The sequence below is a fragment of the Bactrocera tryoni genome, chromosome 2, assembly GCF_016617805.1.
Source record: "Bactrocera tryoni isolate S06 chromosome 2, CSIRO_BtryS06_freeze2, whole genome shotgun sequence".
Classification (NCBI taxonomy): Eukaryota; Metazoa; Arthropoda; class Insecta; order Diptera; family Tephritidae; genus Bactrocera; species Bactrocera tryoni.
The window spans coordinates 62,857,807-62,928,155 of NC_052500.1; the positions used below are offsets into that span (position 1 = coordinate 62,857,807).

A 70,349-nucleotide genomic window follows, 5' to 3' on the forward strand; every position below is an offset into this window, starting at 1 on the left:
AAATGAAGTGCATAGATGCAAAGTCAACAAAGTAAAATTTTTAATAAAGTGTAATGACAATTGGAGAATCAAGCTCTAATTTGCTGATGGGCTTACTATATGAAAAATATTACCGTTATTTGATTATAGATATTAGTGCAAAAGAAAGAAAAACCGTTGAATTCAGCCGCATAATACCCTGCACAGGTGGATTTATTATTGCTTATAGCAACTACATTTTTCGATTTTCAAATTCTGCTTGGCCACTTTGTTTGATATAAACCAACTTCAAGTCGAATGATGGCTTATTAATAAGAAAAAACAAGAAAAAACGTTAACTTCGGCTGCACCGAAGCTAATATACCCTTCACAGGTGCATTTCTTTTAGTAACTATGTGTTCAGTTTATATGGTAGCTATACGCTATCGTTAACCGATCTGAACAATTTCTTCGGAGTTTACATTGTAACCTTAGAAAATAGTCCATACCAAATTTCGTGAATATATCTTGTCAAATGCAAAAGTTTTCCATACAAGAACTTTTTTCCGATCGTTCAGTTTGTATGGTAGCTATACGCTATGGTTAACCGATCTGAACAATTTCTTCGGAGTTTACATTGTTGCCTTAGAAAATAATCTGTACCAAATTTGGTGAAGATACATTGTCAAATGTGAAAGTTTTCCATACAAAAACTTGATTTCGATCGTTCAGTTTGTATGGTAGCTATATGCTATAGTTAACCGATCTGAACAATTTCTTCAGAGATTACATTGTTGCCTTAGAAAATAATCTGTACCAAATTTGGTGAAGATACATTGTCAAATGTGAAAGTTTTCCATACAAGAACTTGATTTCGATCGTTCAGTTTGTATGGCAGCTATATGTTATAGTGGTCCGATATCGGCAGTTCCGACAAATAAGCAGCTTCTTGAAGAGATAATGACGTTGGCAAAATTTCAAAACGATTTCTTAAAAACTGAGGGACTAGTTCGTATATATACAGACAGACAGACAGACGGATATGGTTAAATCGACTCAGCTCAACATACTGATCATTTATATATTTAGTTTATAGGGTCTCAGACGCTTCCTTCTGGGTGTTACAAACTTCGTGACAAACTTAATATGCCCTGTTCAGGGTATAAATATGGTTTAAGCAATCTTGACTTTCTGATCAGTTTGTGTGCCATAGAAGTCCACTCCGAACAATATGTTAGGAGATTATACCATGATCTGGAACTATAATCTATGCTAAATTTCGTGTAGATATTTTGTAAATATAGTCTTCCATGCAAGGACTTCATTTCGTTAGCATGTCGACTTATTTGAGAAAAATTATGTGTGCAAAATTTCCCATAAATATCTCAAAAATTAAGGTACAAGACTCGAATAGTAGCGAATTGAACAGCATATACAAGTTGTTCCAGCAAATTGGCTGCAGAATATCTCTTGCCAACATGTGCTACTTCGGACTGAGTAGGTAATTGAGAAGTAATGTCCTCTCTCGACGAAAAAAACCAAACTCTTTAGATAACTTGTTATTCCCGGGCAGCTATATGGTGCAGAGGCATGGACGATGAGGACATCTGATGAGTCGACGTTACGAGTTTTCGATAGAATGGTTTTGCGAAAGATTTATGGTCTTTTGCGCATTGGCCACGTCGAATATCGCATTCGTTGGAACGATGAGCTGTATGAGATATGCGACGACATTGACTTAGTTCAGCGAATTAAAAGACAGCGGCTACTCTGGCCAGGTCATGTTGTCCGAATGGACGAAAACTCTCCAGCTCTGAAAATATTCGGCGCAGTACCCGCCGGGGGAAGCAGAGGAAGAGGAAGACCTCCACTCCGTACTCCGTTGAAAAGACCAGGTGGAAAAGGACCTGGCTTCGCTTGGAATCTTGGCGCCACATTGCGTAAAGATGACACTACTGGCGCGCTATTGTTTTGTTCGACGAGAGAGGACTTTGCTTCTCAATTGCCTTCTCAGTACGAAGTAGCACCTGTTGATAAGAGTTATCCTACGTTGGATTTCCAGGCTGACATTGTTGGTGGTGTTTATGCTGGTTCCCAAATATACGAAACTATCTACAACTTCAAAGTTATGACTGTCAACAGTGACGTGAGAGCCGCAGCAGCTGTACACTCTTATAAAAGATTGTACCTGCTCGATTAAGTTCTGCAGCTCGAATTATTTTCTCCAGCAGCAGATTGAAGAAGTCACACGATAGGGAGTCGCCTTGTCTGAAACCTCGTTTGGTATCGAACGGCTCGGAGAGGTCCTTCTCGATCCTGACGGAGCTTTTGGTGTTGCTTAACGTCAGTTTACACAGCCGTATTAGTTTTGTGGGGATACCAAATTCAGACATCGCGGCATAAAGCCAGCTTCTTTTCGTGCTGTCGAAAGCAGCTTTGAAATCGAACACAAGGTGTGCGGCTTAATTATATTTTATCAAACAACAACACCAATAAATATAATAAAATAATCGACCTCCACAAAAACTAAGTCCGTACATACAAATACAAATGTATGTAAGTACATGTATGTACATACATACATACATATATGTATGCTTAGGGACAAATACACTTTTTTATCTCTGAATGAGTTTTTGTTATGATCAAGAGTAGGCTCTGTAGTACATATCCTGCTATCAAATATACGCGTAAATATTTTTATGTATATTTATATAAGTACTATATCCGCATATGTATGTACATATGTATGAGAATAGAATTGTAATTTGACCTAGTAAACAATGAAATTATTAATCGCACATTTTTGATAAAAACTATTGCGACTCTTTCTCTCTTTCCTTTCAGATCTTTTACAATTATAAAATGCGTAATTTAGTAAATACATATATAAATGACAAAGCAGAAATAAATCTACTGTGTATGCACATATTTACAAACATGCATATACATATATACACTAATACATTATAATTAAGAATGCAGTGGCTGCGAGTTTCGCAATACAAACTGTGACAAAAAATAAAACAAAAATAGTGTGTGTGTGTAAGTAATAATAGAAAATATATGTATACAAATTTAAAAATAAATAAATTAAAAAACTTGTTTTGTCAACAACACACTGAGCCGCCAACAATAATTAAGTAGTGAGCGCAACAAGTGTAATAGCCAGATCAACAACACACCCACTTTACTGCAGAGAGAATGGTGGGTGTGTGTGAGAGCGTGTAGTGGGAGAAGTGGCCATTAGACTTGTAGTTATGCGCCACAGCTGAGCAATTGCTTGCTGTTCATATTACAATAACAATAAATATGAAACCGAAATATGTAATTCACAGTTGCGTGCAGAAAAATAGCAGTGAATGCGAAATTATTTATGTAAACTTTATGCAAATTGGGAAAAATGGTAGGTACTTACTGTACATAAACATAAAATATAAGGAAAAAAAACATATTTTTGAAATAACAAAACAACAGGAAGAATTGTAAGAAAGCTTTCGTAATATATTTGGCTTGAAATGTACCAAATTGGAATTAAAAAAATGTTGTTTTTTATTAAATATTTAAATTCTTATGAAGAGAAAGAAGATCAATAATGGAAATGAATTATTTTCAAATTAAATAAGACAAAGCATTACATAATTAAACAGATTAATATATTTTTATGCCCTACATACATACATATTTTATATATACATTGTTTACATACATACATATGTACATACATATGTAATTAAACTTTTTTAAACACAAACATTTTGTAAATTTTTTACGTTTTTGCTACCATAGGTATGGAGAATTTATTTTTCTTCATAGTTTTTATTAATAGGTAGCGTCGTAAATCGAGTGTCTCAAAATCAATTTAATTGTTTTACTATTATCAAATATGTATAAATATACCCTTAAAATTTACAAAGGATTAATGAAAACGTTTTTTTGTTCCCACAAGACACCCATTTTTAGGCTGTAACAATAGGTGTGGCCTTAAAAAGCCATATTTTTTGAACAACTGCTATTTTTCTGCCCGCAACTTCGAAATTATATATTTTCATTTGATTTGAATACTAATTAAACTAACAGCAGTGTACACTACAGTGAAAGAAAGTGTAAAATTCACAAAAGTACAATAAAAAATATATTTCTTAGCAACGATAAAAAACCAAATAAGAGCCAAAGCGAAAATGAAAAATTCTCTGTCAAGAAATTTCAATAAAAAATCAATAACTCAAAAAGTAACGGTTACATGCAACAAACCAGCTGAAAGAACAACAATAATTACCTAAAAAACAACAACAATAACGTACAAAGCAGCAACAACTACCAGCAACCGTGAAGACTTAAAAAACCCACTTCAAAAATCGCTCCAAAAAGTGTTTACAAAAACTCTTACAACGAAAAAAAAAGAAATACAAAAAGCAATCAAACGCAGAAATAAACAAAACACACACAAAATAATCTAACGCCAAAGCCAAAAAATAACCAATTAAATTATCGCAGCAAACGCGACAGAAGTAATACAATACTGGCAACGAGTCAACAACAACAACAACAGCAGCCAATGTGTGTGAGAGCCCGCTGTCGACGCAAAGCACTACGCCGAAGCCAAAACAACAGCACTAGCTATTAGCGCACAACAGTCGAACAAGTCCGGCCGTGGCAAATAGTCAGACAGCACGGGCAAACGCCAGAGTGTTATATTTAGTAAATTTCGTGTCAATATTTTTAGTGTTATTACAAATTCAATTGAGACGCGCTAAACTTAGTACACAGAGCAACAGAGTAAGTAGGTCAGTTGCTTAGACAACGACACGGCACAACCAGCTAAGGAAGAGGTTTCATTGCAAGTTTCGGAGTTCGTGAAGTCAACGAGTTGTGGAAAGGAGAAATCAGCAAAGCGAAGCGTGAAGGACGGCCAGTTTTGCCGACCAAAGGCGCAGGTGACTTACAGTGTGACCGCACATAATTGGTGGAGCTGAAGTTTGGTCGATTGTGCGTTCGTGTTACAAAATATTAGGAGGAGTAATAAGCAGCAAACACCAGACTGATCCAGAAGATTGAAAGCGAGTCGCAAGTTTTTAAAGCGAAGTTGTTACTACGAATGTAATTTAATATAAGGGAGTTTTTGAGCGAGTTTAGTGCTAGTAACTTCAAGGAACCCATAATAATCTACCTAAATCTGAAGTTTAAAAAAACGGGGAGCCGGTCTGAACAAGTAAAACTGAGTAAAACAAATTCAAATTTCTTAAAACACTAAACCTCTCCAAAGCACCAAATAATAGGCTGACTAAAACGCTGTTACAATTCTAACTTAATATACAATAACTTTAGATATCAACGATTTTAAGATAATTTTAATTTATTAATAAAATATATGCCAAAACCGACGTTCAAATGAAAAAACCAAAAAATAAACGCTGAGTAGTAAAAAAACAATATATCATTCGATCGTATGATTTATTTAATTGTCTCATAACTGCCCGCAAAGTAACGTGCCGTTAACAGCTGATCGCTAAAAGAGCGTAGAGCAAAAGAGACAACAAAAAACACGCCATATTACAAGAAATACCGCTATTTACAAGCGCAGAGTCGCAGAAAAGTGAACGTGAAGACAAAATACGAAATAATTAATTTTTAAATTGAAAAAAAAGAAACATTTTGCGTAAACGTCAATTATTTGTGAGCTTACCAAATAAATTATCGCAAGATAAGTGGTAAATGCGCGTGGCAACAAACTAACAATAGTGTTTTAGACACACATACAAACATACAAAACTAGTGAAGTAACGTGAAAAATTTGCACAATTTTTTAAACAAAATAACGAAGCATACAAATTGCCGAACATTTTAGTAACCTAATTGTCAATTAACTATTTTTACCTACGAGCAACTGCTACGAATAATTTTTTTTTAATTTTCAAAAAAGAAAAAAATACGAAAAATAATAAAAAGTGCACAATGTCACCAACGCACACTAGACTGCAGCGCCTGCTTGCTAAATACAGCAACAACAGTGTGCTGACATTTCTCACAGTTCTCTTGGTGCTCTTCGATATGCAGTTTAAGCGAGCGGAAGCGCTCAAAGTGACGGTAAGTTGCAAGCGATTGTTATTTTATTTATGTTTTGTTGTTATTGCACGTAATTTATGCATTCCTTAAATACCGCTGATTACGTACATACAAACATTACACGAAAGTAAAAGAAGTAAGGCAAAAAAATAAAAATTCAAATAAAATGCAACGAAAAGTGAAACAGATCAAAAGGCAGTAAGATAGGCTTAAGTGCGGTTGGTAACCGAATATTTTATACCCACGTACCTTGCAGGTACATAAAAATAGTTTGGAATGCTTTTTAAGAAGTTGCATCAGTTTAGAGCTCTTAAAAAACACGCAATTTTGATATTTTACTCTGAGAGTAAGGAAAATAGAATAGATTTTCTATCTTCAGGCTTTACTAAACAGTTATTTGGGTGCCTAAAATCATTACTTGTCGACATTTTGATATAAAATGAGTAAATCATCTGAATTCTTCAAAGAGAGAAGGAATTTTTCGAATGAAAGTTGTTTTAAAAAAGATACCTAAGTGTGGTCAGTGATTTTAAGAACTCATGTTTGCACTATTCTAACAAGTAAATAATGTTTTTAGGACCCCAAACGGTAAATTAATCGACAAAAAAATTATATATTTCTTCTATAAGTCTAGCCTTAATTTTTGCAGATTTTAGAGATTGTTTAACCTAAGAAATAATTGGTATAAATGAATGCTATATACCGGCATAATAAAAAGGAAATAGCATGGCAAGTGTTCATACGATTTTAGCGCGATATCGACATATTTATTGGTTCTGAAGACACCTGCAAACTGTGCTGTTTTTTAGTAGTTAATTACTAGATAAGAAAAAAGAACTCGAAAATAGTGCGCTGAGAAAAACCGTATTTAATCACGTGTGTTGGCGTTTAATAACCTGTCAAATCAAAGTTTGCTAATTTCATGTGCATATAAATAATAGTCGTAATCAAAAAGATGGCGTATTAATGAGATTTATACATACATATGTATGTATACCATACGTATGTGTCATTTTTTGAGAAAATATACACTCAATATTGTTCATATTTAAATACTAAAGTATACATACCTATACTAAGCTATCCGCTAAAATTTTTACATCCAAGAGCTGTTCTCAACCACTTAATTTTATGAAGGCCTCTTACAATATCATATATTTTTTCCGTCGAAAGGTAACCGGAATATTGACTTCGGTTTCTGGACCAAACCGATTTTATCCACTTCATTTCATTAAAAAAAATCTCATAAGTTTATCTGTATTTACGCTATAAAGTCAGCTATAGGCACTAAGACCGGCATATTCAGTATCTGAAAGCTTGAAAAGTTAAAGCGCGATTTTTTAACTGTATTTCGTAGGTAAACAAAATTTAGAAAACTCATTATTGTAGGAATTCTGAATTTTGTATTAAATTTTTCAACTATTCAACATAAATGGAAAAAATTATTTTAATGGATTTTTAAAAGAGTTAACATAAATACGAGTACAAACAATAATTTTCCCGCATATGTATGTATTTTCATTTTTCATATAAAAGTAAATACTTTTCTCTTATCAAAACTTTTGTAACGCCCAATACGTTTTTGTAAAGGGGCATAATCGCTGTCCTTGATTGCTAAATTCACTTGATACACACACCCATAACCATTGCAAGCAAACAAATATATATGTAAACAATTTTATAACACCCTATGCAGCAACTAGCACTTGGCTAGAAAACAAAAACAATTTCAAGTACTTCCATTTCCTGTTGACTGCTACGGCTGCTGCAGCGCAATTGGTTGATATTTGGGGGCCTGTTCGTTTACATGCGCACACACGTACACACATGCATAGATATGCTATTATGCTCGATATCGCGTGTTGTGCGAGAGCGACTCTTGCCTACAAGAAAAGGTCGCCACTTGACGTGTAGCGAATGATCTAGAAAATATGTATGTGGTCGTGTGACTCGTAAACGAGTTGAATGAATCGGTCTTACAGCTCATGGTTAATATGCATGTACTATGTATAGATGTACATATGTATGTGTTGGTATTCTTATTTTGGTGGAAATATTTTGAATGTGTATACATACTAGTTCTTACTCGAAAACTCACGCGATAGTTAAATTGGAGATACTTATTTATGTGTGGTGATATTGCCACATATGTATGTACCTACTTACATAAATACGATGTGTATAAATACGAAAATATATAAGTATGTATGTAGGTAATAAAGAAAATGTGCCGTTTATGTTGACGAAATCGTTTGAAATACTTACATATATGCATATTTATTATTTATTTTTTTAATACTTTTTCTTATACAAAAATGTCATAGTATGCAGTATTTTGTTATGTACTATATCTACCTAGGTATAAAAATTAAAAAAAAAAACTTTCTTTAATTAAAAACTATAGTTAAACAAAAATTCGAACGACCAATTAACACATTTTACACTCATACATATGTATGTACTTATATACTTATGTTCATATACAGAGTATAATCTATCTACATATTCATAAGTATGAGCAAGTATTGATTTTTGAAATGCGTGCTAAAATTATTATTAGTTAACTGTAAATTGTTTGTTTATAACTTGTTTTGTATGAAAATTGAAAGTTTCGAACTTTCTTTCTAATACAAACGTTTATACATACACATGTTTGTACTACATAACATATTAATATAAAAAATTAAAGTCGCTTGTCAGCCAAAAAAGCGACTGTTTGACATTAAAAAACAAAACAATTATTATATTATGCATAATAATAATTGTTTTGAGTTACATACATACATACATATAGTATGTATATGAGATCTCCGATGGCGCTGTAAAAGAAGGTCCTGCTTCACTGAATCCGACCTTTTTCATGCATTAAATCTTAAAAAAAAAATATCTACTAGAAGAATTTGTACATCCGCCTAAAAAAACGATGTAAAAAGTTCAGTTTTACCCAAAATTTTGGTGGTTTTGGCCTTCCAAAAATCGATTTATGATCGGTCGACCATACTAAGGGGAACTCTATATAAAACATGCAGATGCCGATCATTTATTTTCATGTAATCAGTTTGAAAAATTTAGTATTTGGAAAATATAGTTTTTTACAGAAACTGATGAAGCTAATTGAACTGAGTGGTTAAAATTTAGAAGACTGTAACTCAGAAGCTACTTGAGATATTCATTTATAATTTACCGAAAAGTTAAAATGAAAAATCGATTTTTTTTAATTTTACCCTAATCAAGAGTGCAAATTTTATAATTCAAAAATTTTGCATTAAAAAATAAATTTTAATTAATTTAATTTATTTTAATTTTAAAAATTGATTATTAATTAAATTAACTAATTTTAATTTTTTAATTACATTAATTTTAATTTTTTAAAATTGATTATTAATTAAATTAACTAATTTTAATTTTTTAATTACATTAATTTTAGATTTTTAATCCCGATGTAGGTATTTAAAATTAAATTTTAGTTTTTCTCCTCATGTTGGATTTAAAATCTAATTTTTTATTTGTAATCCAAGATGTTTGGAATTAAAAATTTAAAATTTAATTTTTTAATATGAATGAAGTACGCAAACGCGAAGAATTTTAATTTTAAAAATTTATTTATTCTTAATTATATGCGGGGTAAATTAAATTAAAATTAATTTTTTTAATGATGTAATTCAAAAATTTTGCATTAAAAAATAAATTTTAATTAATTTAATTTAAAAATTGATTGTTAATTAAATTAACTAATTTTAATTTTTTAATTACATTAATTTTAATTTTTTAATTATATTAATTTTAATTTTTTAAACCCGATGTTGGTGTTTAAAATTAGATTTTAGTTTTTCTTCTCATGTTGGAGTTAAAATCTAATTTTGTAATCCAAGATGTTTGGGATTAAAAATTTAAAATTTTATTTTTTAATATGAATGAAGTACGCAAACGCGAAGAATTTTAATTATAAAAAATTTATTTATTCTTAATTATATGCGGGGTAAATTAAACTAAAATTAATTTTTTTAATGATGTATTTTTTAGTTAAATCATAAATCGATGAAACTCAAGAGATTTCGAAATTATTTATGAACAAATTTTAGCTTTTTGAAATATTTTAATTTTTTTTTACTAATTTCTTTACTATCTCATCATTTTATTTATTTTTAGAAATCATCAAGCAAGCTGCAAACTAATAATTAAAAAAAAAAACAATTATTTTACTTCGAAAATATATTGTATATTTAGAAATGTATTTTAAAAACTAATTTCATGAAAACTTTACAAACAAAAATTTCAACTAAATTAGTTTGTTAAATCACAAATTCAAAGACATCAACTAAATTAGTTTTTTAGAAGCAATTATAAAAATATTTATAAAACTACCTTTGATGAACCGAATTTCAAAGAAAAAATATTTTCTTTTGCTTTAGAATACTTAATTATTGCCAATTTCCACACTTTGCATAATTGAAAAGCGTGCTCTTTCCAAAAACTGCTACAACCAAATATAGCAGTTTGTTTCTATTTCAGGAAAATTCTGACATATGTTTTTACCTACAAAAATATTTATAATTATTCGCTAAAGTATAGGTATTGAAAATTAATTTCCTGCGCGCCGATTGCTGACGACAATTCACTAATATTATTTTATATTTAGTAGCACTTTGCGGCAACAACTCATTTTGAGATTTGCGTTTTTATTCTCGCATGAGAGAAAAATATTTATAAGCGTGAATTTTGCACACATGAAGTGTAAACAATTATTATATGCGATTCGCAGTGAAAATTCCAAGTAAATAAAAATAATAATAAAAAATTTTGTAAACAAATATGGAAAATAGGGAAATCATATGTTGCTTTATATGTAAGTTATGAAGAAAAATAAATAAAAGTCAGAATAAAGTAGCAACAAGAATAATAAACAAGCATTTCCTTATAAAACGTAAGTGATAAGTGATAGCAACTGAAAGACAAGCTAAGAATATCAATTTATACGAGGCTTTGTGTGTATGCTGTTACATACACAGATATGTACATATGTACATATGTGCAAGTAGGTGTATGTATCAAGAGTAGTCTTGTTAATTTATGTTTATTTCTCTAGAATGTTAGAAAATATTAATACCTTGCTACTTTTTAAAAGTTTTCTGACAAGTCATAAGGCATACATACATATATTACAATGTATAGAAAAATAAAAAATACGCACACATAAAAAAAAATAAATAATTTTGATAAAAACACTTCAAGGTCATGTAATACGAAAGAAAATATGAGAGGGTGCGATAATATGGACGATTTCTCCTATATAATATATGTTTGTATATATGTATGTATGTAAGTATGCCTCTACATACTCTTCAATATTACTATAATATATATATATATATGCATATAAAAATTGTATAGAACAAATGTACATACATACATATGTATGTACATATGTATATACAAACTTGCATAAAATAAGAGTAATAAATCCTAACAAAATTGCATAATTACATAAATACATATTAGCATATGAATATTATATCTATGTACATATATGATATAAACACTTCTATATATTCATACATACAAATATTCTAATAATCTAATCCACAGCAGAATATTCACTGCTAATCTCTCCCATCACCTTTCTATGAATGCTTCACCAATTACGTTTTTATTAAGTTTTTTTTTTACACTTTTATATGTACATACATATGTATGTATGTCTCTTAAACTTTGCTCCTTTGCGAAAAAGTCGCACGCCACTTTATCTAAATATGAAATTATCGAAAAAAGTTGGAAGTGCGTCAAAAGGAAATTATAAATACGTACATATGTATGTATGCCTTTACCAGGTTTTATGACTTGTACATATGTATGTATATGTATGTGTATAAATAATAAGTTTGTGGATATGTATGTTATCCGTCTTAATTTGCCAATGTCACGATGATCATTCTCATCGCTATGTGCTTACATAATTACGTGCACATGTATGTATATACTATATAGTAAATGTAAATATATATACATACATATATGTATATGTAAATATGTACATACATATGAGTGTATAATAGTTATGTATGTATGTATGTATGTCTCTGAGCGCATTGACAAACTAATTTTTTAAGCTTAAATACTAATTTAGATACATACATACATATGTCTGCATATATGTATTTACTTTCGCGCACATGCTCCAAAGTGCATATTTATAAGAAAAGTTACAGTCTTGCGAAAAGTTTTTGAATAGATCGCCGATATCTGTTGTCGAAATACCATATGACATTTTTGTAAAAAAAAATCGGATTCAATATTAAAATATCAATCAGTCTTATACAAAAAATGGACAAACTTAAAAAATTCACCAAAATTAAAAATTTTTGTAGTAAAATTTTTCTTTCCTTTAAAATTTTGAACTAATTATTTTATTTGCGTATTTTAAATCAGGTGGCAGCACCATGAAGCTATATTTTTACAATAATATTTAGTTGTGTGCTATACATCGATAATATCATGCGACATGAGAATGAAATAGTAATATACTTACATATATTTTAAAAGTTGGCAACTCTGTTACAAGCTGCACAAAAAAATATTTTCGAATTGTGATTATTTAAATGTTCGTAATTAACATACATACATATGTATGTACATATATACCTTTAGTTTCACTTTTATTTAAAGTCAGTTGGCAACTCCAAAAACTATACTGAAAATTTAGTGTGTTATTTTTCACAAAAATTGTGCCCTTTTGGCACTAATATTTAGTTTTTTAATATTTAACTTTTTTATTTATTATTTCAGTTTTCTCAATTTAGTTTTATTAACGCGTGGCAACATTATGAATTTTATAATTAATAAAGTACATTTATTTATATTTATTGTTTGACCTCAAAAAAGCAACTAATACATAAATATTCCTAATTATTTTCGCTGCTATTTTCTTACGCAACACTGTAGACGTAAACAAATTGATTTCTAGCGTTTAAGTCATTGCAAATACAAATAGTCTGCAGGTGTTTAAACAAAATTAGCCAAGAAATTGTTTGATTAGCGAAAAAGTGTGGCAATAAAATGAATTTTATTGCTTTAAAAAGAAAATTAATTGAATGAACATACACAGAGTTACATATGTATGTACATATGTACCGATGGTACATACTATATACTTTGACACACTTGTGCGCAAATTATATGTATTAAATATATAAGGTGTGAAAAGCATTTTGTTTTAAGGATCCCCCTTATACTTATATGTACTTGCATACGCATACATACATACTTATATATATAGTACATACATATTTTCATAGATTTATATGTATGTATACTGTAAAATATTTTTTAAAATAGTATAAATTATAAATTTTCAATCGATTATATGCATATTATAAACACAAGTTTAAGAAATTACTGAGACTCTTGATTTAATCAATTATATACATATGTATGTATATATGTACATACATTTATACATAAGTATGTATATGTACATATTTGTTGCTGCAATTAGGTTAGTAGTACGTATGCCTTGTAGTAAACTTTATTCCACAAATACAAGGATTTTTATAGCAAAAAACCACATCAAGAAATTTTTTAATACTTTATTAAAATGCATTCAACTTAATCTTTTTATGAAAAAGTATTTTGTTTGATATACTTATGTATATACGTATGTATATTATTATTTAAATCATTGATAAAATATAATATGTATGTACATATGTATGTAGATTATTATAACGTTCAATAATTTATTATTAAATCATTTGAGATAAATTAATCACAGCTGTGCACTGCCGTGCTCTTGAAATTCGTTAAGAAAACCAATAAAAATTAAATAACACCGCGATAAATAAAACAAAAACACCAACGAATAGTAGGAAATGACATAATAACTAAAAAATAAAATAAATTAAAATTATACTCAAGAGTGCACAGCGCGTGAATATTTACAAAAATAAAAAATACGCGAATAACGTTATTTGTGTGCATGTATGAACACGCTACGTCACATAGAAGGTGAGAGCAAAGCTCAACTGAGCCCGAGTGGCCAGTGTGACAAAGGTGTATTTGCATATGCATACTTACATATGTACATACTTACATGTAAACAAATTTAGATGTAGCCACATAAATAGACGTCTGTATAAGAATCTATGTATATACATATGTATACAGATATTTACTTACATATATGTATACTATACATCATTTGTGTACTTCCTCTCGTTTTTTTCTTTCTACTCTACCCCTTTACTATAAATTGTCACAAACATTTTGGCACCTTTGCCATAATTTTAAATTGCTCGACTCGCGGCGTGCTGCTTGGACTTTTGGCCGAGCCCCCTGCGCACCCAATGCCTCGCACACGCCACTCTGCATATGTGATGCGCCATGTGTGGTTTTTTATGTATGTATTTATTTGATTTATTTTTTGGTTTCGCTTGCTTAGCTTTCGCACTTGGTTCGGCGCTTGATTAGTAATCGTCAGTTGGAAATTGTTATTGTAGGAATATTTTATAGTGTGCGCGACTTTTTGGCGAATATGAGCGTGCATTTACATGAGTATATGTACATATGTATGTATGTTTGTATGTTGTGTATTTCATATTTACATAGTATTTATATATTCATATCTATGCATGGGCACATATGTATTTTAATATGGCGCTGTTGTATAATTTTTTTTTTGAACTTGGGTACTTTAATTGCGGCTTCTCTTGCGTATTTTTTTAAACACTACTAAATTTAAGTAATATACATTTTTTTATACATGTATGTACTTATGTACGTCATTCATATTTTATTGTGTTGTAATGACTGTCTGCTGCTGACTTCGGCATTTAGTTAAATGAAAATTTAATGGCGCTCGTACATACTTATGTATTCAATTAAAATGTAACGCGTCAATGATTTTATTAAATTTTTTGAAATATTTAATGGGGTTATTAGCCTTCGTACCTTTTAACGAGCAACTTTAACCTGGTATATCAAACACTTCTCAATAATTAATATGAAAAAAATTTTTAAAATTGATACAAAATAAATACTATGTAATGAAAATACATTATTTATAAGCAAAATGTTTATATTATAAAAAAAAAAAAATTTTTTTAAATGTACATACTTTATTATGAATCTTTATACAAAAAATACGATTTCTTCTAATATTTTACTTAAATGTGCAGGCATTAATTTTTTATACCATTTCAACTAATTGTCAATAACCTTACCAACAGCACTTAACCTTTGGTTAGTGACGCCTTAGAGTAATCCCATTAACCTCTATATTTTACACTTCTTTACTTGAATTAGAGGAATTAAAAAATATATTTACGCAACTACTAAAAATCATATTTAATAACAGGAACAAAAATATAATTAAATAGACTGCAGAATATAATATTCTCATAATTTAAAATAAGTCAGGATAGCAACAAAACAACTCAAATTTGCTATTTTGATAAAAATAAAATAGAATCAGTGCAGTTCTCACCAAAAGAATAATCATTGAATATGCCATAAGCTCATGGAATCTCTTTTTTTCGCTTTCAACAATTTTAGCATTAGACTAGATGAAATATCACTTTCATTCAACTTTCATATCGAACCAAATTTAGACTTATGTACATTCATATGAATATGTGTATGAATCTAGTAGTTAGTAAATCTAACTGTACTTAACTGCAATTTTTAATTCACTCTTATTTCTCTCTTCCCTCTCTTCCAGGCCAAAATGATATCCAACCACAATTATCCAGTCGAAGAGCACACAGTACACACACCCGATGATTACATACTTACCGTATATCGAATACCCGATTCACCAAAATTGCGCGGCGCCGCCAACACAACGGCCATTGCACGCACCTCCAAACCGGTAGTCTTTCTACAGCACGGCATACTCTGCGCCTCCGACGATTGGATACTCAACGGTCCAGACACTTCGCTGGCGTACATGTTCGCCGATTCCGGTTATGATGTATGGCTGGGCAATGCGCGTGGCAATACATACTCGCGCCAACACAAACACAAACATCCCGATTCATCCGATTTCTGGAATTTCAGTTGGCACGAGATTGGCGTCTACGATTTAGCCTCAATGCTGGATTACGTGTTGGTCGAGACAAACGATACAGCGTTGCATTTTGTTGCGCATTCACAAGGCACCACCACATTCTTCGTGCTCATGTCCACGCTGCCGTGGTACAATGAGAAAGTGAAGACGGTGCATCTATTGGCGCCCATTGCCTTTATGCGCAATCATTCGTTTATGCTCTCGAAATTGGGTGGACTCTTTTTGGGTTATCCGTCGTTTTTGAGTTGGGTACTCGGCGGTATGGAGTTGCTGCCGATTACCAGCATGCAGAAACTGTTATGCGAATATGTGTGCTCGGCGGAGTCTAGATTTCGGTTTCTATGTTCGGGAATTTTAGACTTTCTCGGCGGTTGGGGTACGCGGCATTTGAATCATGTAAGTAGAGGAAATTTATGTAAGAAGAAAGACATGAAAAAATTAAAGAAATGAATTGAAGAGAGATCTGAGCCCTATTTATAGATTTAATTACCAAAAATTAAAAAAACCGTCAGTTTAGCTTCATGAATTTATTTGATTTGAATTTTTTTTTTCAACACACTGAAAAAAAATTAAAAATTTTCTTTCCACATATTTCAGAAGAAAATTATTTTAAATTGTTTTTTTTTTTTCTTTTCTCACATTATCCCAAAAAAAAAAATGCAGAAACTTCTCTGCCATATTGTAGAAAGCCTGAATTATATTTTTATAATAAAATGCACTGAAAAAATAATAATTGTCTTTTAGATATTTTAGAATAACTTATTTCAAAATTTTTCATATCTTATTACACTGAAAGAAAAGACAAACTTAATTTACTTTTTATTCTTTTTCATATCTTATTTTACCTTACACTGAAGAAAAATAAATGCTTTTCAGTCACTTACTTTAGAAAAAGTACTTTTTATTTTTTAATGGCTTGAAAACTTACTTACACTGAAAAAAATGTAACAATTTTCTGTTACTTTATTTAAATAAATTTTTAATAATTTAGTATTTTATTTTACATTACACTGAAATTGAAAGAATTTTCTCAGACATATCTGTATACATATGTATGTATGTATGTCTTTCAGAAAATTTTATTTAAATATTAATTTTTTCATTTCTTATTTTTCATTGCACTGAAAAAAATGGACGAATTTTCTAATTTTCTTTTATAAGATCAATATTCGAAATTTTTTTCTTCCTTTTTCATATTTTATTTTACATTACACGGAAAAAGTAAAAAGGTTTTCCTTAGAAATATTAAAAAAATATTAATCTCTTATTTAACAGTAGAGTGAAAGAAATTTAAATTTCTACTAGTCTAATAATTTATTTTACATTACACGGAAAAATTAAAAGGAATTTCCTTATAAATTTTAAAAAAATGTATTTCTTATTTTACATTACACTGAAGAAAAGTTTTATTTTTCAAATAAATTTATAAATGCCTCACTTTTTTATCTTTATTTGCAGACGCTGCTGCCACACGTTTGTGAAACTCATCCCGCCGGTGCCTCCACAACACAAATTATTCACTACTTGCAGCTGTACACATCCGGTGATTTCCGTCAATACGATCACGGCATCGAATTGAATAAGAAGTACTATCAACAAGAGACACCGCCATCATACAATGTCCACGAGATATCCAGCTGTGTAAATATGTATTACAGCAACAATGATTACATGTCCGCCGTTGAGGATGTGGAATATCTGGCAACGCTGCTGCCTTGTGTGGAACTCTATCGTATACCCTATGACGATTGGAACCACTATGACTTCTTGTGGTCAATCAATGTGAAAGAAGTGATAAACGATAGAATAATTGACAAAATCGCCAGACATGAGCTGCAAAATTTGTGAAATTGATTTTCCTCTAAGGAAAATGCTGAATAGTCACAAATAAAGTGTGTTCGTTGTATAGGTTTTACCATAAGTGATGTTTGTAAATATTTTATTTTTTGTATGATTCTAGTATTATTGCAATATTTAAGGTATATAGGTAGAATAATCAAGCTAAACAAATTAAAAACAAAACAAAAAACGAAGAAAAAATATTTAAATATTTAATTAATATATGACATTTATATGTACCTTTCATAAGCTGTGAGACCAAAAAGATAAAAACGAAAACTAAGTGAAGGAATTAAAAGAATGGCGTTTTATATACGCAAATACTCAAAGGTTTGTGAACTTTTCGCTTAAGAAGTTAGACAATATTATTTAGTGTTTATTGAATATGTATTCCATAATACGTATGGATGTGCGAATTGTATGTACTTGATGTAGGTATAACGAATAAATTATTTTTAAGTATGTACGCAGACTAAATGAAACGCTTTTTACGAGTAACTAATAAAAAATATATAAAAATATATTTTTTAATAAATTCCGGTTTTTTATTTATGAAAATAAATTAAAAAAGGATTGTACATTTGGTAGAGTAAAATAAAATACTGGTTCTTCAACAATATGAAACCTAGGAAAGTTGTGAGAGTGAAATTGATTCCAGGTTTCCGAAAAATAAATAATTTCTACAAAAATTCAAAGCTTTAGTAAGGTTTTCGAGCGAAATTGATTGCCACATTTATGAAAAAAAATCTAAGTTATTAATAATATTTGTGGAGCAAAAATTTGTCAAAAAATAACATAAAAAATAGTTTGTTTTCCATAATAAAAAAATAATAAAAATATAATAAAAAAATAATAAAAATATAGTAAAAAAATAACAATAAATTTTGTAAATTTTCACCATGTACCTACCTCATTAATAAAAACAGAAACGTTCGTTGCGTAACTTGCTGCTGGCAATGCCGCATTCGCTCAGTGCTCTCCCAATTGGAAAATCAAATGAAATGAATACACACAACGAAATTGACGTTTGCTTTATGTAGTCTGCCATCTTTGATTTTGCACAGCTAGTGGACGGACGGGTAGATTTTTTAAGTGTAGAAAATTTGATAAGCATAGATTTTTCACCAATACAAAATTTTAAAAGTGTAGTGCATTTGGTGAAACATGAACTTATGAAAAATTCATATATAATTTTTTGCAGTGCGATAGTTGTTTACATTTTTTTCTATCATATGTGCACGTTTGTAACTAAAAAGAACGCGTAGACATGGAAAATACAACAAAATAAGTAAATACAAATTATATTGTGGAATTTGCGTATTTTGCTTATAACGCAAATCAGGCTTTAATTAAGCAAAGTTCTTATTAAAAAGTGGAATTCGGTGAGCAGCAGGTGTGTATTGTTTAAAGAACTTTGGTTTAGTTAACGTTATTAATATGAATAAATGCAGTAAATGCGGCTAAACAATGTTATATATGGATTATAGTTAAATTTATGTGTGTCCTTCTATACTTGTACCTCGCAACCTTTAAACTGTTGAGCGCGAAGCTGTATATTGTTTGCCATTGTGATTTCAGCAACGGCATCGCAAATCAGCGACACCACAGCAACCAATATGGCAGCTGCCAGTACGACTGCAGCAACACCAGCTCCACCATCAACAAAATCAATGTTAGTGCAATTGACCACCGACGGTGTACCCAAGCTGCATTGTCCTGTATGTGATAAGGCATTAGTGTCGCTAAGCGGTTATGTGAAGCATGTAAAGAAACATGAGCCACCCGGTGGCTTCCTCTGTCGTTATTGTGACGAACGCTTCTGTTCGGAGGAAGAATTGAGGAAACATCGGGACAAGGTGCATACAACAATAGTTTGCCGGCTCTGTACAGAAGTCACGTTTACAAACGAAGATGACTATCGTGAGCATATACGGGTCGTACATAATGGCATCGATAGAGAAATGCTAAAATGTGACAAATGTGGCGCAGAATATAAGACAATTTATCCATACAAACGACATATAGAAACGGAGTGTGGCAAAATTAAACCTCACAAATGTGAGCAATGTTCAATGACTTTCGTAACAAAATATAATCTTAAACAACACATGGTGCTGCATACTGGCGAGCGGAAATATTGTTGTAGCTATTGTGGCAAGAATTTTCTGCAAAAAGGACGTTTGGTGGAGCATGAGCGCTCACACACGGGCGAGAAACCGCACAAGTGTGATGTTAGTAAAAAATAATTTTTACATATTTAGATTTTGAATATAATTTTGCTCTAATTTAGGTTTGTGGTAAGTGTTTTGCTCACCGAGAAAGTATTGTTACGCATTCCTCGATACACACCGGTGTGCGTTTGGTGGAGTGTAAATGCTGCCTTACACGTTTCTCATGTCATTCGAATTTGATAAAACATCGACGTACGCGACCAGACACATGTGGTCTACCACAATTTGATCCACCCAAACAGCGCACGCGGACGCATCGGCACAGAAGTAAGTTTCAACATGCAGTTTGTACGATATTATTTTATTAATAAAACTACAAAAATACTTTTCAGTACCACCAACACTTAATCCTACCTCTGAAATAAAAGTAAACAATTCCAATCGCATTATCAAGCCAGATCATAAAGAACAAGTGCGTAAGCCATACGCAAAGTTAGATGTAGACAGTACTACATCCACAAATTTGAACGCCAAAAATCGTGCTAATGGCAGACCAGGCAAAAGAAAGCGGAAAATATCTGCTACAGATACGGAAGAAGACGATGAATATGAGCAGGAGAAATGGCTTAATGAATGTGTTGAAAAAGTGGAAATTAACGGGCTTGAGACTGCCACAATAATAGAAACGCAGGAAGCAACTAACCCTGCTCCACCGCCCAGCTTACAAAATGGTACGGAAGAAAAAGCTGTTACCGAGGTCGGTAAATTCGAAACAGACTCGGAAGACGATTATGCCGATTTTGATCCAGCCGAAGATAGTGCTAGTGAAGATGAGCATAAAGAGAATGTACAATTAACGCTTGCAAAATTGAAAGATATCAAAAAAGAAGAAAACACCGCAAGAGTTGAAAATTATATGGATAATGCATATGATGATGACGAACTAGAATTTATCGACTCGCGTGAATTTGTTGGTACCGAGTTCGAAGTCAAATCAGAAGATGCCAGTATTTTCAAAAATAAAGATAAACTGCTCGATTCGCTGTTAAAAGATAAGACGACGCAAAGCGTTATGAAGAGAGAGCAAGCGGGCTTACATGAGACTGAATTGATATTGATCAAAGCGGAGGATAGCGCCGACTATGTGGAGGAGACCGACATTTTGGACGTTGATAGTGATGTGAGCTTGCAATAAATAAATATAACATTGCAATTTTTACAATTATTTGTATATATTTTCTATAGCATTTAACCGCACCACTAGCTCCTTGTAAAATAATGCTACGAGATGTACGCCAACGGTACCCCGCATTGAAGGATGAGTCGAGTGTGAAAGTTTCACGCAATGCTGTGCCATTCCCCCGCCCAAGACGTCATCAACAAACTGCAGATACGGACAACGAGCTTGCAAATGACGCTGATAGGCCGGATAGCGCATTGGAAGCACCGAAAAAATCACGTAAAAGCATCAAAAAAGTTGCACAGCCGCAAATTGAAGATAATGCAAAGGTCACGAAACGTGGACGCAAGCCACGTCAACTGACGGATGACGTAAATGTGCCTAATAATGCCGATGAAAATGTAGAAAGTGCAGTCGCTGATGATGAGGAGACGGAAGATAAACAAAAAACTGGTAAAGCCTGTAAGCAGGGACGTATGGCTAAGCTTTCACAAAAGGAACTGAAAGCGCGTTTGAAACTATCAAGGCGCGGTGAGAAGCCTTGGCAGTGCCCATATTGCATAAAAGTATACCACATACGCAAACCTTTTGAGAAGCATTTGCGTGACGATCATCAACGGCCAGAGGAGGAAATCAAGGAGACTTTTAAAACCGAAGAAACGTCCATTAATGATGGTGAGGTCTTCAAGTGCCATATTTGCGCCAAAATATATCTGATGGAGAAACGTTTGACCAATCACATCAAAATGCATGGTGAGCAAAACATAAATAGTCTTTGAATGCAGGGTTGCAATTAATGCATTAAAAAATTATTTTATTAACATTTGAATTAATTTTTTTATAAACCGTAAAATCTTTACTAATAATAATTTTTAAGCCCAACTATCGGAATGAAGAATTAAAAAAAAAAATGTTTAATGCCAAATACCGGCATGAAAATTAAAACAAAATTAAATTCAAAAAATCCGATTAAAAATTTCTAATTAAATTTTATAATTTATTTATAATTTAAATTTTATAATTTTTAAATTATTTTGTAATCCCGAAAAGTTGATTAAAATTATTTTTTTTTTAAGTTTTAATCCAAATACTGGAACCATAAATTAAAAAAGCTAATCCAAAAATTTGTACTAAAACTGTTTTTTAAACCTAAATAACGGAATGAATTTACTATATACATACATATATATTTATTTTATTATTTTTTTTTTTTTGCACAGGTCCCGACGGCAGTTTGACCTTCAAGTGTCCCTGCTATTGCTCCGTGTATTTCGCAACCAAGGACGAGGCGACTGCGCATGCGCGCAAGGAGCATCGTGATCTCATATTTTGTAATATTTGTGAAAAATTCATGACCGGTCATGATTCGTTGAAAAATCACATGAGAAAACATGAACAGGAGCGAGACAGCAAATCTGTGGCGAATAGAAATTTTGTTTGTGACAAATGTGGTAAGAAATTCTCTGGACGCACCTCGTTGACCGATCACGTACGCTCCGATTGTGGCCGTAAGCCGCTTTATCAGTGCAATGTGTGTGGCAAGCATCTAACCACAGCAGGTATATTGAAAACACATCTGCTTTTGCACAAGGATGATACGCCCTATCAGTGCGACAAATGCGGCAAGACCTTCAAAGTGAAAGCCCAGTACAAGACGCATATAAAAACGCGGCATACGGACTTCAAACCTTTCCAGTGTCATGTAAGAGACCGAAATTCGTTTACATGTGCTTTTTTTATATAAATAATAAAACTTAATTTCCATCCCGCAGCTGTGCCCTAAAGCTTATCCCTACCGCGAATCACTGCTCACACACATGACCGTGCATACGGGCATCAAGCGTTTCCTTTGCAATGGATGTGGCAAACGTTTCACTTGTGTTTCCAACCTGCAGGCGCATCGTAAAGTGCACTCGGATACTTGTGGCCAATTGCCACTCAATGCAAAAGCGACACAGTATATGGGCGTGCAAAAAGGCAATCTACTTTTAGGCGCTAAGCCAGAGGCTGGCGTGGATTATAAGGAAACCAATACGCTAATAGCAAAAGAAGTAATTGATCGTGATCGTCCGATGGCGCAAGAGATTAATTATCCCTCGGAACCATCTGCGCCTTTGGCAACTGTGCCACTAAACTATACACAAACCGCGACACCACAATTATTGCTGCCAAAAGTCATCACGCAATTTATAGATGATACGCATACATTGGCGTCTACGTCGACCGCATTTCCTTGAGTGCGGAAGTGAGGGCATTATTTAGATTTAATTTGTATGTTTAGTTGTAGATTTAAGTTGCTTTTAAAGTGTCATAGAGTTTGTTAGTGATACGCTTAACTTAAGCAAATTTGCATTTTAAAATGTATTTTTTTAGTTTTAGTCAATAAAGGTATGCGTTAAAATATAAAGAAAATTGTATATTTGTAAACATGTACTGCTTAAATATGTATAGAGTTAAAAAATATATGAATATTGAAATAAATTTTCTAATATGCAATAAAAAATAACATTTTAGTAAAGTACTATATTATTATGCAAAAAAACACTAGTAAACTTTGTTTACAAATACTTAACTTCAGCTAATTCACGTTGCATGAGTAGTAATTCGTTGCCAGTGTATACAGTACGAACGCCTGTCAAAACAAATAAAATGGTATGTTTACTTTACAAATGCATATACGTCAACATTTTACTGACTTTGCTTTAATACATTTTGCTTCGCTTATATTTATAATTTACATTTAAACATACAATACATCTTCATGCCTAGACTTATTACTAAGTTTTTAAAAACTGCTAAATTAACTTTAATGTTTATCGTACTTGTGTGGAAGACAGCCTTTAATTTAAACGAAAGTATGGTTTTTGAAATTTCCCTATAGGCATACGGCCACGTTGTCGTAAGCGGCGCACCGCTTCACGTAAATATTTGGGCTGCAAAGCGCCGATTTCACCTCCCGACTCCATAACATCTAAAGCTGAACATGTAAAAGTGTACGTGAAAATAAATGTTTCAAATAAAGTCAATTTTTGGCCGGCTTACCCTCCTCCACAATTTCACCAACAAATACCTTCGCTATACCCGACATAGCGATTACGACATTTTGCGATACGGAGCAGCCAGTTATGGTTTGCATGAGGCGCTTCACTGCCGCTTTGGGAAATGCCGAACGGCGATACATTTCATAGCGATCGAGCTGCTCTTCGGTGAAATTGGAAACGAGCACTCTACATTGCAAGTATAAAAAAATTAATATATTTTTATTGTATTTCCAGGTGTTTACTTACTGCATTTTTTCGCGCTCCTCTTCTTCCAACTCCTTTTTGGTTTTCTGCTTTTTGGATGGCGTATCATCGTTTAATTCTGCACCTTCCAATTTTGGCTCCTTCATATCCATTCCAAGCTCATCTTGAAAACGTACCTTGTTAGCACCTTCATCACCGGAGTGATCGCTATTAACATTGCCATCACCATCGACATCGCGCGTGCGATTTTCCATATCGCTGCTAATCTTTGCTTTGTCAAATAACTTTAAATCGACTTCATCGTGTTCGGTTTGCTTTTGCGAACTTGAATTTGTTGTTGTCGTAGTTGAGACAGTTGTTGTTGGAAGCAGTATTTCATCCATTAGAGTTAATTTATTTTCAATAAATAAAACAAGTTGCTTACATATAAACAGTATACAAAAGTATACTTCTTTTCTGCAGCCGCTAAAACAGCTGTTTGACAAATGTCAATATTTAGTTTTATCTACAAAAGCAGGGTTGCATGATTTTTTTTCTTAAGTTTTACAATAAATTTCAAAGAAAATAATGGCAATAGAAGTGTTGATAAAATTCCAAATATGATTTTAAAAGTTACAGGTTAACTGAAAGATTTTCGTTTGAAATAAAAACTCATTTAGTATGGTTATGAGCACATCTCGAGTTAAAAATAATAATTTAAAATTTAGTTCAGCTGCCACAGCACTGTCGGCTGTCAAATGCATTGTTATTTTTTTGCTATTTTCGCACCGTGCCTTTTTGTCGTTTTGACAACTACCTCGTGTTTTTGTCTTCCCTTTTTCTGCAACACTCGTCCAGCACGGAAAATTTTACAGCATTACTTTGCGCAAAGTTCATTTAATAACCAAATTGGATATTCATTGTGGTTGTACAACAAAATGTCAGTAGAAGTAACAAAAGTGGAAGCCACAGTCAATGCGGAGGAAGACGTAGAAAATGCGGCAACCGATGCGACAACTCCTGCCGCAACTGGAGAGGAGGTGAAAAAACAAAAGAAGCCTAAACCAAATAATAAGAAACTGCGACAAGGTAAGTTGCGCTACAGAATGGACAATGACTTTTCTAAATTAGATCACCTAACCCTAATGCAATTATCACACTCTTTCTCTGCGCTAGCGGAGGCAGCGGCGAAAAAGGCAACGGATGGTGAAAATAGTGAAACAGTAAATGCGGTGGCTAACGGTGAGTCCAAAGAGGAAGTTGAAAATGCCACAAATGAAGGCGATAAAAAATCTGCATCTAAGAAGAAGAATAAAAACAAAAACAAAGGCGGTAATAAGAAAGTGCAAACGGATCCACCGAGCATACCAATTGCGGAACTCTTCCCTGATGGACAATTTCCAGAGGGTGAGATTTTACAACATCCCACACCTAAAGATCTGCCCGACGATCGTACTGCCAAGGATCGTTTTACATCGGAGGAAAAACGTGCTTTGGATCGCATGCATAACGATATCTACCAGGAATTGCGTCAGGCTGCCGAGGCACACAGACAGACCAGGCAGTACATGCAACGTTACATTAAGCCGGGCATGACTATGATTCAGATTTGCGAAGAATTGGAGAATACAGCACGTCGTTTGATTGGTGAAAATGGACTGGAAGCCGGTTTGGCATTTCCCACCGGTTGCTCGTTGAATCATTGCGCTGCCCATTACACGCCTAACGCTGGCGATACGACTGTCTTGCAGTATGATGATGTTTGCAAAATTGATTTCGGCACACACATCAAGGGACGCATTATCGATTGCGCCTTCACGCTGACATTTAACAATAAGTACGACAAACTTTTACAAGCTGTGAAGGAGGCCACCAATACAGGTATCAAAGAAGCCGGTATTGATGTACGTCTATGCGATGTAGGCGCTGCCATACAGGAAGTTATGGAATCCTATGAATTGGAGTTGGATGGCAAAACATATCCAGTCAAGTCTATCAGAAATCTAAACGGCCATTCCATCAGCCCATATCGTAAGTCGCAATCAGTGCTTTACATATTTGTGCGGGCATATAATTGCTTTCATTTTTATGTTGTACACAGGTATTCACTCGGGCAAGACTGTGCCAATTGTCAAGGGTGGCGAATCCACACGCATGGAAGAGAATGAGTTCTACGCTATCGAGACTTTCGGTTCAACCGGTCGCGGTCTAGTGCATGACGATATGGATTGTTCGCATTACATGAAGAATTTCGATGCCCCGTTCGTGCCATTGCGTTTGCAATCATCCAAACAGTTACTGGGCACAATCAATAAACATTTCGGTACATTGGCGTTCTGTAAACGTTGGTTGGATCGCGCCGGTGCCACTAAATATCAAATGGCGCTGAAGGATCTTTGCGATAAGGGTGTTGTGGAGGCCTACCCACCACTGTGCGACATTAGAGGTTGCTACACAGCTCAGTACGAGCATACAATTATGTTACGCCCATCATGTAAAGAAATTGTATCGCGTGGTGATGATTATTAGTACATACACATATACATACAATAACACTTGAAGAAGAATGCAAATTCTAAATTGTTTTCATAATTATAATTTTATCTAGTGCTCAATGGAATTAACACTTGAAATTTACCCCAATTGAAAATTATTTTCCTTAAATGTGTATAACACTCAAAATACTAAGATTTGGCCAAAGCAAACAAAATAAGCTCTAATCATCTAAAAATTGCATACATTGTTAAATTATTATTCGAATGACAACTTCTTTGCCCCCAATGTACCAATTCGTTCTAAAAAAAATGTTTATATCTGCTTCTAGTAATCGATTTTGTAATACATACGTACATACATAAAGCATTGAATTTAAAACGTAAAAGTAAAATAAAGCATGTTTATCAAAAACCCAAAATAAAAAGTTACATTCAAAAGATGACAAGAGTCTGAATTTTTTTTTTCATTTTTCTAAACCTACAATACAAATAGGTTCCACAGCACTTAACTGATGATAAAGTCCACTTTACGGTAAAGAGAATCCACAAGAAAAAAATAATATTTTGATATTTTTAACAAAATTCATATTTACAACAACAAAAAAACAATAACTAGAGTCAAATAAAAATCAATTAAATTTACTGCGAGAGTATACATTTCTCGTTTTAGATTAAGGACACCGATTTACAAAATGTCAACAAATAAGAAGAGACATTAAAAATATCTTCACATTTCTGTCGAACTAATCACTGAAGTTGAATGACAACAAGTCATCATCTTTTTCAGCGTTCTCTTGATCAGCGAAAAAATCCTCATAGTTGCTGTTCGATAAGCCGTTATTGTCAGCAAAATTCAAATCGAACTGCAGTAGGTCGCTGTCCTCCTCAGTGGGTGACAACTGCAAAGCAGCGCTGTCATCATTGCAGCCCTTGAGGGTCTCGCGGAAGAAACTCTCAAAATCCATTGACGACTTTTTACCCCTGCGTTTAGATTTTTCACTTGTACCCGTGGACTCAACAAAGCTTAACATAGCATTTGGGTCTTTAACGGCATTTGTACCCACCTCGGAATCTGTTTGAGATGTTTCTACGCTAGATTCCTTCAAAAAGTCGTCGAAGAAGTTGTTACGGTCTGGTATTTTCTGTTGCTTTCGTACTTTTGGTATTGGGGGTGTTTTGAACACTTTATTCTTGGTCGACTGTAAAGGTTCTATGGCAATGGTTGAGCTTGTGGTTGGGGCCTGTGGTTCTGGTGTGAGAACTATGGGTAATTTCTGAAAAAAAGCAATATAAATTATTAAAAAACAAGTAAGTAAGAGCGAAGTTCGGGTATAACCGAACATGTCATACTCTTGCAACTTGCAAGAATTAAAGCGAAAGCAGTACCTTCAGATACATAAGGCCTGTTAGTTATATAGGGTCTAAGCAACGTCTGATTCCATCTGCCTGATTTGTATTCTATAAAGGGAAATGGGTCTGGTAGTAAAGGAGGGCAAGACGAAATACATTCCGTCATCAAACAGTCGTCACACTCGCGTCTTGGCTCCCACGTCACTGTTAACAGTCATAACTTCGTAGTCATAGATACTTTCGTCTGCCTTGGAACCAGTATAAAGACCAACAATAATGTCAGCCTGGAAATCCAACGCAGAATAAGTCTTGCTAACAGGTGCCACATACTTCGGACGGAGTAGGCAATTGAGAAGTAAAGTCCTCTCTCGACGAACAATGACCGAACTCAACAAGTCACTCATCATCGTCGTTGTTGTTGTTGTTGTAGCGGCAGAGTTCTGCCGAATTGACATTCCTTGGCCGGATAAAAATCCGGGTCCGTTCCGGTAACGTGAACCCGACTGTGGTGGGAACGGCTCGTCCCGAAATTCGTTTTGGAGTGATCTATGACCTCAATTGGATTTACCATACCATCGATAAACACTGGTTCTTGATGGAGCTTCAAAGAAGTTTTCAACACAATCGTTACATAGAAGTAGGGGGTGGTCATTTTCCGATTTTACTCATAATCACTTTGTATGAAGAAATACTAATAAGCTTCTTATCATCAAGTTTGGAGCACTGAGCAACACTATCACCTATCTGGAGTCCAGCATTCATTATTGGATAATATTCTACCGAATAGACAACGTCCAGCACACAGTGAAAAAAATATAGCAGCCGCAGCTGAGAGTGTACACAAAGACTGTAGAAAGAATTATTCGCAACAACCCAATCTGACGTATGGAACGACTTGGCGCATTTTACGTTGAGATATTACATTAAAAGCGTACAAAATACAGCTTGTACGAGAACTGAAGCTGCTCAACCTTCCCAAGCGACATTGCTACACTCTATGGAGAGTTTCTAAAAGATCCGATGTTTTCGGCCCAATTTTGTTCAGCGATGAAGTCTATTTTCAAGCAAGGCTGCCGCATTTGGGACAAAGAGCAACCTGAAGAGATTCAAAAGCTGCGCCATTTCATCCAGAAAAAACAACGATTTGATGTGGTTTGTGAGCCGGTGGTATCATCGGTCCATATTCTTTCAAAAATGATATCGGTGAGAAGGTAACCGTCCATAGAAATCGTTATCACCCCATGATAACCGACTATTTGATGCCTGAAATTGAAGCACTGCATCTCGGCAACATTTGGTTTCAACAAGACGGCGCCACTTCCCACACATCTCACCAACTAATGGATTTATTGAGAGAACATTTTGGTGAGCATATAATTACACGTTTTGGGTCGGTCGATTGGTCACCATGATCGTGTGATACCAAACCGTTAGACTTTTTCTTGTGAGGATATGTAAAGCCAAAAGTCTCGGCGGACAATCGCGCTTTGATTCAGACCTTGGATCAAAACATCACACGTACCATTCGCCAGTTGCCAGTCGAAGTGGTCGATTAGTTTTAGGTGACAAAAACAACCGTTAGGTGAACAAAACAATATTACTCTGTGTCTACATGTTGCAAGAGTATAAAAATATTGAGATAATATTAAACAGCAATTAAAATTAATTTCCTCAAAATTTGATTTTCTCATAAAATACAAATATTAAATGAATTAACAAAATGATAAATTTAAAAAACCTCACCGTCGGCAATTTAGTGCCCGCTGGCTTAACTATGCGACATTCGCGAATTTCGATTTTTGACTTTTTTTCGACAGCACTGCAAATCGTGTGAACTTTGCATTGCCTTTGCGAGCCCTGTAATCTTGCTTTCCTGAGCAATTTCTTCGCCGTAACGAATTCCGGCCTGGTCTGTTTCTGTCCGGATAATTCTTCACTGTGCGCGCTCTTATTTTCATTTCTTAAGACTTCATCCGTACTGAAAATTTCAATGGTCTCAGTATCACCATTAAATGTTGGCACGTTATCCTCAACCAAAAATGTATCATTTTCAATTTCTTCACCGGGTTCGGCAACAATATCACATTCAAGCGGATTGAAGCTCGCATGGCGTGTTGAAATGAAATCCAAATTATTCTCTACATTTTCGTGAGTGGCAAAACGTACACGTTTTTTGGGTATAAAAGCAGCACCCTCATCCTCGGCCATATTTGGACGTCGCAGTATGGATTTTGGCCCACTTTCGGGTATTGTATTCGTGTGGTCCGTTTCAGAGTCATAGCTTACAGTCAAATTTGGAACGATGGAAGTGAAATCAGAATATGCAGTAGTGGTTACAAGCTCTTGGATCTGTTTTTGTTTCTGTAACTCCCACTCTTTGAAAAGATCTAAGAAACTGATTTCTTTCGGCTTTACATCTGTGTTCGCATTAATGGTATTTCCAAAAATAGGAAATGCATCAAGCTTCGTAGCGATGGATGGCGTGAAATCGTCGTTTGTGGCGGTTTTCTCTAAACTCGGCTCCAACTCATTTGCATTGACGTAAACGGGGAGCTGAAGTTTAACGAAGACTTGATTATGTATACGGAGTCTCATGGTGACTTTACTTACCTTCGTATTGAATGTCTGCATTTTTGAAATCAATTCCTGCTTTTGTGCCATCAAATCCTTTCTTTGGGCATTATAAGCGTTTTCCAAAGCTGCAAGCTGGAATATGAAAAGTGATGTCGTGGTAGAGTTTAAATTATGACTTTACAAATCGGATCCACCTTTGTCAGACAGATTTTCCGCGATCTAACTGTTTTTAGATTGGTAAGCAGTAAGTTGTAAAGAATATCCAAAAAATCCGAAACCCATGAGTTCGCTGTTTACTGAACTGAGTTTTTAACTGGCGAAAACTGTCCGAGGGTACTACTCACTCTTTTTTACGACTTTCATAAAAGTTAGGCAACGGCTCGGTAAAGTAATACGTGAATTGCACCCAGCGGGTCCGGGGATTTTGGCTTGGAATACGAAGAAGCCGTCCAGGACGGCCAAGCAAGTTTGAAGATGGGGAACTGGAAGGGCTGGCCGTATTTATGAAAGTCACTTGAGCCGCAATTTCAAAACATTTAAAAGCGGTCGGATATATTTAAAGGAAGGAAGCTGAGAACATTATGACAACCCTGAATGCAAAAACTCATATTTGAAACCTGGCCAAACGTCAAAATCAACAGCAAAGCCGAATATTCATGACGCAAGCAAAAAAATAATTTTCCATCATGACAAAGTTCAGCTTCATGTTGCAAGACCGGTTAAAAGCTATTTAGAAAACAGCCTCACCCACCTATAGTTCAGATTTTGCCCTTTTTGACTTGTTCCAGACGATGGCTTCCTTCATTGCTGTCCGCCAAATCAAGGCGGTCATTTTGGAATGGAAGCCAAAAATTGCCAAAAAGATGGAAAAAAGCTACAGCTTAAGATAGGTAATACTTTGATTAATACTAGTGGTCATACATATTTCTTAAATAAATGTTTAAATTTTGAAAAAATCTCACGAATATATTTATGGATCCATTAATTTATCCTTTTCTTTGATAATAAATTGATACTTTTTGTATTTACCTCTGCTTCTTTTTCTGCTATTTCTTTGCTTCCTTTTACTAACAAAACGATTATAGCATTTTGTTCGTTTTGAACCTTGTCTAATTGCTCCAATAATTTGCTCTGGTAAGCAGTAGCACGTTGTTTAGCATTGTCTATTTTTGCTTGAATGTTGGCAACCTCATTTTCAGCAGCACGCACTTTTTGAACTGAAAGTAAAATTTTTGTTAATTATAACATTATAATGTGATATTAAAATATAATGAATAAATAAAAAAAAATTAAAATAAATAAAAGTTTAAGATAAGGAACTTTTTTTTTGATCGGTTAGTTTGTAAGGCATGCTATAGGTATCCGATCTTAATAATGGATCGGTCAGTTTGTATGACAACTATATCATATATAGGCCTGATGTCGCCAATTCCGACAAATTAGCAGCGTTTTGATGAGAAAAGGGCAGACGGACAGACAGGCAGATTTGGGTGAATCAACTCAACTTGTCACTCTGATCATTTCTATTGATTTAATTCACAAAAGTCCTTTTTTTAGGCTGTCGGAGTAGGCATGTCTCTTATTAAAAACTATAAACTTAAATAAATACTTATTAAGATAACCAAATAATATCCGAAAAACAATCAATAAATCTAAATTAATTTCTAACATTCAGTCTCAGTGTATTATTATCGCTTAATCATCTCTAGTTAACAGTATAAATAAAACCATACCCACCTATTGGCCGCTGTTCCAACGCTTTTCTACGTTCCTTTTCCTCCTCATATTCTTCGCTCAGTTCGCGTATCTCATTCTGACACTTCAATTGCAGTAGTTCCAGCTTACAATGTAATTGCGAATTCCAATCAATATTTTGTACTTGCACACAAAATTCGACAGAATGCTTGTAAACGGTTAACATTTCTTCTTGTACCGCGCATTGTTGTTGGTATTGTAATTTTAACTGTTTCAGAATGCTTTCCAATTCATAGACGTCCATTGTGTTGATTAGCGTCTCTTGTAATAATTCTAAGCAATGATTGTTGTTGTTATTAGTTGCAAACAAATTTCAGTTGTGGAAATATGTAAATAATTTATTATGTCTTTACTTTATCTATTAATTTTCCTTAGTGCTTACCATTCTCCAGTTTACGTTTCTCTTCTTTGCGCACCAAACACTGTGCCGTCTGAGCCAACAGTTCTTGTAATTTGCTGTTGCCTACCGCTTGCTGCTCCAAATAGTTGATTAATATTAACGAGTTCATTTTTCTGTGTGATTTATTTTCGTATACACAACAATTATGGTAAATAATATTAATACCGAACAAATAATAGCCTTGTACGAAAATGCTATATTTGCACAATTTTTCACCATTTAATTTTGAAAGAGTGAAATTGAAATTAACAGTTCTTTATATCCGTTCGGTTAGCTTGTGTTGCCAGACGGTTGTTGCGTTAAAAATAAAGCAGGGTTGCATTTTTATTCACAAATTGTGATCAACATATAAAGTTATTATAATACTACAAATATCAACGAAAAAAGATATTCAGCAAAATAGTACTACAATAATTATTGAATTTAAACATTTGCTTTTATTGGTTAAATTTTTTTTTAATTAATTTTATATTTTTTTGAAACAAATAAAAGATTTATAGTTTATAGGTTTTTAAACGTTTAGAAAAACGAGAATCATTAGGCATATGTAATATATGGAAGCGGGGGTAATTCATGGACCAATATGAGAATTTCGGCATTAAACTGCCTTAAAGTATGTTCAATATTAATGTGCAGAAATAGGAAGTTTGAAAATTATATATTACAAATATTGGAGATAGAGGCAGTATTGACCCGACTTTATCTATCTCTGGCATTCCTCTTCTTCTTGATTGGCGTAGACAGAGTTTACAACAGCGAGCCGGTCGTTTTTTCCTTTTCATAGTTTGGCGCCAATTTGAGATTCCAAGTGTAGCCAGATCCTTCTCCACCTGGTCTTTCCAACGGATTGAAGGTCATCCTCTTCTACTACTTTCCCCGCCAATTACTGCGTCGAATACTCACAGAGATGGAGAGGTTTCATGTTATGACGATCAACAGTACCGCTCTGTAAGTGTTGTGCATATGCGGTCGACCTTCTTCTTATGGTCGAAGATCGCTCGAGGTCTGCGCTAGAGCGCGCGGGAGGACATCTCTTAGAGATTGTGAATACTTGGGGTGTAGATGTGGGGGTTGACATATGGAGGGAGAAAACGGTGGCAATGCTTCTTAAGGGCAGATTATCACCGGCTCGTCCACCGATTGCCCATGTGAATGGGGTCAACATCAGATATGTATGTGATGCAAGTCAAATATCAGGGGCTGACCATGAGTGAAAGGATGTGTTTTACTCCACACTTGGCGAATGTGAAGGAGCGACTGCAGGCAACCGTAGGCAAAGTACGACGCATTTTGAGGAGTGATTGTGGTCTCAGTCGTCGTGCTGTCCGCACCATTTAGCGTGGCTTGTTTGTGGCATGTGCCACAAATGCAACCGTTGTATGGTGGGAAGCAGCCACGACTGTCTTTGGGTGCCAAAAACTCCTATCAATTCAGCGTTGTATGATGCTTACCTGTATGTCGCACTGTCTCAACGGACGCAGGTTTTGTTAGGTGCATGTAACCTCTTGATCTGATTGTCATACAGCATGCTGTTGCATTCAGGTTAAGAAGGGGCTTCAAATTTTTCTGCGAAATGATTGGATTTCCGACGATGATGTGGAGAGGGAGACATATCTAGTGAGCAAGAGGCTTCTAGATGCTATGGGTTAGGTGTAGGTAGCAATAACGTTCCTAAACGATTAGATGTTAGTGGTGTGATCTCCACTAGTCGGAATACCGAACAGTTAGACTGATCGTTTGCGTGTGAATTGTTAGGGTTAGATTTTGTATGAGTGGTGTGTGTATGTGATGTGTGTATGGGGTCCAACCTCTGCCCATATGAAAGCAAACTGGTAGTAGCTTCGGCTACGAGGTCTGCTCGAAGACTTAATTCTGGTACCACAGGGAGCAGGAGCCCTTGGAGTTTACTCCTGGAGTTTTTAGTTAAAACCCAAATGCGGGAAGAGCTGACTTTGTCAGCTAAACGTGGAGTTATATTGCAACAAAGTGGTTAGTGTGTCCATTCCCCACTGCCAATTGGCATTCGCAGGGCGCTGATCAACGCATTGACACACCAGATGTTGTCAACAGTGACGTGGAAGCCAAATGCAAGTGCGGCGACTGTTTGTTTGATGACAAGAGATATTTCGTCTTGCCCTCATTCACTTCCCATTTGCTTCGCTTCCTTATCCAGTCTGGAGAAATATCATCGGCGTACGCCAGCAGCTGTACATTATTATAGAAGATTGTACCTACACGATTAAGTTCTGCAAGCTCCTTATCAGTTCTTCGCCGCCGTGTTTGAATAGCTCGGCCGGCAATCCATCGGTCTACGCCGCTTTGATGTTCTTCAGAAGGGTAATTGCCATTTGAACTTCTTCATGGTTGGGCTCCATCGTCATCGATTGGGGAATCGGATTCGCCATCTCTTGATGTTATGCTGTCACTGCTAATCAGCTGGCTAGAGAAGTGTTCCCTTTTTAATTTTAGTATGCTTTGGGTATCAGTCAGTAGATCACCTTTAAAACTTTCTGTTAGTCGCCGAATCTTTTCCCTCTTCAAATCTCGGTTCAGGCATTACTATAAATTATTAGCGCAAAAAGATCATATCTGAGTTTCATTAGGCTATCTCCCATACCAGCACCAATAAGGTACGAGTATAAAGTCAACTCGATGTTTGAAAACTCTGATATTAATTATATACGGTTTAGATCAAGTTTTCACCCAATTGAATAATATTTAGGCAAAAAGATACATTATTGTTAAAAAACTCGCTCTCTCATATGCGGTATAAAATCACCTGGAAGTTCGAAAATCTTTATATTAGGTATATAGAGGCTAAGGGGATTATATATTGATCCGATTCAACCTATATTTGACAAATATGTCTGTCTTTAAAACATACTATTATCAAAAAAGGATGCTCTCCGAATTTCTATAATATATCCCATAGATTGACCGATATTTTCGATCCTCCAGCAGATCATTTACACACACATACATATATAATTCCATAACTAACTTCATTGATGTTAGGCGTACAAATGTATTATACTCTGTAGCAACATTTTGTAAGAGTATAAAAAAACCCAAAAATAATCTTGTCCCAACAAATGAAAGCCCTAAATAACTAAATACCACTGGCCCTTCTTCCAAAGGACCAAGACTTTACGATTTTACGATTGCCCTACTGCTAAGGGATAGTACTCACAATCAAGTGCCTCGAAAACGTCGGAGGAAATTGGAAAATGAGTCGCAGGACTGCGTACCAAACTCTCCATACTTATGGGAAGTTTCCATCTTCCAAACAGAGGTCTTTTCTTTAAGTCGCTGTTTATAAATAAACCTCTGACGCAACTATCGTAACGAAAGTATCGTCATACTCAGCAATAGCCAAGTGGCAGTTAAAGCTATCTCTGCTTATGAAAGTAAATCGCAAAAGATGCAGGAGTGCATAGAACGGCTGAAGAACCTATCAGGTCCTAACCAAGAACACCTTATCTGGGTATTAGATTATAAGGATATAGCCTAGATGAACTGGTTGCCCGCTCTGCAGCTTTCATTGGAATTGTAGGACCAGAACCCTGTATTGCATTTGGTCCTCATACCTAAATAAGCTTTTCTATATGGAGGAAAGAATAGGCAGGAAGAAGTAACGACAACAACTCCAAGGCATCCGCAAGGCCAAGTTGCTAATGGATGGTTACCAGCTCAACAGGTTTAAAAAGGTAATCAACATCGCAAGAAAAAAATTCCGATTATTTATTGCACTTTACCTAGGCTATTGTAAAATCAAGAAGCAGTTATTCAGCATGGGCCTAGCCTCTTGTGCAAGCTGCCGGTTCCGCGACATGGAGTCGAAAATTTGCAGACTAATCCTTGAATCCATGTTTCCGAATAGGAATCAGCTACTACTATATTGGAATTTATCAATGTGCTTGGGCTAGAGAGTGGTTGTGACAGAGGGAAGGTCACAATAGATCTTAGGTCGCAGTGCAAGCCGTTGCAAACCAATTCAGCCACAAAATGTCAAGACCAATTCGATCCCCTCTGTCGTGCGATCCCCGCTGCTGTCTCAAAATGTTTGCTTTTCATCGGCCTTTTCAGGCAAGGAAAAAACAAGTCCGGGGGCCACATCTGAGCTGTAGGACGGATGCGGAAGCCTTGGGATGGGATGCCGGCCTTGGTTAGATATACGTAGTACAGTCGCGGTGGAAGAAAATCTGTCCTATTACTTTCTGGAAAACCCTGTAACCGTAACAGACACGGATTTATAATCAGCCATCAGACAGCAAACTCAATCGTGCAACAATAACAGTACATTCAAACTTACACATCAAAAATTTTTGTAAACGTGTACATTTTTAGGTCAAGGCTTAAATAAGTCTTCATATTGTCACAATATAGAACTTTGATTTATTGTATTTTTCTATTGGTGCCAACATTTCTCGTTTAAATTTCTGATTTTATCAAGTGCCATGCTAATAACTATCATCATAACGATTTTGCCATTTAATATTCTTTGGGTATCTCTCCAACATAACAGTTTTCGGCTGCAACTCATTCCAATACAACGAATATACGCGGTTTTCAGCGCTCTTCTCCAGCGCTCGGTTGTCACGCCGCTCTTTCGGAATATACGCCAGCTGCCAGGCCCTATATATAAGCACAAACCACTTACCACTCATGAAGTAGAAAATCTCGACATAACTTAGTATGCTAAAGCCGTAGAAAAGCGATAGAATGCCACCGAAACGGCCTGGAATACAAAATTTAAATATTTTCTTATTTTTTCTACTTTTATGTTGTAGAACACTAGTGTGTGGTACTCACTCAACAATGCAACCCAATCGCCTACAATGTCTATGTACGTCGATTCCGCATACAATTGCTTGAAAAATAGTTTCACCAGTGCCAACGGCTCATCGCTAGTAAGACCTTCTCTATAACAACAAATAAAGTAACTATGACGAAATCTCGCATAAATTCTGTTACGCACAGCAAACCAAAGGTGTACGTATCATTGCCGTGTTTTTTACGCAGTGGTAGATAATTCAGGTAAGTTTTATAGTCGACACCCTCACAGGTCGGCATACAAGAGTTGCACTTATCGAAACCATCCGGTGGGTCGACATACTCGAAGTAAGACCATTGATTGAACACACGCAACCAGTTTGAGAGGCAAGGCAACTGCAGTAGAGTGCAGACGCTCGCATTGATGAGTGGCGGCGCGAGGAAGGGACTAACACAACCACAATACCGTTGCATACTTTGCATGCGACAAATGAGTAGACATTCATCATGCGAATAATAGGATCTGAAAAGGTCAAGAGTTAGCAGAGAAATACCTAAGTAATTATAGTATTTTAAATAAACGATAAGAGACGATCGAAATTATTCTAGAATAGATTCTTTGATCGCTATAATTAGGAAGAGAATACCGTTACGTTCAGTATTTACAGATCCTTCGAGTGACCTAGTAAGCTGTTTCAGAAAAACCAAAGTGTTTTGAGGCATATGGACCGCTACAAAAGGTCTCTGTGACTTTTAAAGTTAAATATTTATTGGGTTCGGATACTACTACGGTACTTGTTTGTACTAATCACGCGATACAGACCTTTGGAGCATAACACTACGCCCACCGCGTACGCGGTTATAGTCGATTTCACAACAGCCTGCCAGTCGTTTCTTCTTTACGCAATTTGGCGCCAATTCGAGTACAGCGAGGTCCTTCTTCACCAGATCTCTCGACCAGAGTGGAGTTATTTCTCTTCCAGAGTGGAGTTCTTTCTCTTCCTCTGCTCCCCGGCGGGTACTGCGTCGAAGACTTTCAGAGCTGGAACGTTTTCATCTATTCGGAAGACATGATCTAGCAAGCGTACTAAATATGTCAATGTCGTGGTTTAACTCATATGTCTCACCGTTCCATCGAATGCGTTATTCGCCGTTCCTAAAGCGCAAAGGACCATAAATCTTCTGCAGAGCCTTTCTCTCGAAAGCTGGTAGCGTCGACTCATCAAATGTTGCCATCGTCCATGCCTGTGCACCATATAGCAGGACGGGAGTAATGAGTGACTTATACAGTTTGGTTTTTGTTCGTTGAGAGGGGACTTTACTTCTCAATTGCCTACTCAGTCCGGAGTACCACTTGTTGGCAGAAGTTATTCTGCGTTGGATTTCGAGTTTGACGTTTTGGTTGGTGTTAATGCTGGTTCTAAGATAAAATAAGTTATCTACGGCTTCGCAGTTACGACTGTCAAGAGTGACGTGGGAGTCTAGTCGCGATTGCGACACTTTTTATTTGATGACAGTATATATTTGGTTTTGTCCTTGTTTACCATCAGATCCATTTGCTTTGTTTCCTAATTCAGACTGGAGAAAGCAGAACTAACGGCGCGGCAGTTGAGGCCATTCATATCAATATCATCGGCGTACGCCAGGAGCTGTACACTATTATAGAAGATTGTACCTGCTCGATTAAGCTCTGCAGCTGGAATAATCCAGCAGTAGATTGAAGAAGTCGCACGATAGGCAGTCGCCTTGTCTGAAACCTCGTTTGGTTTCGAACGGCTCGGATAGGTCCTTCTCGATACCGGCGGAGCTTTATGGTATTGCTCAACGTCAGTTTACACAGCCATATTAGTTTTGCGGAGATACCAAATGCAGATAAACGTAACGGCATAAAGGCAGCTATATTTCGTGCTGTGAAAAGCAGCTATAAACCGACGAATAGGTGGTGTGTGTCGATCTTCCTTTCACGGGTATTTGTCAAGATTTGGCGCATGGTGAAAATCTGGTCGGTTGTTGATTTTCCAGGCCTGAAGCCACACTGATAAGGTCCAATCAGTTTGATGACGGTGGGCTTTAATCTTTCACACAATATGTCCGATAGAACCTAATATGTGATGTTGAAGAGGTTTATGACACGGTAGTTGGCGTAGATTGTGGGATCTCCCTTTTGTAGTTGGCTCTATGATTAGATTACAATACATTATCTATTTTTTCAGTTTTGAACTGAACTATTTGGAATTGGAATCAATCGTTTCAGTAGCTAGTGATGGAATCAAAGCTGTCTCCCAAAGCCACTCTGAATAAATTACAAATACTACTAACTGTATTAAATATTAGGGACTGGCTAAAGCTTCTCTGAAAATCTCATTTTATAACTGTCTTTGAGGTTATACATACACAGTAGAGGCCCGCTAATCCGGATCAATTAAAACCGGCCCCTATCCGGAATATAAGGAAATCCGGATTACCAAAGACATATCAGAACTCTGTATTATGAAAAAGTAAAAATAAATATATTTATAGAATATTACTCTGCCTTTAGTGCAATCCCTACTTCCGATAAACCAACAAAATATAAAAAAAAAATCCAACATTAAATTTATATGAACAATAAACTAATGACTTCATGGCATGACTCACTTATTTAACAAACGTTCTCCCTCATCCTTAAAATAACATTGCCTTAGCTGTGGTCTAAAGTTGCGTATAGCATCAGAGGCCTCATAAAATGTCGGCTGTATTGCAATCTCTACTAAGGTTCTACGGTTCACCAAAATCTCACCCAAGGTATTTGTCATTACGGTTGGATAATCGTTTTGTAGAAAAAAATAAAGCTGTGGAAGAAATCGCGAAATTAAGTGAACTATTTAAACGCGCTCAAGTACTCACACGAAATGCATAACTGGCGAACTCGGTATGCCAAAAATCATTCGAATCACTGTGTAAAACAAATTGTACCGAGCTAAGCAGGGAATTAGACTCGAATGTAACATTTTCCAATAACTTGCTATTGGCCTTGGTAAAGGCAGCTCTCATGCTGAAATACAACAATAATAAAATATGCACATTTTTTTCGCCTTACTCACATACCTATTCGTGGTATAAGTATCGCGACGATAGTTGAAGAGGCAGCACGCACCCACCGATATCGAACGTTTTTGAAAATATTTTGTTATATTTATTGGCTTGCCAAAAACCATACCACTCATGATGAGTTCGGGGCAGTCGGGTGATAAGTCGAAAAGTATGTCGCGTGTGGGATATTCGCTGCCATTGTACATGCTCGTGAGTATATTATGTAGTTGATCAAGTCGGGGGTCGTTATCGGTATAGGTGTCCAAAGGATAGAGAAAGAAGCCGGTAAGCAGCTTCAAATGTTCAGCCATTTCACTGACGTTTGTTGCAAGTAAATCGGGTTGAAATCTTTGCTGAGCTTCGTAGCTAAAAATATGAGTTTGAATTTATTTGGAACGAAATTATTTAGAACAAAAGAATATTGAAAGTGCATTAGATGGAGTAAAAAATAGAGTTATGAGTACAAACGAGAGATTTTATATTAGGTAACCACAGAAGCCAATAATTTTTTATCATGACAACGCTTGGCTTCATGTTGCAGGTAGATAGGTAGAGTGGCTGTCTGACGATGCACCTAGGATTTTAGGAGCCCATTGTGAGACTTGGCGTTGTTCTGACAGGTCCCCTGGTGCATATACTAGCTGCTCTTTATATGCCTTCCATACGCCTTACCGCGTATTTCTTTGCCATTGTCCAAAGCTTGTTTTATTGAATCACGCTATTAGCACTACATATTATCTATTATTTGAAAAATAAATTATTCGAACCCAAAATAAACTAACGGCATTTTCTATTCATGAGTATGATAGATGCATATATACATTGCGACAAAAAAGCACCCGGAAGTTGTAATTAAATTACCCGAGTAAATGATTTTTCAAAAAAATATATGTTTGCTTAGTTGGTAGGACTGTCCTTTATTACTATGCCAAATATGAGCGCAATCTGTCCGATAGTTTCTTTACAGCAGCTGCTTAAGTGAGATTACCTCAGTAGTGCGTTGCGGTTTTTCCATAGATAAAAATATCGAACAAAGACTTCGTCTCAATTTTTTTATTTCTAACAAAATTTCGTTTATTTAAAATGTTGAAAAAGGCTTATGCTTATTCCGTTTTATCAAAAACACAAGCCTGCTGGTGGTACAAAGTCTTCAAAGACGGTCGAGAGATCATTGAATACATGCCAAGTTCTGGACGACCTTCGACCTCTTCAACTGAAGAAAATATTAAAAAAGTGAAAGTAATGGTGCTTAGAAATCATCAGGCAAGTGTTAGAGAGATGGCAAGAGAGCTCGACATTTCTCGCGAGTTCGTTTAAATGGTTTTGATGGATATATTGCGTATGATGCGCTGTTGCACGACTCTTCCCAATAAAGCTGAATTTTGTTCAAACAGAGCACCGTAAATAGATCTTTTGGGACATGTTTGATCGTGAAAGCATTATAACTGCCAACGAAACATGGGTTTTTGAGTTTGACATGCAAACAAGTCAACAATCATCGTAATGGAGGAAAAAATAACAAGACGAAACGAAAAAAAAAAAAAACCTAGTCAGAGCCGCTCAAAAATCAAGGTGAAGGAAAGAGGTTTTTTCGATATTCGTGGTTTGGTGCATCATGAACTTGTTCCGGAGTGACAAATGGTCAATAAGGAGTTCTATATGGCCGTATTGCGGCGTTTGTGCGCGAACATAGGTCGAAAACGGCCGGAATTGTGGAAGAACAATTCATGGATTTTACACGATGATAATGCACCATAGCATCGAGCCACGATTGTGACCGAATTTAAAGCCAAAATCGCAATGAATACTATCGATCAACCAACGTATTCACCAGATTTGGCTCCGTGTGATTTTTTCTTGTTCCCCAAACTGAAATTGCCGCTCCGTGGAAACCGTTTTCAGTCGATCGAAGAGATAAAACAAAATTCGCTAAAGGAGCTAAAGCCATCTCAAAAAGTGCTTACGAAAAGTGTTTCGAGGACTGGAAAAATCGTTGAAATAAGTTTATTATATTTGCTGGGGATTACTTTAAAGGTGACAAAATAAATATTGATGAATAATTAAATATTTTGCGTTTTATTTACAATTTTTGGGTATTTTTTAGTCACAATGTGCACAAACATCTATTTGATAGTGAATAATTAATTTATCTACATTCATACAATTACATATATACATATGTACATATGTATATACACTAGGGTGTTTTTTTTTTTTTGAACTATTAATTTTTTTCAGTCCCGTCACGAAATTTCCTTCGAAATACCCTAAAAAAAATTCCCTAAAAATTTTTGCTCTTAATATTAACATTAAGAACTGGACCAAAGCCTGTAAAAATTTTCCATAGAAAATACATTGCAATCGTGAGTTTTTATCTTTAAATTCCTACAGATCAGAGGTATTTTATGCATCGCTTTGACTTGAGACGCATATTTCTCAGAATTGTTTACTCTACAAAAGTGCCAAGTGCAACAAAGTCGTAACTCACACCGGCGAGGTAATACGGGGCTCTAAACCCGATTTTTCCAAGAATTTCGCATTTTTTTTTTGTTTAATGGGTTGTCAAAAAAGTCTTGCGGTATTTTTTTTGAATTTTTTTTTTATTGAAATTGAAATGAATTTTTGATGATTCATGCGCAACTCTTGACCGATGCTACGGCTGCTACTATGCCGGTCTCTTTCGACCAATTCCGCGATTTTATCGCAATTTTCGACGACAGGCCTTCCGGAGCGTGGCGCATCTTCGACCACCTCTACACCAGAACGAAAACGTTGAAACCATCGTTTTGCGGTGGAAATGGAAACTGTATCGGGTCCATAAACTGCACAAATTTATTGGAGGCTTGAGATGCATTTTTGCCTTTATCGTAGTAGTACTGTAAAATATGCCGTATTTTCTCTTTATTTTGCTCCATGTTTGCGACGCTATAACTCACGAACGACTTAAAAGAAACGACAATCAATCAAACACGTGTTAGCGCGTGAAATGAGCTTTACAAAAAGGTATAGCATGACCCGATGCGACGAATAAAACTAGAACTACGCGCTTTCAGCGCCAACTAGCGAAAATTCCGCAAAACTTTTTTGACAACCTATTATATCTCGTAAATGACAGGAGCTATAGAAAAAATGTACAAAAGTTATTAAATCTTGTTTTTCAAATGGTGTATTCCCCCCTATATATCTATACACCTCAAGCTTGAGGTATATAACTTTGAAATTTGTTTTGCGTATAATATTTCTCGTAGCAAACACAGGCCAAATCGGAGATAGAAATCTGTATTACTTAAGCGAAGTTATTCAAAACTAAATATTAACTTATTAACTGTTATTATATTCTCAAAATGTGTAATTCTATTTATAAATTTTGTCATTTATGGCAAGAAAACCTCCCTAACATATGTAAATATGTCTAAGCGTAAACTTCTAATCACTCTTGGCACCAAAGTTGTTTGCTCGAAATATCTACAACTCAACATCAACTTATTGCTCTCATTGTCTGCTAGCCAACCAGCAACTTTTTTGCTTTATCATACCACCGTTATATGCTACTAAATGCCCCATGGTGCTACAGTACCTAAAACCTATAAAATAGCTGACACCATAGGTGTGCATGTTCATTTGCCTTCAACGCACGCAACATGTGGCAACAACTGGGACTGATAGTATTGCTCGGCTTGGCAGCCGTTGATAACTTCGCGACTGCAGAGCGCGTACGCTACGACAACTATCACGTCTATCAATTGCAACCGAAGACGACAGCACAATTAGACGTCGTTAAAGAGCTCGACGGTACGAGTGACGCATTGCTCTTTCTGGACGCAGTACACTATGTAAATAACAAAATTAATTTGCTTGTGGCGCCAGAACGTGTAGCTGATCTTTTGGCTGTACTACAACGTGCTGAAGTAACTCATCAACTGGTCGAGGAGAACGCGCAAAAGAGCTTAGATTTGGAGGAGGAGCTTGTGGCAGATCCCAATCGGCGTGACGGTGATTATACTTGGAGGGAATATCATGAGTTGGACGACACATATGCCTGGCTGCGTACGCTAACGGAAAAGTATCCCGAGCAAGTGAGTCTATTCGTAGCGGGCAAGTCGTATGAGGCACGTGAAATACTGGGCGTAAAGATATCGTACAGTAGCAGTCGCGCTGATGAAGCAGCTCGTGCTATGAAACCCGGCATTTTTATCGAAGGCGGCATGCATGCGCGCGAATGGATCAGTCCGGCTACCACAACATACATCATTAATCAATTGCTGACGAGCACTAACGCCGATGTGCGCAAAGTAGCCGAGAGTTATGTGTGGTATTTGGTGCCGCATAGCAATCCAGATGGTTATGTGTACACGCATACCACAAATCGGTTGTGGCGTAAAACACGCACACCATATAACAATTGCTACGGCGCAGATCCAAATCGTAATTGGGATTTCCATTGGAATGAGGTGGGCTCCAGCAATAACCCCTGTTCGGATACATATGCTGGTCCCAAGGCCTTTTCAGAGATTGAAACTCGCACTCTAGCCGACTATATTAGCACGCTGAAGGGACAATTATTTTTGTATTTGTCCTTCCATTCGTATTCACAACTTTTACTCTTTCCTTATGGACATACCGGGGAGTTGCCACCAAATTATAAGGATTTGAAGCGCGTTTTTGATGTCGCTGTTTCCGCGGTTTCGAAACGTTACGGCACCAGATATACTGGCGGTAATGTGTATGATGCCATCTACCCGGCTGCAGGCGCCAGCTTAGATTGGGCTTATGGCAAAATGAAAGTGCCCTACTCATACTGCTTTGAACTGCGTCCTTCGGGTAATGCACTATGGTCTGGTTTCCGTCTACCAGCTGCTCAAATTATACCTACTGGTGAAGAGATAATGGATTCCATGTTGGCTATGATCAAGGAGATTGGTACTTCGTCAAAAATGTAGAGTTGATATTTTGTGTAATTAATATTTGAAGGTTTCTTATATTTAACATAAATATTTCGTGAATAAAAGTAAAAAAAAAAATAAAGTAGGAAGTATTTATATCACATAGCGATATAACCTAGATATCTGGAAAAATATTTTCAGCATAATATTTTAATAACTAAGAACTGTGTTCGTATTCATTCAAGTGAAATCAGCGCCGTCTTCAGCAGCTCCATCTATTGCCACTAATTTTGAATTTCTCTAAGAGGTGAGGACATTTTGCAATGAATTTCGCTAAGTTATAGCACATGGCCATGACAATATTCATAGTTTGAATTTTATGGAGACGATGTTGTATGAGTTCGTGCAGCACAACAATGGTTCGCTCGCTTCCGTTCTGGAAATTTCGATGTGAAAGATGTAACTCGCTCTGGTCGACCTGTCGTTGAAAAAGTCGATGAAATTATGGAAAAGATTGACTAGGTTAGATCACATAGGCAGCCATGATATGGCTAATGAACTTAACTTTCATCATTAAACGGGTTTGAACCATTTAAAAAAGGCTGGCTACAAAAAGAAGCTCGATGTTCGGGTACTGGGTAATGGACCTAATCAACATCTGCGATTCTTTACTGAAACGAAATGAAATCGAACCGTTTCTGAATGGTAACAGATCAAAAAGATCAAAAAGATCATGGTTCAAGCTTGGTGAAGCTCAACAAATGGGTCGCAAAGCCAGGATTAAACGCTGCGAAAGGTTATGCTTACGTTTGGTGGAATTTGAAAGGAATCAACCATTATGAGCTGCTCTAGCCTGATCGAACGATTGATTTTACATTTTTCTGTCAGTACTGATCAACAGAGCGGACTTCGTCCTCCATCAGAACAACGCTAGACCACACAAATCTTTGATGAATCGGAAAAAACTGGGAGAGCTTAGCTGGGAAGTTTTGATGCATCCACCATATAGCCCTGACCTTGCATCATTGGACTACCATTTGTTTCGGTCAATGCAGAACTCCCTTAATGTATGTAGTAAAGTTGGCTTCAAGAGAAGTGAAAATTACTTGCAGTAATTTTTTCGTAGTTTTTCGCCAAGCAACCGGAAACGTTTTACACTGATAGAATAATATCTCAAGCGGAGAAATGGCAAAGAGTGGTCGAAGAAAATCTATTGACGACTTTATAAATTCTTACTTCATAATCGAAACATTTCTTCTAAGGCTTCACTGTTACATGGGGTTTTATCGGTCAACTTTCGGCAGTAAAGTTCTTTAATTCGAATACCATCCAAAGATCTACAAAGATTAAGTGCTACATAAGTCCAGCAGCAAACAGTCGAGAGCCCAGATAAATTACTGCATGATCAACTGCACAACCTTGCGTCTTAAGAACGGTTGACGCCCAACTCAGTATTATTGGCAACATTCGTCTTTCAGCAATTCCATAGCTGTGTGTTTATCATCTGAACCGAAATTAATACGAACTGACGGGATATCTTCCGCATATACTTGGTCCTTGCGAAAATTTGACCAGATAATTTCTGTAACGAAGATCATGTTACCATTCACTAAACTTTTTGACACGTGACTGTTCAACAAATTCCCATCACTTTTTCTCCAACGCATATTTTCAATACATTACACCTCCTTATTTATTGATATCATTAAGTATTATAGTATTTAAGTCCTTATTACCTAAATTTCATGTAGCATCAATGAGTTGGTCTTGTGCTTTAATGAAATAAATAACAACCCCTTTTTCTTGAAAACTGGAGAACTTTTTCTTTATGACTAACAACTTGGCCATTAGTTGGGTAAATTCTTAAAGCTCTTTTTCAATCGAGAATTCTTCAGTGGTATCTGTTGATACTTTTCCAAGAAGAACTTCAAGATGCTTAGACGTCATGTTTCCAACTCTTAAAGGACTAAGCACATCTATAAATGTCGTGTCTTTTTGTTGAAGCATGTTTTTCTGGAGTTCAATCAGGCGGAATTGTCGCTACAGATATGTAGTGGGTTTCATATGTTTGGCTCTTGAAATACTTGAAGCCCTCGGACAGGTGGTAACTGCATTAGATTACTAAAAAGTAAGATACTATACCACCAAACAAGCGTTCGGTCTCTTCAGCTGTCACAAACAAGAATCGATCATGCAAAGCATCTCATAAAGTTCCATAGAAATTTCGTCTATAAACAGAAACTCAACGTTTTGCCATAACTGGCGCATCCTTATCAAATAATTTTCTTCAAACGATACTCTCGATGTAAAGGCTTCTTTTGCATTATTCAGTTTCCATGCCACTTCTTACGGGTAATATTTGAGTGACACTGTAAGGAGGCGATCACAAGTTTACGCAGCCCACCAAAAAGATATTTTTTGAAGTCTTGGCGCATTTTACGACGCATTTTATGTCGAGATTTTAAATTGAAAGCGTCTAAAATACAGCTTGTGCAAGAACGGAAGTCGCTCGATCTTCCCGAGCGACATCGCTTCGCTTTATGGGCTCTTGGTAAGTTCCAAGAAGATCCGGCGTTTTCAAGCCAAATTTTGTTCAGCGATGAGGTCCATTTCTAGCTCAATGGGTCTGTAAACAAGCAAAATTGCCACATTTGAATCGAAGAGCAACCTGAAGAGATGCAAGAGCCGCCATGTCATTCAAAAAAAACAACGGTTTGGTGTGGTTTGTGGGCCGATGATTTTTCAAAAATGATGCCGGTGAGAAAGTAACCGTCAATGTCGACCGTTATTGCGCCATGACAGCCGACAATTTGATGTCTGAAACTCGTGATTTCGTCAACATTTGGTTTCAACAAGACAGCGCCACATCGCATTAACCAATGGATTTAGTAAGATAACACTTCGGTGAGCATATAATTTCACGTTTTGGGTCGGTCGATTGGCCACCAAAATCACCAGTCGAAATGCTCGAATTTGTCATCGAAAATTGGACTCAACGGGTGGACTATCTGAAACGTAGCTGCGGCCAAGATTTGAAAGAGATAGTCTTCAAAAAATAAATGCCAAAAAATATTGTTTCGGATGATAATAAATATTCCCCATTAAGTTTGAAGCTTCTGTTATTTTCTTATTTAAAAAGTAGAGAACATTCAAATGGATCATCCTTTATTATTATATAAAATTATCTTTACTTAAAAATGCATTATAGTTTCATTTTTATAACGGCCTGATATGGTAACAGTCCTGCCTGAACTACGATAAGTATTTGCAAATCGATGTTATTGCTATGTTTATCAGCGCCGCAAAAATTAAACCTTTTCCAATACTAGCTCAAAGTAACTAAGTATCCAATCCTCAGAGAGGTCTTTAGTTGCATATTTTTTTAAAGTGAAATTAACGAATTCTTGTAAATGCTATCATTTAAACTGTTTTAGTACTGCACTTATTTAGAGGTACATACGTAATATTCACGTATTACTCAATCAATTTGCAACTCACTACATTCACCATAAATTATGTACAGATAATAGATTATATCAGCAATAAAGTTAGCTTATCAGACATAACTTATTTGGCGCACATAATTCATGATTAATTCGATTAAAAAAGAAATTAATAAAGTTAAGACTGGCAATTTTGATAATGCAAGAATTTTAATCTATAAATGTGCGACGTTTAATCTAAACCAAATTAGTTTCGAATACCTTTTCAAACTAAACAAACGCATGTCGGCGAAGTTCGGTTTAATAACGCTGCTCTGCCTAACGGTGGTAGCGCTAGAGACGTGTACCGCTGAACGCGTACGCTATGACAATTATCGGGTGTACAAAGTCCAGGCGACCGATCGCCAAGGCTTGGAAGTGCTCAAACAAATGGAGGACACAGACATGACTCTACGCTTCTTAGATGGCGTGCACAAAATCGAGCGCGCAATAAATGTGGTGGTACCGCCAAATAAGGTGGCCGATTTCCTTCCCATTTTGACCAACAACAAAATTACATATAGTCTTTTGGAGGCGAATCTACAAAACGCCATAGACAAGGATTATGCGCAGCTTGCGAACCGCGCTACCACGGACCGTTGGACCGCATATCAAACTTTGAATAGCAATTATAATTGGCTGATAACTTTACCATCGTTATACCCCGGTGTGGTGACACTGATTGAGGGTGGTAAATCGTATGAGAAACGTTCGATTTTGGGCGTAAAAATATCCTATCAGAATGCATTGAAGCAGAAACCGGGTATTTTCTTGGAAGCCGGCATACACGCACGCGAATGGATTGCGCCTGCGACAGCAACATATATTATCAATGAACTTTTGACAAGCAATAATACGGAAATTCGTGAGTTGGCGGAGAGCTACGATTGGTATATCTTACCTCATGCCAATCCCGACGGTTATGCGTACACACATACCACCGATCGAATGTGGCGTAAAACGCGTCAACCATACGGTACCTGCGTCGGTGCAGATCCCAATCGTAATTGGGATGCTTATTGGAATACTGTAGGCGCTAGCAGTAATCCCTGCAGTGAAACATATGCCGGACGTGCAGCGAATTCCGAAATTGAAGTCAAATCGTTGTCCAATTATATTACTTCGTTGAAGGATAAAATCCAATTGTATATCTCATTCCACTCCTACTCGCAGTATTTGCTCTATCCGAATGGACATACCTCCGAACTGCCCGATAACGTTAAACACTACCAACAAGTTTATAATGCCACCGTAAAGGCGATAAGTCAACGTTATGAAACTGTCTACACTGGCGGTAATATTTATGATGCCATCTACCCGGCAGCAGGTTCAAGTGTGGATTTTGCTTACACCAAATTGGGCATACGTATGGCTTTCTGCTTTGAATTGCGTCCGAATGGTAGCTTCAATGGCAATGGCATGGAATTGCCCGCCGAGCAAATAAAACCAACCGCTGAGGAGCTTGTCGACGGTTTGCTGGCTATGGTGGCGGAAGTCAAGTCTTTGGGCTATTTCGAACTAATTAATGGCGAAGAAGTTGAGTTTTTGTAAAGTGTAAACTAAATAAGCGCTAATAAATGATAATGCTTGATAATAATGAACACTTTTGAGGCAAAGTTTTTAGTGAGTGGTTGAAGGTATAATTTTGGTAAGATTACGATAAGATATGGATTATAAAAATGATCATAAATAATAATTATAATATGGTTCTTACGTTTTTATTAAGTGTTTATCTAAGGTTGTCCCCAAAGTGCTTAAATTTTCAAGTGCATTTTTCTCTTATCATAAATATTTAAGTTTGTATGTTCAGACCATCAAGTTAATTAGAACTCGACGAACTAAATTTGATTGGTCCTCCATACAATTTTTTCGGTAAAAATAGTAATGTGAAAGAGCTGGAAGTATATTTTACAGAGCTGCTGGATGCATATAAAAATTGATTATTGAAATTATACTAAAACAAGAAAAAACAGAGGCATTACTGTTAGCATAAAAGGTAATAAACATATATTTAATCTGTCAGTCTGATTTAAGAAGAAAAAAAACGCATTAAGATTATGGACCGGAATTTAGTTTTGATTATTATAAAGGCGTACACTCTTGCCTTGCCTTGTCATTCTTCTTCTTCTTTACTGGCGTGAAAATCGCTTACGCGGTTATAGCCGAGTTAACAACAGCGCGCCAGTTGTTTCTTCTCTTCGCAAGGTGGCGCAAATTAGATATTCCAAGCGAAGCCAGGTCCTTCTCCAACTGGTCCGTCCAACGGAGTGGAGGTGTTTCTCTTCCTCTGCTTACCCCAGCGGGTACTGCGTCGAATATTTTCAGAGCTGAAGTGTTTTCGTTCATTCGCAAAGGGCCATAAATCTTTCGCAAAACTTTTCTCTCGAAAACTCGCAACGTCGACTCATCCGTTGTTGTCATCGTCCATGCCTCTGCACCATATAGCAGGACGGGAATCATGAATGATTTATAGAGTTTTGATTTTGTTCGTCGAGAGAGGACTTTACTTCTCAATTGCCTACTTAGTCCGAAATGGCAGCTGTTGGCAAAAGATATCCTGCGTTGGATTACGAGGCTGACGTTGTTGTCTAGGTCTAAAGGCACACTGGCCCAATCAGCTTGTTGACGGTGAGCTTTAATCTTTCACACAATACGCTCGATAGAACCTTATACGCGATGTTGAGGAGGCTTATCCCACGGTAGTTGGCGCAGATTGTAGGGTCTCCCTTTTTGTGGATTGGGAAAAAACCACTGAGATTCCAATCGTTGGACCTGCTTTCATCCGACCATATTTTGCAAAGAAGCTGTTGTATGCTCCTTATCAGTTCTTCGCCGCCGTGTTTGAATAGCTCGACCGGTAATCCATCGGCCCATGCCGCTTTTTTGTTCTTCAGACGGGTGATAGCTATTCGAACTTCTTCATGGTCGGGGAATGGCACGCCTGCTCCATCGTCATCGGTATCCACGTATTGTGATCGATTTTAACGTTGCGAGGTAGGCGATCTGTTTTCTCTCCGCTGCGGCACGGCACTCCTCGTCGTACCAGCTGCACTTTTGCATTTTCCAAAAACCAATGCTTTCGGTTCCAGCTTTACGTAAAGGGTTTAAAATGCCGTCCCACAGTTCCCTTATACCGAGCTGTTGACGAGTGCTCTCAGAAAATAGGAGGGCAAGTCGAGTAGAAAATGGATGTAAGGACCTGGGAGCGCAATCAAAACATGATCGGTCTGGTTGGTGGCTTTCCGATCCGGAGACACCCAGGTAGCTTGATGTATTTTCTTGTGCTGGAATCTAGTACTAGAAATAATTATATAAATATATCAGCCTCAACCCATTCGGGGATGTTTCCTCGTGGAGGCTGAATTTACCGACTGTTGCGCCAAAGATACCTTCTTTGCCCACCCTGGCGTTAAAGTCGCCAAGCACGATTTTGTGATCATGGCGGGGGCAGCTCTCATAGGTGAGCGCTCGTAGAAGGCATCTTTGGTCACATCGTCCTTTTCTTACATCGGGCGTGGGCGCAGATCGGAAGAACTTCGTTTTGATGCGGATTGTGACTAGACGTTCAGCCACCGGAGTGAATGATAGTACTCGGCGACGGAGTCTCTCTCCCACCACGAATCCCACACCAAACTTGCGCTCCTTTATATGGCCATTGTAGTAAATGTCACAAGGACCTACTCGTCTCTGTCTTTGTCCCGTCCATCCCATTTTTTGGACGGTGGTGATGTCAGCCTTGGTTTTTAAGAGGACATCAACCCGCTGGGCAGCGGCACCTTCCCAATTAAGGGACCGGACATTCCAGGTGCATGCCTTTAATTCGTAGTCCTTATTTCGTTTGCCATGGTCGTCATCAAAAGGGGGGTCTCTCATCCGAGGCTGGTTGTAGCTCTTCACTGGGGGTGTTTTTTACGTGGCGGGTCCCAAACCCAGCGCACAACTTTATGCAGGGGATGTTTCGCCTTCTCACTTTAGCTCGCCTTCAAACGGATGCTCTTAGGCTACCCAGAGGATACTTGGTCAAAGACCGGAAGTAGTGAGCTGCTTGAGCCATGTGTAAAAGAATCGTTTCTGGCCACTCCCAAGTGAATGGCGATGAGAGAACGTTCCTCATTTGCGTGAACTTCTACACATGACTCTATCCTCCATTGTCGGCGCGGTTGGCTAGAATAATTTCCAGCCGAGAGACCAAATTATCGAACTGTTTTTGCAGTAATTTGGGCCATATGTCACCTATAAAGCGTCAATCATATCGACCTGAGTTAGACACACACATAACCCTACAAAAATTAGTCCAGCGATGTAACATCGCACGCGCTTGTTGATGGTTTCGTTGGCTCTATGGTTTGTATTGCCATCTTGTTGGAAAGAAAGGAAAGGAAAGGAATGATGCTCCAAAAATAAATTAAACCCGAAAAAAAAACAAAATTTCGCTGAAGGCAATGAAGGTGAATGCAGATTATCTCAGCTCAGGCTTATAGGAAGAGTATGGAAAATTGGTTGAAGTCGTGGTAAGCTTTGTATTGTAGCGTCTTTTGAAGTTGGTAATAAATATTTATAGTAGTTAATTGCGGTTTAGTTATCTATGTATGTATGTGTGTATAGATAAGTATAAATATGACCTATTTAACACTAATGTAATTGAAAATGTAAGGTATGTAAACATTTGTTTAAAAGCTATTTGATAACCACATAAAAACCGATTATATGTCGGTTTTTGTATGTCTGCAGTGCAACATATAGTACGTGTATGCAGTTATGTTGTACTTACACCTGTTCCGCAAAGCGCATCATTTTACGTCGGCTTATCTTATTTGCACCGCAAATTGCGACAGCCGGGAATGGACTATTGGCAACATGCACTAGTTTAGTGGATAGGCGGACCTCGGTTGGTTGATCTAAAAATTCCTTAATTAAATTTATAATTATCACATGAGTGACGATAATAAGGCTAGATAAGAAGATAAACCAAAGGTGTCTGAAAGAAGATGGAAGAAATTGAAACAATAAATCATGTTATTGATTTGAAGTAAAAATGTTTATACATGTATTACATATGGGGTTCTCCATTCCAAATTGACCACTTTTGAATTTGCTGAAACCTTTAGATTTTGCTGAAACTTATCCATCCTTTTCTACCCTTTGAAAAACATTTTTGAGAATTTTTTCAAATTTTTTTGCCCAACTTCAAAAAAATTATGAATTTAAAAAAAATGGCTATTTTATTTTCAAATAGCCATAATTTTTGTAGAAATTGACTTTTGGGGACCTTTTGTTTTAAATTTTTGGTTTTGAATGAACTTTTCGAAAAAATACACGAAAAAAATTTAATACGATCAATTATATAAAATAATCGGTTTTTTTTTTAAGTAAAATCGTCATTTTTTTTTTGGAAGTTCGCCATTTTTTTTTCCTCAAAAAAAACTTTAATTAATTTGACAACTATACCTGCTAATCCCGGAGTGGGCCGATTTTTTTATATATTTTTTTTTATTTATTTAAAAAAAAATTGTCAAATTTTCAAAAATGAAAAATTTTTTTCCGTAAACTTTATTTCTATCATAAAGAAAATATGATTTGACGATTTTATGATATATTTTTTTATTTTTAAAAATTTGACAATTGTTTTTTAAATAAATAAAAAAATATAAAAAAAATACGGCCCACTCCTGGATTAGCAGGTATAGTTTTCAAATTAATTAAAGTTTTTTTTGAGGAAAAAAAATGGCGAACTTCCAAAAAAAATGACGATTTTACTTATTTTTTTCGTGTATTTTTTCGAAAAATTCAATTTTAATAAATATAAAATTAAAAAAAGTCCCCAAAAGTCAAAAAATAAAATAGCCATTTTTTTGAAAAATTCATAACTTTTTTGAAGTTGGACAAAAAATTTTGAAAAAATTCTCAAAAATGTTTTTCAAAGGGTAGAAAAGGATGAATAAGTTTCAGCTCTAAATCTAAAGGGGTCGGGTTCAAAAGTGGTCGATTTGGTATGGAATACCCAATATACATATGTATATTAATATTATTAAAAATGTTGAGTAAAATTTTTCTTAAGATAATATTATTAAAAAAAAAACAACTTACTTGGCATAGCGTATCGCTGATGTGGATAGGAATATTTTCATGCCATGTATGCCACTTTCCTGCAAAAATTCACGCACAAGTTTTCCATATACTACTTTTAAAGAAACTAAAGTTTTATTCATTATTGTGCCCAATGTTGGATGACACCAAGCAAAGTTTTGGAAATAAGACTGCGATTTTTTAACTCGGTCATGTCTAGTTATAGCTGAATTTAGATAAATAGGTTAGTGTGTTTTGAAGAAAAATGTAGCATTAAGCACAAATTCATACCTATAATTGTGTGTTATTAGTGTTTGGATGTTATGATAATTATGTGTGTAACAAAATGATTGACAAATTGCTGCCTTTAGTCAGACAATTTAAGGGAAATAATATGGTAAACACTTTTTAAAACACACATAAACATTTATATAATTGATTTGGGAAAATTACATAGATATACCATCTGATCAAATTAGAATCCGCTTGTCATATATATTTATTATCGCTTTCCATGTATGATCTTCGGGCAACACAAGTATGCCTACGATTAATAGAATTTTCTGTTTTTGCTTCCTGTAAACCTCCGTTGGTATGGCTTGAGCACCATTAGAGTATTTTGAGTTTTTCGGTTTCAGCTCAGTTGTAGAGCGCCATTTGGTAGATTGTTGGATAGTTTCGTAAGCACTTATATTTCGTCACCAGTAGTGATACATGCGATGAATGTTGGACCCTCAGCTCATCTATAAATCAATTTAGCTTACTAACAATAAAGATACAATTGTCTAAGAAACGGAAGCTCCAGTATTACCTAGAAAAGTAAGGAGTAAGTGTCTTGCCATTATTTTAGCTGGTAATCGAACAGCTTAAGTTCCAGCGTAAAGCATATTTTTTATAAACTCTATTCACCATCGTTTTTGCAAAATATTCAGAGATTTTGGTACGAGTATAACATTAACACGCTTCACACCCAAAACTCTAACCAAAATGTGCAGAGCTGATCGAAAAGAAATATTGAGATACTCTGCTAACTTTTTCGATGTTATCGCCATTAACCGATGTGTATGAGCGATTCGCATGAGACAAGTTTTCGATGACTTCACGACTTTCACTGACTGCTTAGTACCACTCAAATACTTGTGTTTCTGTTAAAGTAGATTTCCCAAAATACTTTCGTAACTTTTCAATTGTGATTCGATTGAAAATACAAAATTCGTTCTTTCTTTCTTTCAGTTTGTTTCATGGTAAAACATTGTCAGGCAAACTATTCGCGTTGTAAACAAACTATATAAGGCTAAGTTCGGAATATATTTGGACATGTCGAGAAAACTTAGGAGGGTAGAAGTAAAAAGGAAATTTGTGTGAAATTTGATCTTGATCATACTGCCTTTCCGGGCATCTACAGTTTTTTGAGTATATAAATTCGTTTTTTTGTTTCTGATCATTCCCTACAAAATTTTCTAGACATTTTCAAATGTTCTCAAAACTGTATTTTGCGGTGGTGTATTAAATATGGGGGGGCATACTACAGCATTCAATCTTAATAATTTGTGCCTCTTGCCTTGTATCTTATTCTTGTTGTAAGATGCGATTTGAAATGAGATTCAAATTATCCACTGAAGGTTTCTATTTATTTTCCCACAGAGTCGGGGACTTCTAATGATCCAACTTACTCAAATAAAACTCAATCTTTCAATATCAAAGGCCACGCTTCACAGTCACAAAGCACTTCGGTTCAAACGTATGGAAAAGTAAACAGGACTTTTTGAATCTAGCGCCCATGGTGGCGCCATCTATATGTTGACTGGTGCGTTAGAATCTGCTATCTTTATCGATTGTCCAGTAAGCATTTCATGACACTTCATTGGAAGTGAAGTTATTGCGTTTTAAGTGTCAGTATGTTTGTGTTATTGGTGCGAAAATGAGCTTCGAACAAAGAGCCAACATTAAATTTTGTTTTAGAATTGGTAAAACTTTTACCGAAACGTTTCAATCGATGAAGCAAGTTTGTTTTTTAAAGTGGTCATGAGGACATAAATGACGTTCAACACGTAGGGCCAATCAAAATCCGTGATCACCGGAAATGCCATCGAAACTGTGCGTGGTTTCATCAAAAATCAGCCGAAATCATCATTGAAATTCATGGAAATGGAATTGAATCACCTGATATGGCACCGTGCAACTTCTTCCTTGGCGGAAAAATGCACTTGCCCATGAAAGGAAAGCGTTATGCAGACGTAGAGGTCATTCAAAAGACTTGCACCGGCCTTCTGGCGGCCATACCGGCCAACGAGCTAAAACACTCGTTCGACATGCTTCTGGACTGTGCAAAAAGCTATATTTAAGCAGAAGGAGACTATTTTGAATAAAATAAATTGATTTTGCCGAAAAAACCATTTGTTCTGTTATTTTTTTTAAAGTCCTGTTTACTTTGGAATTCACCTTGTATTCCTCCAAACCCTTGCTTTTCTATGTTGAACTTCAACTCAACAATTCTTATTACAAGAATTAATACTCTATGTGATGTACATACATATTTACTATGGGCTTGTGTAATTTTGAAGCAATTAGTTTTAAATTTTGGTCCACTTCTTTGAGAGCCAAGCTAACGTTTCTACAAGAAAATATTCGAAGTTTTTCACAATGGTTTGTACTGTTGCTCGACTTAGGTATAAAGTTTTCTGTTTTTTATCACCGCTTTTCTGACGTCAACTGATATTTCTTTTAGGTTAGTCAATGCAGTAATAAATAAAATGAGAAACACTGAAAACAAAGAATGTATACACCCAGTCCAGAATGTATCGGGAATTTTTCATTTAAATCTCCCGCTTATATGGAAGACAGGTAAATTTTTTTCCTAGATTGGTACAACTGTCCTTAAGGACTCAACTCACCCATAGTTGGGCTGTTTTTTGACATTTTTTTCATAAAAATTTTCTTTCTACAATAGAACTTTTTTCGCATATCATGAGGTATGTAGTATATCGTGGAGTGTATAAACAAATTTTTTCGGAATTTTTTGATGATATATCTGTCGGAGAAATGCCTAGGTGAATGAGGTGCGTTTTTTCACGGCGGACACGACTTAAAAAGTACATGAATGTTTATCGTCCCTACTAGAATCATGAAAAAATTTTGATAAATAAAAAAGCTTTTTTTAATTTTTCCCCATGCTTTTTTAAATAAATTTTGTCATAACATTGTCAATAAGTTATAAAAAAATTATGAATCTAGTAGGGACGCAGTAGTAGGAACATTTAAAAAAAATTTTGTTGAGTAGTTCGACCGGAATCATGTCCGCCAGTTAAAAAAAGTGTGCTTTGAGAAAAACGCGTTTAAAGTTTGAGGTGTGCACTCCGAGCGCTCCGAACACGAGCGGTATTATTACTTTTAGGTCTTTTTCGAAACCTTCCAATGGTAAAGTGGGTTTCTACATTAATTCTAAGGGTATAAGGGAACAGAAAATGCAAAAAAAAAATGTTTGAAAAAAGATTACCCTTAATTATGATGCCGAAAATTAGCGCGATCTGTCAACCAGTGTGTTTACAGCAACCGTTTATGTCAGTTATTATGTTATATATATAAATGATTAGTATGACAGTATGACGAAACGATCCGTCGCTTGTCCTTCCTTCTACTTGTATCTATGTAAGCTGTATCGCAATGAAACTTGGCACATGAGTTCCTTGTCTAAAAAAAGAGGATGAGTTCGTAGGTCGCACCACTGTCACGCCCGAAAAAGGCTATTAAACGTAACCCTAAAAAGTAGCATAACATAGCATCTTCCTTCTTCCAAGAGACGGCGCTACGAAGAGAGTTAACTTCACAAAGAAATTTAAAGTTTCTCTCGGCAGTAAGGCGGAGTGGATGATTTCACACTCGACCTACTACTGAGGCACTATCCAGTGGTACTCTGTTGGCTCGAAAACACCGGAATGTATTAGAACAGGGACCCATATCAAGATATCCATACCAATGGGATGTTTTCCGAGCATTTTTCAAGCAGAGTCTTTGCTATAGGTCAGTGTGTAGAAATTAATCTTCAACGCAACTATACTAACCAGCGTATCGCTCTAATCGGCGACAGTCAAACAGTACTAAAAGCGATCTCAGCCTATGAGATCAAATCGCTAATAGTGGAGGAATGTATAGGAAGACTGAACCGCCTATTAGTTTGCAACCGTGTACACCTAATCTGAGGGAAGAGAAGGAGAAGAGAAGTTGCTCTGTATAGAGAAAAGAGTAGGAAGAGAATGGCACTGGCAGCAGACAAAAACAATTAGCCACCCCAAGTTGCAAGTTGGAGGTTACGATCGAGCAAGGTTTGGAGATATGATCAACCTCCGCCGAAATAAATTCCGTTTTCTTGTCGCTCTCTATAGCGCCGGCTCAAGAAACACTTGTCCAACATGGGCATAGCCTCTCGTGCAAACTGTCGGTTTTGCGACATGGAATCGGCAACTCCAGAACACCTGATTCTAGATTGCCCAGCAATTTGTAGAAGCAGGCTCAAAGCATGTGAACCATACACACAAGGGCTAAAATCCTAAGATACAATAACCATATTCGCACAGAACAAATCTCTTAAGCACTCCTATTGAAACTATAAAAAGTGATGAAATTGGATGGTAACCCTACCCCTACTATTAAAAGCGCGATAAATCAATGAATAAATACGCTAGAGAAATTAAATTTTACGTTCAAGATGGTACAAAAAGGGTTTATAGGAGTCAGGTTCAAAAAGAGACGATCGGCGTGGCACCGCCCACATTTAGGTGAAAAGCCATATCTGAGGATCTACGCGACCGATATCCAGCAAATTTTGTATGTAATGCTATCAAGAAATACTTGCGTTCCGACGCAAAAAAAGTTACTAAAGCCATCCCTACTTCCCATTTTAAATTCCATACGATTTTTTCACTTTCCAAATCAAGCAACAGTGAAAATGTCGGGATAAAACTTTGCGCGAATAGTGCTATTAAAGTTAGCCACTTTATGTCCAAAAATGGTCAAAATCGTACTACAACTATTCCAGCCGCAGATACCGAATATGGGAACCCAGTTTCCATTTCCGAACGTTTTTTTGAAAATATCTGTCAATCAGTGAGTCACTAAGTGTGTTACTGAAATTCGGAGCACCAACTATATACTTTTTTCATTATGGCGAATGATTTTGCTGGAAAAAAATTTGGGACTTGTGAACATGAAATGTACCGGTTTTTTGCACGAGGATTTCTATGAGGGTAGCATTCTGAAATTAAATGGGCACTATACAAAAGAAACCTTAGATATCCTGACATTAGACATTAAATAAAATATTAAATTTATATTAACTCAGTGACACAAATTTTTAATTTATTTATATATCTTTTTTTTTTTGTTTTTTTACATTCAATTTCACAAACAAAGCTGAGCAAAATAAAGCGAGGTGCATATTACTAAACATCATTGAAGTAATTAAAAATCGGTCGAAATGTAAGAAAGTAAATGAACTCGAAAGCTGTCACTATGCTAAAACCCATTATTAAGCCCAAAAGACCGCCGAAAGATGCTAGAATGAAAGAAGAATAAAATATTGGTATATATTAATAAGACGTAAGTACATACATATAAAAATTAAGAAATAAAGTATTCTAGAAGCGTATATATGTATATGTATATATACAAAAAAATGTATATATTCTTTCGTAATTTTGAATTTTTTTACTGTAAAAAACACAAAAAGTTTACCTAATGATGATAACCAATCTTGAAAAATATCCTTGCGATAACGCTTGGCCATTAAATCGCTGAAGAAAACATGTAGCAGAATTTGTTCATTGGTATCCACCGTTTTGCTGTGAAAAATATATTTAAAGAAAAATTATAAGGACAAATGCAATATTTTAAGTTTGGAGTAACAGCAATTCTTTTCTGAAAGAAATAGCATTATCATAATTCTCGAAAGATATTCAAGTACATCGATACGAACAAGTAAGATCTCAATTGCTTAGAAATTTCACTGTAACCATTTGCATAACTTCTGCCTTCTACTTGATGATTTTATACGTTTCTCTGCCAAAGAATTTCCCTCCAATTCCAGCGGAATATAAATTTAACTAAGAAAGTTTAAGCAAAATATTTTTAGAAACCAAAAGATCTAAGGTAGGGTTACGATAAGTAAAGAGACTTGGTGTTGAGGCTACCAATAACCGCACTTGGTCAGCTAGAGACGCCTGTCCATTCTGATGCCCAGATCTCCTATGTAGATATGGATAAAAAAGAACGTTGCACATCGAGAAAGCTCTTGAAGACTGCCACAAATTTATTGAGGCGGGTAATATCAATACCAGCGAATTCGCCGGGTTCGTAGTAAGATTAACAACTCTGGCGAAAGCATGTCTAGATGTGTAGTTAAACTCATCTTTCTCTCTGCTAATTTGACAAGTTGGCTTCTAAAAAAGCTCAACCGCGTGAGTGCCAACGGGACAGTGTCTAGTTGGGATTCCTATCATTGCGACGATGTTCACCTTGCTAAGAGCTAGTAGTTTAATTGAATCTTTACGTGCCACTCTGGGCCAGAATGCTTTCGGAAACCAAAAAGTGCCCAACTCACGCGAGGTCCAAAGATCTAAGGGACGAAGACAGAGGAACACCCGTTCGTTCCCATCCTGATAGGTTTTTGGGTAAAGGTGATCTTTCTGGTAACGTTAAATCTCGAGGAAAGTAGAAAAATTGGTTGAAAACCATTTAATATTTTGTAATGTTATCGGTTAGAAACAAATGTAATTCGAAATAGACATACATACATTCCCGACTCCCTTCCAAAAGTACTCTATGCTGGCCCAATTTGGGCGGTTTTTTTATCAAGTTTTTATAAGAAAGGCCCTTTTATTTGACAATATATCTTTACAAAATTTACAAAGACAACTTTAAGAAATGCACCTGTGAATGGTATTATAGCTTCGGGGCTGCCGGAGTAAACGGTTTTTTATTGTTTTTCTGTACGAATGGGTTTCTCGAATTCGAATATATTCAAACTTGATGTTTGACAACTATTTCGAACATTTTATTTAATTATTGAACATTTTTTCTCAAGCCAAAATTAAAAAAAAAAACACATATCACAACCTACTTACTTTATATTATTGATCGTGGTAACTAATTTCATATCCAATTGTCCCATAGTTATTTCGGACGGATAACTGTTAAATTCGCAAGTGGGTAAACAGTCGCAGGGAAATTTATCCGTAGTTTGCACCACCGATAGCGTCGTATTTTTTGTTGGCAATGCCAACGCGAAGATCTCTTTAAATTTTGTTTAATTAATTACAATAATACATACTTGCTTTAATCTTATCCACTTACCTCGTGTATTTAATATACAATATATCTCACTCAAACCACAAATTCGGAAACTGCCATTGTTTGGCAAGCTCATCGGAACGCAGCCACAAAGTTTGTGCAGATATCTTGTACGACACTCAGCCATGCAATTGACAAACGAGTAGCGTTGCATTGTTGGCAAGGCTCGCTCATTGTAAAATAAACAGTTACGCAACTCTACATTCATATTCCTAACCACATTTGTCGCATATGTCGATTCGGGATTTATGCGCACGAAACTCTCGCGACCGGAAGTGATTACTTTCGTTTCGGCATTTTCATCGGGGAAATTATAAGCATCATGTATAAATAGACGAAACCCATAACTGCTCAGATAAGTGCCGAAGTAGTCATCGGTTATGGGATTGAGTATCACAGAGATGCCAGTGGAATGACCACAGCCGGTAACGCGATACGGTTGCTTCGGCACTTGATATGCGATTTTTCTATAACGAAAAAGTTGTGTTTTAAGGCAATGCCATAGCGTAAAATAAAATAATATAAGTTTACTTACTTTGGAAAATTATTTGTTGTGCGTCCATAATAGTTAAAAGAGCAGCAGACTTCTTCGAGCGCTTGTACTGGCTGAAATAGACTGTCACAACGCAAGCTATCGCCTTTCCAAACGCATTTCGAAATCATATCCATGCAGCTAGGTGTAAGTTCTTGCGTTAATTTGGCTATTGTAAAGTTGTTATCACGGAGTATATTACCGAAGATGTGAAAATCTTCTTCGGTGTGATTTAAGGCGAAATTGAAGAACATTGTTATGCGAAACAGATTTAATAGTTTCTCCTCAGAAACGTTTGGTGGCCGTTTACTAAAGTTTTTGCGAAAATATTATAGTTGGAATAAGCAATTTTATAGATATATATATGTACATATATTATATAGCGAGATGTATATACGTACAATAGAGCGGGTTGATTTTTTTTTATAAAATTGCTATGCAGAAAATTTTCTACGAATCATTCTGAACAACTTTGTCTAAGAGACTATAGGCCCAAAACCGGTTTTGAGCCAGCGATTTTTCAGGCGAAATTTAAAAATATAAATAATCGGTTGTATGGAGATATGTGATATAGTTTTCCGATTTAGCCGGAAAACCGAACTCTGACGACTCCTTCTCTACCCATGTACTGGCGAGGAAGTTGTGGGTTGAAAGAAGCCGTTGGAAGAGAGGGGCTGTGAGCTTCTTTACAGATGGGCCAAAGGTTAGGGGAAAGGTTGGTGGACGGGTTTACTATCAGGTGCTCTCTATCAACTACAGCTTCAAACTTTCTATCTATAATAGTCCATCTAAGCTAACCTGACTTAACCCATCAGCCGATTCCGACAAGTGATCGATGGAATATAAAAATGCACTTACGTCATTCGGATGTCTGAAAAACTGACGCACAAATATTTATAATCCCTGAAAAACTTCGCTTTAAAAATCGCTGGCTCGAAACCGGTTTTAGACTTAACTTGACTCCTGGGCAAAGTTGTTCAGAACGGTCCGTAGAACATTTCCCGCATAAGGGGTTTTTCCTTTTTTTGGTCGCTGTAAATCGACCCGGTTTAATATACCAGGCTGTCGAGTCTGAGGGGTACCATATTCTTTTGTATTTTCTGATAAAACTTTCCTTAGCAATGTATGATATACATTATATTTTTATACTATCAAACTGTAGAGATTTCAATGAAGAAAAAAAACTTTCAAAAGTGGGTACTTGACGTGAAAATTTTCGGTTGATAATTAAGATCTTTTTCCAAAATTTGGTCAAAATAAGGCGAAGAAGGTTATAATTAACAAAATTAGAGTGCAAGTTTCTTTAAGCAAATTTTGTTTTGATTTGATTTTGAGTTTATGTACAAAAGTTGTTTAACTTTTTATGATCTACTACTTTGCCAATTAACGTTTTTACATAGGACACATAGTTGTGCCACCAATCGGGATAAAACTGTCGGCGCGATGGATACCGCGTTTGTTCATAACAATTATGTATATTGGGGAAGAGTCGAAAATGCCGATAAGAGAAATCTATCGAATCTAGTGGAAGTATGCTAAGACTGTCATATCGCATGAAAAAGTGATAGACACCGTATTCTGAGAATCACAATTTATGTTATACACTGAAAAGTCGAACAGGCAGTGTCAGAAAGCTCTATACGTATTATGCTGCCATATTGGGTTGCAACAAATTATATCTCTTAGAAAAAGTAGTCTTCACCACGATGTCACCATGTCATATAATTGCCCTATATATAATACATCTACCGTTTTCTCCAGATTTTACCTCATGAGACATCTTTTCAAACTGTTATTCGTCGTGCAGAAATTTGAGTTGACTGAGCGTATTGTTGCTGCCACGTGTCTATAATTATTGGCGCTGCCATGGAAGCCTACTTTGCAGATTTTCATAAAACATATTTTCACTTGGGTTAAAGAAGTTGTGCTGTGTTACGTCAAATGGTACGAATTAAAATGAGACTAAGCTTTTATGGGACCGTTTTCGACTGTGTGTGTTAAAAATTGGTCGAAAAATCGGCTATAGCAATTTGCTTACTGTTCTTCATATGTTTGTATTATTGCAAACTCATAATACAAGGTGCATTCCAAAGTAAACAGGACTTTTGAATCTAGCGCCCCCTGGTGGCGCCATCTATATGTCGACAAATGCGTTAGAATCTGCTATCTTTAACGACCGTCCAGTGAATTTCATGACATTTCATGGATTGGAAGTGAAGTTACTGCGTTTTAAGTGTCAGTATGTTTGTGTTATCGGTGTGAAAATGAGCTTCGAACAAAAAGCCAACATTAAATTTAATGAAAAAAGTTTGTTTTTTAAAGTGGTCGTGAGAACATAAATGACGTTCAATACGTTGGGCCAATCAAAATTCGTGATCACCGGAAATTCCATCGAAGCTGCGCGTGAATTCATCAAAAAACAGAGGAAATCATCATTGAAATTCATGGAAATGGAATTGAACATCTCCAAAACATCGATTTATCGCATTTTGACCGAATATCTGGGCTTACGAGAGGTTTGTTCCGCACAAATTGACTGTCGACCAAAAATTGCTCAGAATCCAACATTCGAAGGACATCATTAAAGAGGTCAAAAAGAACAAAAACTTCCTTTACAATAATGTAACTGGTGACGAAACGTGTTGTTTTCAATTTGATCCCGAAACGAAACGCCGGAGTGCTGAATAGAAGGCACCGGACGAGCCGAAACCCAAAAAATCGCACATGGAGAAGTCAAAAGTTATGACAATCCGGATTTGTTTTTATGATTCCAAGGTTATTGTCGACAAAGAATTTGTTCCACCCGGCCAAAACGTTAATGCGTTTGGCGCGCCGTATTCGACGTGTTCGGACCGAATATCGCGAAGATAAAAGTTGGCGTTTGTGGCACAATAATGCGCCGTCTCATCGATCGACGCTTGTGACCGATTATTTGACCAAAAATCACATTTTAACCATTAACCACTCGCCGTATTCACCTGATATGGCACCGTGCGACTTCCTCCTTTTCGGTAAAATGCATTTGCCCATGAAAGGAAAGCGTTATGCAGACGTAGAGGCCATTCAAAAGGCTTGCACCGACATACTGGCGACCATACCGACCAACGAGCTAAAACACTCGTTCGACATGCTTTTGGACCGTACAAAAAGCTGTATTGAAGCAGCAGGAGACTATTTCGAATAAAATAAATTGATTTTGCCGAAAAACCATTTGTTCAGTTTTTGTTTTTAAATCCTGTTTACTTTGGAATACACCTTGAATTGCATTGGGTTCAGCCTAAACTATGGTGTTACTATAAAAAGTAGAGTGCTGAGACGAAATTCCGTTGCAATACCCTGTTTCGTGGGGATCCAACGTTTTAACTAAAATGTTTAATTTCAAAACTAATTTCTTTAAGCAAGGCAACAATATTTGTATGGAATTAATATCGTCCATCTTTTATAAGAAAAATGTAATATTAAGTAATTCTCGCTTGTTTGCAGAGGATATATAAGGCGAGTAGCCAGAGGCGTGTGAAGATGAGACCTATTTTCGATGTAGCGGGAAACGGTAGAAGAGATTCAGTTGAATATATTTTATTATGGAGACGAATTTTTCATCAACAAAATTCATTCATCAAAGACAGGGACAGGTAATAATCACTTGGTGACGGAAGTTCGGATTCATATATCGAGCATTTTGTTGTAACCAGTCTTACCTAAATAGTTTTAAACAGTATTTGGTGCAATGGAAAAACGTTACTGTGCTTATGGAACGGCCGACCCTATAACAATTAGCCATCCAAAGTGTACAGCATTTTTGACAACAAAATTACTGAGACAGAATCGACGAAACCAATATTGTTCATGATTGATTACTGCAGTCCCAGACCATATGATTATTCCCATTTTCAGCCATCTGGCTTGTATTAAAGCCTTTGACAAAAATACTTATGGAATATGACGTATTTTCTTTTTGTTGATGTCTTTGACGCGTGCTCAAACAATACTGAGTCAAGCAATTACAAAATTGTCTAAGAAGTTTTTTAGAACCAAATATTTTCTTTCTAACTCCATTTAAAGTAACCCGATCGCACATATCTATACGAAATAAATGCAAATAAAGCTATCTATAAGAAAAATAATGTATATCTTTTTTAGACCTTATCCTTTACATATAACTTAGTGTTGCAACAGCGTTCGAATTTACAGATTATATTGGAGGAACGAAACATAAATCTTTTATAGTTGCAAAAATTTCAGTAACTAACACATTATTGCTCGTAAAAATCACCCAATTGAGCTTTAATATCCTCAACAGCCTTCCATATATTTACATTTTTATTTCTTAATAGTTTTTATATACTTTATCAATTTGTATTAGTTGCCACTTACAGTGTTCTCGCCAACTTCAGCGCCTTCATTTTCGAAATCTTATTGAAATTGCAAATTGTGACCGCTGGAAACGGTATATTCCATGTGGGAAAATGTGCGCTCTCAATCACGGTCACTGTGGGTGTTTCACGATTCCAAAACCACGAAACAATCACCAAAACAATTGAGATTATAATCGATATGATAACGACGGCAATCCAGAAATGTCGCTCATTCGCCGTGGAGCCTTTCAAAGTGATGTAATTGAAGCCGTGCAGCGATGTGCTATTACAATAATTGCGCATATTTTCCACTAACCAATGACGTACTGGCGAGAAGCTGGCCAATTGGCGGAGGCGTGAAGCTTTGCGTGGTTGCAGCTTGGAATTAGTTTTGTTTGAGCTGACTGGTGATACAAGTATGCTTTTCGGTTTCATATTTTGTTGTTGGTGGTTTAGTATATCAAAAACGCGATTATGAGACGCTTGAAATGATGAGCGTTTCAAGTTAGACCGAGAGGACATTGTCGGCGGTTTATGGAAAAAATAAATGTAATATTGAGTAGATATGACTGCAGTGCGCCGTGTCGCGTTAATAACTGACTCTTCGAGTTAACACAAGCTAGCTGGAGCAAGCATAATTCTATAATATTTCTTAAAGGCTATTAATTTGCGGCGTTAATTTAATTATAGACACTTGCAGTGAACATATTTTGTATGACAATAAAGTGCGCATATCAATTACCGTTAAATACAATGAACACGATGAACATCTTACGGCGTTGGGAGCCAGCAAGAGTTAATGACTCAAAAAAGTTAACTCATTTCGACTTACATATGTATGTATGTGAGCTATATTGACCTCGTTTGTGAACAAGCAATATTTTGACTACAATTAAGCTACACTTCCCACCTCTCGCTACCGCTTGCATTAGTTTCTCATGACTTTATGATTTTTGTTTAGTTCCTTTTGCTTTTTCATAGCTTGCCGTCGCTTATTTATCCTCGTTAGCAGATGGGCCACTGGTCGTACGGAGAGAAAGAAAATTATTTCAAAGCCAGAGATGAAGTTAATACCCATGAATAGGCTGGTTATACCGCCGAACAAACCTGTGAATTAAAGTAATGGGTATCTCGTTAGTTTCTCCAATGAGTTACTATTTAACATACGAACCGAAATAGTTTTGCCAATGATACACAACATCGAGGCGCATGTAAGCACCAAACATATCGGCGTAGTAGGCATGTACCACCAAATGATTTTTTAGCTCAAAACCGCGGCTATATACAAGCGGGACGAGAATTGGTTGAAAACAAAAATTAATTGGCATGGTATTATGAATAAAAAAATTTTTGTATTTTAATATATACTCGTACATATGTTATATGTATGCATGTGAAAAGTAAAAATTAATATATTGACACAAATAACAGCAAATGCGTTTTATAAAGCTTTTACTTAATCACTGATACTTACTATGAACAGAAATGTATGAAACATAACATATTTTAGGATATGAAAAAAAAGAGTAAAGAAAAGTTAAATTCAGGGCTTCGAAGAATCAACTGCTTTCTCTTGCTTCTCTACATCAGCCCCACACAAAATATATTCACCACTAAACATACATATGTTTTCAAATGCTGATGCCAGAGAAAATCTGTTTAAGGTAGTAGTCTGGTAACTTATGCCTATTTTCATGACTTCTTTGGTGGGTGTTTTTTTATGGGAAAATAAAAATGAATTATCTTGAATATTTAGTGTTTTTATTTACATATTGAAAATAAAAAAAAAAAAATTATTTGAAAAAATTTAATACTTCATTACTATTATTATTGTCACTCAAAGTTGGAACCTCAAAAAAAATGCACGTGGGTGCCCAGGTGATTTCGGCTCTTGATGTTATCTGAAATCAAATATTCTTGATAATTCTTAATCTATAGACATGTCATTCTGGTCGGAACTGCTGAAGTTAAATTCCAAGAGTAAATAACAAAATGGCGGACTTTGAAAAAAAAGTCCTTAGCAAAGAAAGAGTTGTAAAATGAAAAGTTAACAGTGAAAAAAATTCTCGTTATTACCGACGAGAACTATAAGTGTGTAGAACAGCCTGTTAAAATTTGAAAGCAATCGGTTCTGTAGAAAAAAAGTTAGGACGCGTTCAAAGTTCAACAACTCCGAGAGAGAGGACTCCGAGGCGCTCTAGGAAACTCGTTATAACTTCCGTAATATTTTGAATTTCTGTCTGAAATTTTCACAGTATATTCTCAAGACATTGTACTTTTAAATTAAGCAAAAAAAAATTTTCGATTTTTTGAACACAAGTTACCAGACTATTACCGTAACGGAAAGGTATATTTTTTCAATAACACATGTTTTTAACCAATTATGCGGAGAAACCAATTAACCGGGTTCAATTAAACGGAAAAATTTACACGTATTTTGTATGAAATATATTTTTGACCGATTAGGTGATTCAAATAAACTGGAAAATCAATTAACCGGAGGTCAATTAATCGGGCAATACTAGGCATATGAGATAACATCAACGAGAAAATGACTAAACATTGTGACAAATTTTGAAAATATTTCGCTCACAGGTGCCTTAAGGGGGTATTCTGGTCTAGAAGCATGAATTTCAGGTAATTTTTAAATTGTCGTAAAAAAAGGCAATTAATATTTTTACCATCCATTTTTTTATTAGTTATTTGTTAATTTTAGAAGAGTACAGAAAAAAATTAAAAACTAAAAAACGTAAAAAAATTCAAAAATTAT

General features: G+C 35.9%; 10 protein-coding genes across 12 annotated transcripts in view; 5 read left to right on the top strand and 5 right to left on the bottom strand.

The window, feature by feature from the left end:
• Positions 1–4,098: 4,098 nt before the first annotated feature.
• LOC120768590 (lipase 3) lies at positions 4,099–18,434 on the top strand. The gene is made up of 3 exons (XM_040095350.1): positions 4,099–6,045; positions 15,737–16,480; positions 17,543–18,434. Exons 1-3 carry the CDS (start codon positions 5,914–5,916, stop codon positions 17,930–17,932), a joined length of 1,266 nt encoding a protein of 421 aa, XP_039951284.1. The 5' UTR covers positions 4,099–5,913; the 3' UTR covers positions 17,933–18,434.
• Positions 18,435–18,902: 468 nt separating this feature from the next.
• Positions 18,903–23,611, top strand: LOC120768000. Of its 3 annotated transcripts, none has more exons than XM_040094422.1 (7): positions 18,903–19,316; positions 19,375–20,154; positions 20,214–20,421; positions 20,487–21,274; positions 21,340–22,027; positions 22,495–22,976; positions 23,047–23,611. In XM_040094422.1, exons 2-7 carry the CDS (start codon positions 19,540–19,542, stop codon positions 23,509–23,511), a joined length of 3,246 nt encoding a protein of 1,081 aa, XP_039950356.1. In that variant the 5' UTR covers positions 18,903–19,316; positions 19,375–19,539; the 3' UTR covers positions 23,512–23,611. The 3 variants fall into 3 exon arrangements, with proteins under 3 accessions (XP_039950356.1, XP_039950357.1, XP_039950358.1); XM_040094423.1 differs by having other exon boundaries at positions 19,411–20,154; XM_040094424.1 differs by having other exon boundaries at positions 19,502–20,154.
• A 318-nt stretch (positions 23,612–23,929) lies between these two features.
• On the bottom strand, positions 23,930–24,973 carry LOC120768002 (transcription initiation factor TFIID subunit 11). The gene is made up of 3 exons (XM_040094425.1): positions 24,562–24,973; positions 24,317–24,501; positions 23,930–24,251 (listed from the first exon to the last, which is right to left on the bottom strand). The coding sequence occupies exons 1-3, from the start codon at positions 24,900–24,902 to the stop codon at positions 24,115–24,117; spliced, it is 663 nt and encodes a 220-aa protein (XP_039950359.1). The 5' UTR covers positions 24,903–24,973; the 3' UTR covers positions 23,930–24,114.
• Positions 24,974–25,318: 345 nt separating this feature from the next.
• On the top strand, positions 25,319–27,353 carry LOC120768311 (methionine aminopeptidase 2). Its single transcript, XM_040094948.1, has 3 exons — positions 25,319–25,587; positions 25,675–26,529; positions 26,600–27,353. The coding sequence occupies exons 1-3, from the start codon at positions 25,437–25,439 to the stop codon at positions 27,025–27,027; spliced, it is 1,434 nt and encodes a 477-aa protein (XP_039950882.1). The 5' UTR covers positions 25,319–25,436; the 3' UTR covers positions 27,028–27,353.
• A 258-nt stretch (positions 27,354–27,611) lies between these two features.
• On the bottom strand, positions 27,612–33,240 carry LOC120768310. The gene is made up of 6 exons (XM_040094947.1): positions 33,055–33,240; positions 32,655–32,945; positions 31,947–32,134; positions 30,954–31,049; positions 30,087–30,896; positions 27,612–28,267 (listed from the first exon to the last, which is right to left on the bottom strand). The coding sequence occupies exons 1-6, from the start codon at positions 33,179–33,181 to the stop codon at positions 27,737–27,739; spliced, it is 2,043 nt and encodes a 680-aa protein (XP_039950881.1). The 5' UTR covers positions 33,182–33,240; the 3' UTR covers positions 27,612–27,736.
• A 4,292-nt stretch (positions 33,241–37,532) lies between these two features.
• LOC120768829 (sodium channel protein Nach) lies at positions 37,533–55,491 on the bottom strand. Its single transcript, XM_040095581.1, has 8 exons — positions 55,370–55,491; positions 54,054–54,260; positions 40,933–41,283; positions 40,732–40,879; positions 40,483–40,676; positions 38,051–38,368; positions 37,885–37,994; positions 37,533–37,810 (listed from the first exon to the last, which is right to left on the bottom strand). The coding sequence occupies exons 1-8, from the start codon at positions 55,489–55,491 to the stop codon at positions 37,533–37,535; spliced, it is 1,728 nt and encodes a 575-aa protein (XP_039951515.1).
• On the top strand, positions 44,559–45,857 carry LOC120768198 (zinc carboxypeptidase A 1-like). The gene has a single exon (XM_040094770.1). It carries the CDS (start codon positions 44,559–44,561, stop codon positions 45,855–45,857), a length of 1,299 nt encoding a protein of 432 aa, XP_039950704.1.
• Positions 49,510–50,883, top strand: LOC120768197 (zinc carboxypeptidase A 1-like). Its single transcript, XM_040094768.1, has one exon. The coding sequence runs from the start codon at positions 49,526–49,528 to the stop codon at positions 50,831–50,833; it is 1,308 nt and encodes a 435-aa protein (XP_039950702.1). The 5' UTR covers positions 49,510–49,525; the 3' UTR covers positions 50,834–50,883.
• Positions 55,492–60,733: 5,242 nt separating the features above from the next.
• Positions 60,734–68,120, bottom strand: LOC120768315 (pickpocket protein 11-like). The gene is made up of 6 exons (XM_040094955.1): positions 67,599–68,120; positions 63,228–63,533; positions 62,696–63,159; positions 62,467–62,635; positions 61,079–61,185; positions 60,734–60,899 (listed from the first exon to the last, which is right to left on the bottom strand). The coding sequence occupies exons 1-6, from the start codon at positions 68,099–68,101 to the stop codon at positions 60,787–60,789; spliced, it is 1,662 nt and encodes a 553-aa protein (XP_039950889.1). The 5' UTR covers positions 68,102–68,120; the 3' UTR covers positions 60,734–60,786.
• A 362-nt stretch (positions 68,121–68,482) lies between these two features.
• The window catches only part of LOC120768316 (pickpocket protein 11-like), a 20,339-nt gene continuing 18,472 nt past the window's right edge, over positions 68,483–70,349 (bottom strand). Inside the window, exons 4-5 of the mRNA XM_040094956.1 lie at positions 68,751–68,857; positions 68,483–68,686 (exon numbers count right to left, since the gene is read on the bottom strand). Of these exons, the coding sequence (XP_039950890.1) occupies positions 68,508–68,686; positions 68,751–68,857 (286 nt within the window). The 3' untranslated portion in view covers positions 68,483–68,507. The remainder of the gene's footprint in view (positions 68,687–68,750; positions 68,858–70,349) is intronic.

Coding starts and splice junctions, on each gene's coding strand:
- LOC120768002 (XM_040094425.1), bottom strand. CDS start 24,902: ATGGATGAAATACTGCTTCCAACAACAACTGTCTCAACTACGACAACA. Junction 24,502..24,561: donor GAGGAGCGCGAAAAAATGCA/GTAAGTAAACAC, acceptor CTTGCAATGTAG/AGTGCTCGTTTCCAATTTCA. Junction 24,252..24,316: donor TGGTGAAATTGTGGAGGAGG/GTAAGCCGGCCA, acceptor TTACATGTTCAG/CTTTAGATGTTATGGAGTCG.
- LOC120768311 (XM_040094948.1), top strand. CDS start 25,437: ATGTCAGTAGAAGTAACAAAAGTGGAAGCCACAGTCAATGCGGAGGAA. Junction 25,588..25,674: donor TAATAAGAAACTGCGACAAG/GTAAGTTGCGCT, acceptor TCTCTGCGCTAG/CGGAGGCAGCGGCGAAAAAG. Junction 26,530..26,599: donor CCATTCCATCAGCCCATATC/GTAAGTCGCAAT, acceptor TGTTGTACACAG/GTATTCACTCGGGCAAGACT.
- LOC120768000 (XM_040094422.1), top strand. CDS start 19,540: ATGGCAGCTGCCAGTACGACTGCAGCAACACCAGCTCCACCATCAACA. Junction 20,422..20,486: donor GCGGACGCATCGGCACAGAA/GTAAGTTTCAAC, acceptor AATACTTTTCAG/TACCACCAACACTTAATCCT. Junction 21,275..21,339: donor TTTTGGACGTTGATAGTGAT/GTGAGCTTGCAA, acceptor TATTTTCTATAG/CATTTAACCGCACCACTAGC.
- LOC120768315 (XM_040094955.1), bottom strand. CDS start 68,101: ATGTCCTCTCGGTCTAACTTGAAACGCTCATCATTTCAAGCGTCTCAT. Junction 63,534..67,598: donor CTGAAGTTGGCGAGAACACT/GTAAGTGGCAAC, acceptor CAAAAACTTTAG/TAAACGGCCACCAAACGTTT. Junction 63,160..63,227: donor ACAACAAATAATTTTCCAAA/GTAAGTAAACTT, acceptor TTTTCGTTATAG/AAAAATCGCATATCAAGTGC.
- LOC120768590 (XM_040095350.1), top strand. CDS start 5,914: ATGTCACCAACGCACACTAGACTGCAGCGCCTGCTTGCTAAATACAGC. Junction 6,046..15,736: donor CGGAAGCGCTCAAAGTGACG/GTAAGTTGCAAG, acceptor CCTCTCTTCCAG/GCCAAAATGATATCCAACCA. Junction 16,481..17,542: donor GTACGCGGCATTTGAATCAT/GTAAGTAGAGGA, acceptor CTTTATTTGCAG/ACGCTGCTGCCACACGTTTG.
- LOC120768310 (XM_040094947.1), bottom strand. CDS start 33,181: ATGAACTCGTTAATATTAATCAACTATTTGGAGCAGCAAGCGGTAGGC. Junction 32,135..32,654: donor GTTGGAACAGCGGCCAATAG/GTGGGTATGGTT, acceptor TTTTACTTTCAG/TTCAAAAAGTGCGTGCTGCT. Junction 28,268..30,086: donor CGGGCACTAAATTGCCGACG/GTGAGGTTTTTT, acceptor GCTTTTTTTCAG/AAATTACCCATAGTTCTCAC.
- LOC120768198 (XM_040094770.1), top strand. CDS start 44,559: ATGTGGCAACAACTGGGACTGATAGTATTGCTCGGCTTGGCAGCCGTT.
- LOC120768197 (XM_040094768.1), top strand. CDS start 49,526: ATGTCGGCGAAGTTCGGTTTAATAACGCTGCTCTGCCTAACGGTGGTA.
- LOC120768829 (XM_040095581.1), bottom strand. CDS start 55,491: ATGAATAAAACTTTAGTTTCTTTAAAAGTAGTATATGGAAAACTTGTG. Junction 40,880..40,932: donor GATACTTATACCACGAATAG/GTATGTGAGTAA, acceptor GTTGTATTTCAG/CATGAGAGCTGCCTTTACCA. Junction 37,811..37,884: donor CGATTGGGTTGCATTGTTGA/GTGAGTACCACA, acceptor TTTGTATTCCAG/GCCGTTTCGGTGGCATTCTA.